Consider the following 70084-nt stretch of genomic DNA (forward strand, 5'->3'; position numbering starts at 1 on the left):
CAGGCACTGTCTGTCTCTTATCTCTTCCTCCGTCTTGGTCTCTCTCTGTAATCTCTTAGGATCTCTTCCTGCCTCTCCCTCACTCTTCCTCCCCCCATCTCTTGGACTCAATGCCCTTTTCTGCCTGTCTCCTTTCTTAGTGCTTCAGCTTGTCTTGGTGTCAGGCTGGCTTCTTGCCTTTGCACCTTTCTTTCAGAGTCTTTCTCTTTTCATTCATTCATTCATTCATTCATTCATTCATTCATTCAAGTAAGCTCTTTGCCCAATGTGGGGCTCGAACTCACCATGCTGAGATCAAGGGTCACATGCTCTACTGACGGAGCCAGCCAGGCACCCCTCAGATTCGTTCTCTTTTTGGCCCTTTGTCTCTCTCTCTCTGACTCTGTCTCCCTGTGTCTGCCAGTCCATCTCCCCCCTTGCCCACTTGTCTCTCCATCTCTATGCCCCTCTCTCTCTCTGACTCTCTTGGTCCCCCTCCCCAAGGGCTGAAGGATCAAGGCCACAGCAGCCACAGCCCCAAACTGCAGATCCCTAGGAGGTGGGCCAGCAGGGACTAGGTGTGGGGTGGGGTGAAAACAGTTTCGGGGACGCCCCCTTCCCATCTTTCCCTCTTCACCCCCCCCACCCACCCACCCGGTGTTGTGATGGGAGCTGACATGCCGTGGGCTGCAGCCGCCGCAGGGAAATCCCCGCCGGAAGGTTTTGCCTGGAGCAGAGGCATAGCGTGAGTGTGTGAGGGTGTGTGTGAGTGTGGGCACGTATGGGGCTCTGTATGTGCCCACTGATGTGAGCGTGGAAGTCTGCCCGCTGCTTGGGAGCCCATCAGAGCCCAGGATGAAACCAGGTTCAGAGAAGGACTTCCCAAGGCTGAGCCTGAAGACTGCTGTGTTTTTCTCAGCGCCTCCTACCTTCAGATTCCCTCTGCCACTCCCAAGTGTGTGTGTGTGTGTGTGTGTGTGTGTGGGTGGGTGGGTGGGTGGGGGCGGGGGGGTTATCCTTAACATTTACTGAATACTTCCTGTGTGTCAGGCCCTGTGCTCAGTAGCCCCCATGAATGAGCCCTTGCAACAACCCAGTGAAGATGCTGTGATTGTCATCCCGTTGCACAAATTAGGAAATTATGGCCTAGTTAGGGGAAATCATTGGTTTGCGGTCACAGAGCTAGCAAGTGGGGAGCTAGGACTTGAACCTGAGTCTTTTTGATTTCAGAGCACTTACTCTTAATAATAATGCACAGACTTCTATGCCTGGCACATAGTGGGCCCTTGATGATCATGATGAGAATAATTACCAACGTGTATTGAACACATTTTAGGTGCCAGGCACGGTTCTAAGTACACTATGCTCATTAATCTGTTTAATCCTCACAGAGGTAAGGCCTGTTTTTATCTCCATTTTGCAGATGAGGAAACCGAGATTCAGAGAGGTTCAGACACTTGCCCGAGGTCACATAGCTAGTAAGTGTCGGAGCTGGAATTGGAACCCAGGGATGCTGGCTTTGAAATCCATGACCTTAAACCCTAGTCAACCCTGGGATTTAAAAATATTTCCTGGGTACTGGAAGGCCCAGACTGGGCCAGGTGTCACTGCACCCCTCTGGTTGGGAAACCATGAGAGGTCTGGGTCTCTTAGAGGAAGGTCAGAGTTGGGATTAGGACCCTGGGGGTGGGGGCAGTGTAATTTACCAACCAGCATGGAAATATTGTCTGTTAAGGACAAATACATGCCAGGTGATGATCAGTCCTGCGGCTGTTGGGCCCCAGATGTCAGGAAGGCAGGGGCCTGGGACAGACTTCTAGTAGATGGACATGGTGGGTGGCCAGGCTGGTGGTCAAGCCCTGTGCCTGGGTAACCCGTCTCCTTCCCTTGCAGGTCTCACGCTCCGCTCCTCCCGTCTTCCCTCTGCACCATGGCTCCGGGCCCCTTCTCCTCGGCGCTCCCCTCGCCGCCACCTGCCGCCCTGCCCTTTCTGCTGCTGCTCTGGGCCGGGGCATCCCGCGGGCAGCCCTGTCCTGGCCGCTGCATCTGCCAGAACGTGGCGCCCACGCTGACCATGCTGTGCGCCAAGACCGGCTTGCTCTTCGTGCCGCCGGCCATCGACCGGCGCGTGGTGGAGCTGCGGCTCACCGACAACTTCATCGCGGCCGTCCGCCGCAGAGACTTCGCCAACATGACCAGCCTGGTGCACCTCACCCTATCCCGTAATACCATCGGCCAGGTGGCCGCCGGCGCCTTCGCTGACCTCCGCGCCCTGCGCGCCCTGCACCTCGACAGCAACCGCCTGGCCGAGGTGCGGGGCGACCAACTCCGCGGCCTGGGCAACCTCCGCCACCTAATCCTTGGCAACAACCAGATCCGCCGGGTCGAGTCGGCCGCCTTAGACGCCTTCCTGTCCACCGTGGAGGACCTGGACCTGTCCTACAACAATCTTGAGGCCCTGCCGTGGGAGGCCGTGGGCCAGATGGTGAACCTGAACACCCTCACGCTGGACCACAATCTCATCGACCATATCGCTGAAGGTACCTTTGTGCAGCTGCACAAACTGGTTCGCCTGGACATGACCTCCAACCGCCTCCATAAACTGCCCCCCGACGGGCTCTTCCTGAGGTCCCAGGGCTCAGGGCCGAAGCCGCCCACGCCGCTCACGGTCAGCTTCGGCGGCAACCCGCTGCACTGCAACTGTGAGCTGCTGTGGCTGCGGCGGCTGACCCGAGAGGACGACCTGGAGACGTGCGCCACCCCCGAGCACCTCACCGACCGCTACTTCTGGTCCATCCCCGAGGAGGAGTTCCTGTGTGAACCCCCGCTGATTACGCGGCAGGCAGGGGGCCGGGCCTTGGTGGTGGAGGGCCAGGCGGTCAGCCTCCGGTGCCGCGCCGTGGGCGACCCTGAGCCCGTGGTCCACTGGGTCGCCCCCGATGGGCGGTTGCTGGGGAACTCGAGCCGGACCCGGGTTCGGGGGGATGGGACGCTGGATGTGACCATCACCACCTTAAGGGACAGTGGCACCTTCACGTGCATTGCCTCTAACGCCGCCGGGGAAGCGACGGCTCCTGTGGAGGTGTGTGTGGTACCCCTGCCTCTGATGGCGCCCCCGCCCGCTGCCCCGCCACCCCTCACCGAGCCTGGCTCCTCTGACATCGCCACCCCCGGCCGACCTGGTGCCAACGAATCGGCCACTGAGCGCCGGCTCGTGGCGGCCGAGCTCACCTCGAACTCGGTGCTTATCCGCTGGCCGGCCCAGAGGCCCGTGCCTGGCATCCGCATGTATCAGGTCCAGTACAACAGCTCCGCGGATGACTCCCTTGTCTACAGGTGGGTGCTGCAGTCCCGGGCCGCCTCCTCCAGGGCCCCTGCTCCCAGCTGCCTACTCCCTTGGTCTTCTCGCTCAGCTGTGGTTCTTAGAGGGCCACACGGCGTTGTCTTGGGCCCTCATTCCCCTGTCTCCTTCTATTTCTGTCTCACTATCTCTTTCCGGTTTTGTTGCATTTAGTAAATCTTGGTTGAGAACACACACAAGCCAGAGGAGGGCTGGGCACTGGAGTTACAACGGCGAATGTGCCAGCAGCATCCCTGCTCTCTGGGGTTCACGGTCTGGTCACTCCTGGCCAAGGGTGTTTGACTCTGTACCTGGTCAGTTGAACATTTTGGAACATGAAACATACTCACACGCTCATGACTGACCCATGCCAGTGTTAGCACACCAGGTACATTACAGAACAGGAAACAGAAGGTATGAGAAAAACATAAAATGATCATTTGATCTTCTCCGCTTTGTTGTGAAGCAATGAGGAGGTCCCCTCTTGTTTTATAGACACCCCTAAGTTATTTCCACCGTCCACTGGGTTAGAAGCCCTTGCGCTGGTGTGGACAGATCTGCGCGGTGTAGACAGGCATTGAAGGGTTACTTTCTCCCATCATCTCCGTTATTCTCTTGCTTTTGCCTCTGTCTGGCTGTACTCTCTCTCCCTCCTGCCCTTATTAGGCACTGAGCCCCCCTGCTCTGTATGAGGCCCTGTGCTCTCTTTTTTGATCTTCCCGACTCTGCCAGGAGGTAGTGATGATCCCCCTTCCCATTTTATAGACAGGGAAACTGAGACTCAGTGGGCGGGGGGTGGGGGGAATCCCTTGCTCAAGGTCACGGAGGAAGTGGCAGAGCCAGGATTCCAGCCCTTACCCTTCTAACTCCTAATCGTGCCCTTTATACACTGAACACACATTTATTGAGCCCCTACTGTTTGCCAGGCAAGGATTAGGGGAGAAGGATAATACATTCCAGTCAATAACTTTTGGCTTCTGTGACTCTCCACTTCCCTGTTTCTTTTTCTTGAACTCTTGGCCTCTATGTGGTGGGGTGAGGGGAGGTTCACAGACCCTCAGACCATGCATGTCTGCAGATGATGGGGTGGCCCTCTGTCCCCAGCAGGGCAACAAACCCCTGGTCTCTTCCTTTCCCCTCAAGGCCACAGTTCCAGTCCTCTGTCCCCCATCGCAGATGCCTGTGCTACGGTGCTGCAGGGGTTAACCTCCTCACTGCTGCCATGGGCGGAGGTGACATCCAACCAGAAGCCTGCCCTGCTGCTTGCCTGGGTCTTCCAGCCAATTACAGACACATAAGCTGAAGCTTTCTTAAGGAGCTAGCTTCTGCCCTTGAAAAGTGGGGAGCCCCTAGCAACTGGTTACTTTGGGGGGAAAGGAGCAAGAGAAATCCAAGTCTCTTTGGGAAGAGAGATGGCAGGAAGAGTAAGGCTCACAGCCAGGGGCCCAAGGTTGGAAGGGGTGGGGGGCAGTGTGTGAAATGGCACGTGGGGGTGAGTTGGAAACGCGGGGTAGGCCATTATGGGGGGAGGGCTTACTTGAAATCTTTTGTTTTGAAGAGGGTGGCTCTTGGTATAAGGCAGCGGAGGTGGGCTTCAGGACCAGAGGTAGCAGAGGTGGCTTGTTAGAAGGAATGTGAAGTTGCTTCAGGGCAAGAGGCCTGTGGATGGGGGGCGTGGCCTTTCAGAGGAGCTGGAGCTCCTGCCACAGGGTCTTGGGGAAGACAGGTGACAGTCCTTGTCTCTGGTGACCCACTATGAGTTTTATAGGTGGGGGGAGCTTGTGAGGTTGAGTGCTGGGCATACGCATCCATGTGGCAGTGGCAGTCGTGGCTTAGCCAAGGCTGGATATGGCCAACAGAACAGAAGGGATGTGCCCAACCGAAGAGGGTCAAGGCCTAGTGGGAATGGTCTTACAGATGGGAAGAGTGCCGCTGGCAGTGAAGTGTGAGCCACAGCAAGTGTTACGGGCCAGCACTGGGTGGGGTGCAAGCTAATGATGGTGAAATTATCCAGTGCCAGGCTTTAGGTGTGTTAGCTCATTCATACTTCACACTCTCTCTATGAAGAAGAAATTCTTACTATCTCCATTTTGGGGAAACAAGGCACAGAGATGTTAAGAGATGTGCCTGAGGTCACAGAGCTAGCAAAGGACAGAGGAGAGACTCAAACACAGGCTCCCAGGCTTTGTCAGCATAACCACTTCTTTGCACGGTCCCTCATTAGAGGGCAGGGGCCTAATGCAAGAAGGTGGCATGCTTGGTTGGTTACCTTTGACGCGCTTGTGGATGAAACTTACCCTGGGGGCATGATTTCGACAGCTGGTGGTGTGGGGCACAGCATGAACACAAGGTGATTGACTGCAGGACATGCAAAGAGCAGACATGGTCCCAGGCACAGTAGGGAAACCATCTCTAGGAGGCCCTGTGGAGGGCTAGGAAGCCACCCGTCAATCAGAAGGGGCGTGGCCTATGGCCAGGGCCCCTTGGTGGCTGGGAATATGTAGTTGAGGGGCTTGGAAATAGACAGAGGCAGGTAGATGTATGTACCCAAGGTGGGATGTGGAGATGCGGGGCATGGCCTATATCTGGTTTCCCAGAAAGGATGGGGACACATAGAAAAAAGGACCTAGAAGAGCATCCATTGTCCTGTTAGGAGTAAGACAGGGGGTGTGAGTTGACCTCAGTGTCCACTTGCGTGAGGATGGGACACGCAGGAAATGGGAGGTGGGCTATACTATTGGGGCCCCTTAAAGGATGGAACTATGTAGATCAGAGACCCTGAATGGCAGTTGTCCCAAATTAAAGGCGTGCTCTTTAAGGGCAAGACTTAAAAGCTATAGCACTCCTCCCAGGCAGGGGCCAGGATAAGTAGATAAGGGAACACGAATGACAGATAGTATCCTAGTAGGTGATGCGACATCACAGGGCGTGTTTCTGAGGTCTGGGCTTGCACACAACGGTTGTGGCCCGTAGCAGGGGTCCTGATAGGATGGAAATGTGTTGCTTGAATGGCTGCTATTGACCCATAGAGGGTGAAATATTGGTAGGGACGCATGGTTTGGTCCCTATTGGTCACCATGGGCGGGGCATGCAAAGGAAGCGGTACCATTCATAGCATTCATAGCGGAGCTAACGCAGCGCTGATGCCGTCCCCTCCCGCAGGATGATCCCATCCACCAGCCAGACCTTCCTGGTGAATGATCTGGCAGCAGGCCGCGCCTACGACCTGTGCGTGCTGGCAGTCTACGACGACGGGGCCACTGCACTGCCCGCCACGCGAGTGGTGGGCTGTGTGCAGTTTACCACTGCCGGAGATCCCGCGCCCTGCCGCCCACTGAGGGCCCATTTCCTGGGTGGCACCATGATCATCGCCATCGGGGGCGTCATCGTCGCCTCGGTCCTGGTCTTCATCGTTCTGCTCATGATCCGCTATAAGGTCTACGGCGACGGAGATGGCCGCCGCGTCAAGGGTACCTCCAGGTCGCCTCCGCGAGTCAGCCACGTGTGCTCTCAGACCAACGGCGCAGGCGCATCGCAGGCCCCGCCCCCGCCGGCGGAAGACCGTTATGAGGCGCTGCGCGAGGTGGCGTCCCCAGCTGCTGCCGCTTTGGCGGTCGAGGCGAAGGCCACCGCCGCCGAGATGGCTTCCACGGAGCCGGAGGCCGTCCTCGGACGCTCCCTGGGCGGCTCAGCCACCTCGCTGTGCCTGCTGCCGTCTGAGGAAACCTCTGGGGAGGAGTCTCGGGCCGCGGCGGGCCCTCGGAGGAGCCGTTCCGGGGCTCTGGGGCCGCCAGCTTCGGCGCCCCCCACTCTAGCTCTGGTTCCTGGGGGGGCCCCGGCCCGGCCGAGGCCGCAGCAGCGCTATTCGTTCGACGGGGACTACGGGGCGCTCTTCCAGAGCCACAGTTACCCGCGCCGCGCCCGGCGGACAAAGCGCCACCGGTCCACGCCGCACCTGGACGGGGCCGGAGGGGGCGCGGCCGGGGAGGACGGGGACCTGGGGCTGGGCTCCGCCAGGGCACGCCTGGCCTTTACCAGCACCGAGTGGATGCTGGAGAGTACCGTGTGAGCGGCGGGCGGGCGCCGGGACGCCTGGGTGCCGCGGACAAACGCCCAGCCACCCGGACGCTGGGGCAGGACTCGGGGGAGAAAGCGCGGCGCGGGGAGACGCGCCCTTCTCCTCCCTTAAGGGGGCGAGGCTGCCTCGCCTGCTGCTCTTGGCTGCGCCCCCGGGCCCGGGGGAGCTAGGGGGCAGGCAGCCGGGCCCCCCTCCTCCAAGGACTCCTCGCCCCCTCCTGCCCCTCCCCCCGCGCGCTCGCGGACCTAGCTGGAGCCGGTGCCTTACACAGCGAAGCGCGGGGAGGGGCAGGGCCCCCCCGACACTGCAGCACTGAGACACGAGCCCCTTCCCCCCGCCCGGGACCCGGACCCGGGGCAGGGGCGAGGGGCCCATTTCTTGTATCTGGCTGGACTAGATCCTATTCTGTCCCGCGGCGGCCTCCAAAGCCCCCACCCCCACCCGATTCACCTCCCTGGTCCCGTCGGGTCTGGCTTGGGGTCCCCCTCTCTCTGTTCCTTTCGTCTCCGTCCCACCCTCTGTCGTCTTTGTCTCCTGTCTCTGGCCTTCCCTATCTCTCTCTCTCTTGTCGTCTCTTCTCCCTCCCATATCTCGTCCAGTCTCCCTATCTCTCCTGATTACCTCTTCCCACTACACACACTCCCGGGCAGGTCCCACCGGAAGGACCAGACTCTCCCCTATCCCTTCCAATTTCCCCAAATAAATCCCCACATGAACAAGATCCAAAACCAAATCCTCCCCTCCCTGCCGGAGCCGGGACCCTCCGCCGCAGCAGAATTAAAGTTTTTTCTGTGTCTGAGGCCGCTCTGGCTGACCTCTGTGTGTCTGTGTGTTTTAGGGGGTATGTGTGTGTGTGACCTGAATTAACAGCATTAGGACTCAAGTGAGAAGGAAGGATGGCTAGTTGTGACCTGGGAGACTTGCAGATAGTTTCCTGTTGTAGAGGTGAGTAATAAAAATAATAGCTAACATTTAGTGGGTGTCAAGCACTTAAAGGCGTTTAATCCTCCGAACAACCCTGGTACATCTGCACTGTTTATCCTGTTTTGCAGATGAGGAAACTGAGCTCAGAAAAGTAACTTACCCGAGGTCATGTAACCAGAACAGGAGGTAGCAAAATCGGGTTTTAAAAAGGCAGGCAGCCTGACTTCTGAGTCTGTATTCTTAACCATAGAACTCTACTTCTGAGCAGCTGGTGGATGTCCATTCCACACATGGGCATTGTGCTAAGCACAGCTCAGCGCTCTGAGGTCAGACAGCTAGCTGTTTGAAGTGGATATGTTTAATCCCATTTTACAGCCAGGAATCTGAACCAGGGAGAAATGAAAGTGACTAGCCCAAGGCCCCCACATGAGAAAATGGGGGAGCTGGCAATTTGACCTCAGTACGCCTCACTACTATACTATATTGCCTCTGGCGTCTGTCTGGAAGCCAGGGAATGGCCCTTACTTACCAGAAAGACCTTACTTAGCTGAGCAGGGGTATCCAAAGTCAGCCTGGGGAAGGGGATGAGGCAAAATGCTCGTTGGTCACTGCATGGAATCTGAGAGATCCTAGGTCCGCTGGGAACACAGAGAATGGTGTGTGGGGAGGAGTTTCTCAGGTGAGACTGAGGGCTATGGCTGGGGAAGGGCAGTTAGTCCAGTGGGGGTGCCCCAGCCCTTGGCGGGGAGGGGGCCTGCTGTAAAAGCTCCTCCCTGATCCTGGAGAAGGAGGAAGAAGGCTTCTTGCCAGCCAGGGGCCCCCTGAGGCCTGGGGAGGAGGAGAGCTTAAGACAGGAATAGAAACAAAGCAGGAGGGAGGGGGATGATCTGGGCAGACACGGTGGGAAGCAGCAAGGACAGGAAGCACCAGGGACTCACACTCCACGAGGCTCCCTCACCCAGTGGCCCAGCCACACTCCTCTATCTCAGTCATCACGACTCCCGGCTGTGGAGGGCTTCCCACACGCCGGGCACTGAGCTCACAAGCCCTCCCTGATGCAAGTAGAGAGCGTGCAAGCCAGTGCCCAGCAAAATGGAGTCACTCAGATAGCATGATGGCATTTATACGCTGCAACAGATGTGTGTAGTGTGTGCGTCCGATTCTCTAGAAGAAACTGAAGTTTAGAGAAGTTGAGGAGCTTGCCCAAGACCCTACAGCCACCAAAGGGCAGAGCCGCATTGGAAAGCGGACTGCCTTCAAATCCTGCACACCTGACCATCTGACTATATTGTCTCTGATTCACCCAATAAAGCTTTCTTGAGCAGGTACCGTGTGCCTGGCCCCGTGCAGGGGATACAACAGTGAACAAAATAGTTAAACAGAACAAGAACCCCCTGCCCTGTGGAGGAGCTTATATTCCACAGGCTGGGAGGGGGCGGGGGGAGGGTGTGACAGTAAACATGTCTGGTGGTAAATAAGTGTCATGTAAAGAATGAAAATGAGAGAGGACAAGGACTGAGGGGGGAGGCCTTCAGATCAGGGGCTCAAAGAGTGTGGTGCTGGAGCTGAAGAAATCCATTGTAGGAAGGGGCAGGGAAAAGCATTTCAGGCAGAGTGAATGGCACATGCAAAGCCCCTGAAGGAAGCATGTGCTTGGTGTGTGGGAGGTAGTATCTCTGGACTGGAGGCGGGAGGTGGGGGGTGGGGGAGAGAGGGAGGGGGAGAGGTGGGAGAGGTAAGCAGGGAAACAGATTCTAAAGAGCCATGTGGGCTGGGGTCAAGAGCCCAGATTTTATTCTCAGAGCTGTGGGAAGCCAGTGGAGGGTTTCCTGTAGAGGTACTGTATGGTCTGATTTCTGTGGAGACCCCAGCTTTGGGGTGGGGTGTACATGCCTTTGAAACCGAATCCGGAACTGCCATCTCAGAGTTTGGCATCTACCCACTGATACCTCTGGGGCCAACACGGCCCCCAATTCGGCCCTTTGGACAACACTCCATCCACCTTCCTTCACCTGTAACCCCTTCATTTTAGTAGAGAAGTATTTATCAATGTCAATGCCATGCTTGATTTTCAAAATTGAGAGCTTTAAGGGGCACCCGGGTGTCTCAGTTAAGGGTCTGACTCTTGGTTTCCGCTCAGGTCATGATCTCACAGTTTGAAAATTCAAGCCCTGCCTTGGGCTCTGTGCTGACAGCTCAAAGCCTGCTTAAGACTTCTCTCTCCCTCTCTCTCTGCCCCTCCCTGGCTCTCTCTCTCTCTCAAAAAAAAATTTAAAAAAATTAAAAAATTGAGAGCTTTAAACCCAAGGAACAGGTATATAGGAGAGAGAGGGCATAGTATCATCCAAGGGAAATGATTGAGTATCTCTTCTGTGCCCGGCCGTACTGGGCACTGAAGACCCAGCAGCAGCTGAGACAGACCCAGTGCCTGCCTTCCTGGGGCCCAGGGCAACCTCAGCCGTATTGCTGTAAGAAGTACAGGAGGCTGTGGGAGCCCAGCAGAGCTGACCCTGATCAGAGATTCAAGGACATGTATTAGTCTGAGTCTTTGGGTAGTGAGTGACAGGAGCTCAGCTTCCCTAGATCAGACATAAAAAGTGGGCATTGTTGGCTCATATATCTGGGAAGCAGACAATGAAGAGTAGAGCTACAAGGAACTTGGCCTTAGAGACTGGAACCCAGGTTCAATTCCACCAGACGCTTTTCTCACTCATTTCTCCTCTATGCTTCTCCCAGCTCAGATTCATGCTCTTCAACCACATGTGGTGGGGGCAATGGCCATTTATTTACAGACACAGACTTGATGCTTCAAGACCCATCGCCTAAAGGTAAAATGGCAAAAAACTCCTCCAATCCTAAATGAAAAAACAAATCAGGGAAGGGCTCTGATTGGTTTGACTGGAATTACATACCACCCCAGCACTGACTGTAGCATCTAAAGGACTTTAATTTTTTTTTAAATTTTTTAAGGTTTTTTTATTTCTAGGAGAGAGGGAGAGAGACAGAGTGAGCAGGGGAGGGTCAGAGAGAGAGGGAGTCACAGACTGAAACAGGCTCCAGGCTCTGAGCTGGCAGTCAGCACAGAGCCCGACGTGGGGCTCGAACCCATGAACCGCGAGATCATGACCTAAGCGAAAGTCGGACGCTTAACCGACTAAGCCACCCAGGCGCCCCTAAAGGACTATAATTTTTAAAAGTTTATTTATTTATTTTGAGAGAGAGAGAAAGTAAGTGGGGGAGGACCAGAGAGAGGAAGAGAGAGAATTCCAAGCAGGCACCACACTAATAGCATGGAGCCCAATGAGGGGGCTCGAACTCACTATGAGATCATGACCTGAGCTGAAACTGAGAGTCAGATGCTTAATGGACTGAGCCACCCAGACACCCCAGGAATGTAATGTTTTGACTGGCCAGGTGGGGGTCATGGGTCTGGGTGTTGTGACCTGGAGGGAGGGGGTGGGGAGTACCAAAATAATAATTAGGTTGAACCATATGAAATCGCCAGTTTTGTAGGTTAGAAACGGCAGAACCTTGGCAATTTCACATGGTTGAACCTAAATAGTCGCCAGAAAAGTAGGCTGGGAAGGTTTTAGCCAGATAAAAGCAATAGGAAGCCCAGTGCACCGTGCAGAAAGATTTTTGAAGGAGAAGGTGATGTTAGGTGAGACGCAAGAGATGAGTGGGAACTAGCCGGGTAAAGACTTTGTGGTGATAGGGGAGTAATAGCCTATGTCTGAGGCGCAGGGAACAGCTGACACAGAGGCTCTCATGATGGGCGGGTGTGGGGTCAAGGGAAGGCTTGCCACTGTGCTCTGGAGATGGTGTGCTCCAATCGAGCAAACCTGACTCCTGTGTCCAAGCAAATGAAGGAGTAGGAAAACAGGGTCATTCCCCAAAGGAAAACTGAGGCGTTTTACCAGGATAAATGGATGCTGAACAGGCAAAACCAAAATACATCAAGTTCAAACAATTTTGTAAGGCTTGGCATTTCCCAGAAGGGATTTGCAACCTTATTTCCATTACAGCACTCATATTGAGGAGGGTCATAGGTCAAAATTCAGGTATCTCCTAGGCTCTATGCCCGACATGGGGCTTGAACTCATGACCTTGAGATTAAGAGTTGCATGCTCTACCAACTGAGCCAGCTAGGCACCCCATGGTATTAAATATTAACTACCTTCTCTAGGTTCTATGCTGGGCATACAGAGACATATTTGTGAAGGTATATTTGGCTGTGAAAGACAGAAAACCCAATTAATATGACTTAAGACATGTGGTGATATCATTTAACAAGAAGTCTCAAGGTTTGGAGATCTGATGTAATGGCTCATCGATATCACCAAGGACCCATTTTCCTACTCTTCCATTCTACCTTCCTTAGAAGAATAGTTTCGTATGCTAGGCTTGTTGCCTCTTGGTCACAAAATGGCTACCGCAGCTCCAGATGTCACAACCTCATACGAGTGAACTGAGCAGGAAGGAAGGGAACAAATGGGAGAGTTTTCTTTGTGTCAGGGAAGAAAAAAAAATCTAAAATAATAAGAGTAACAGCAATAAACACAATTATGGGGCTTAACCTATGCCGAGAGCTGTTTTAAATTCTTTACATAAATTAAATCATTTAAGAAGCCCTTCAGTCGGACGGCCATTCCGAATGCAAGGGAGTCCTGAGAAGCAGGAGTCAAGCAAGGGGCGAGAAATTCATGCCATGGGCTGGGCAACTTGCTGCCCCCTTCCAAACTGGGGCACTGTCACTTGCACACCGTATAATACCCTAGAGGTGGCTAAGGGGTTGTGTGTAATTTCTGGAATATGACTGTACTCATGACCTTTGTCTCCTAACAGAAAACACGTGAGAACGCAACAGAGTAAGTGTTAGAAGCTATGGGGATATTTCTGAAACCCCTGTCATGTGATAAAAACTCAACCAGTCGGGGGGCGCCTGAGTGGCTTAGTCGGTTAAGAGTCCAACTTTCGCTTAGGTCATGATCTCGCGGTTCGTGGGTTCGAGCCCCGCGTCGGGCTCTGTGCTGACTGCCAGCTCAGAGCCTGGAGCCTGTTTCAGAGTCTGTCACTCCCGCTCTCTCTGACCCTCGCCTGCTCACACTGTCTCTCTCTCTCTCCTAGAAATAAATAAAACAAAAACAAAAAAACTCAACCAGTCGGAAACCTCAGTGAGCTACTCTTGGTAATAAATTTCTTGTAACACGCCACCCAGTGATTGCGATGGGCTGGTGGCTGTCACACTATTTCCAATTATCTATTGCTTCACAAAACCCCAAACTTAGTGGCATAAAACAAAAATTATTTTGTTACGCTCCCAGGTTGAATGGGTCGGGAGCTTGATCATGGGACAGTGGGGATAGGGGATGGCTTGTCTCTGCCCCAGCTGGGCGCTGCAATCATCTGGACGCTTCTCCACTCACGTGTCTGGTTCCTGAGCTAGGATGGCTTCAAAACCGAGCTGAGCTGGGACTGTCATGTGGTTTGGGCTTCTTGCATCCTGGCAATTGGGTTCGCATGGGGAGAGTCTGAGAACTCATGTTCCAAGAACGCTAAGTGGACTTGGTGTTGAAAGTCACTCGTCTTGCCTTCCACTGTACTCTATTGGTGGAAGATGTCACAAGTCCAAGTTCAACAATGGGGGAGCATTGACTCCACCTCTTAAAGGGAGGAATGTCAAAGAATTTGTGGCCACTTTTAAAAAGTCACAGCACATACCAGGCATGAATGGGGATGCCAGTGGACTATTTAATCTCTGGTATTGTTAGAATCAGAATGCACGGTGGCCACACATTGAAGAGGATCCTGGAACCGCCCCATCCCCCATCCTTTCTGCAACAGGTACTAATTCTTTTTTTTTTTAAGTTTATTTATTTATTTTGAGAGAGAGAGAGCACATGCACAAACACTCAAGTGGGGGAGGGAGAGACAGAATCTCAAACAGGCTCTGCAGTATCAGCACAAAGCCTGATGCAGAGCTCGAACTCACGAACCTTGAGATCATGACCTGAGACAAAGTCGGATGCTTAGCCGACTGAGCCACCCAGGTGGCCCTAATTCTTTGGGTTCTGAATTGTGGAGAGGTCTAGGGATTCCAGGGGCCCAGGGTGAGATGGAATGGGTGGGGCTAGTTCATTCTGGTATTCTCTCTCCATAGGGCATGTTTTCAGGGAAAGGCCTTCTTTCTAGTATCAGGGGTGAATTTTGATTAGTCCAACGCTATCTTTTTTTTTAAGTTTTATTTTTATTTTTTTTATTTCTAGGAGAGAGAGAGAGAGAGACAGCGTGAACAGGGGAGGGTCAGAGAGAGAGGGAGTCACAGACTGAAACAGGCTCCAGGCTCTGAGCTGGCAGTCAGCACAGAGCCCGACGCGGGGCTCGAACCCACGAACCGTGAGATCATGACCTAAGCGAAAGTCGGACGCTTAACCGACTAAGCCACCCAGGCGCCCTGCCCCGATCTTAATTTTTAAAAGTTTATTTATTTATTTTGAGAGAGAGAGAGCACATGCACAAACACTCAAGTGGGGGAGGGAGAGACAGAATCTCAAACAGGCTCTGCAGTATCAGCACAGAGCCCGACGTGGGGCTCGAACCCACGAACCGCGAGATCATGACCTAAGCGAAAGTCGGACGCTTAACCGACTAAGCCACCCAGGCGCCCTGCCCCGATCTTTTTTTTAAGTGTTTTTATTTATTTTTTTTAGTAATCTTTACACCCAACATGGGACTTAAATTCATGACCCTGAGCTCAAGAGTCACATGATCTTCCTACCTAACCAGCCAGACTCCCCTAACGCTATCTTTGTAATTATCTTTCTTGCTACTGATTGCCTTAGGGTTGGGCAGGTGACTGAATTCTAGCCAAGAAGACAAGCGTGCACATCCAACAGGGAGTTTCTCTGGAAGGTGAGACTGTGGGAAAAGAGCCAAGGCCCCAGAGCAGAGGCAAGCTATTCACATCGGGCCTTGTCCAAATTCGTGACCCACAGAAGCTGTGAGCTGTTCTACTCCATTAAGTTTGAGGTGGTTGGTGATGACTTGGAAGATATTGTTTGTGTGCGACAGCTGGAGCTGTGGCTGCCATCTTGAGACCATGAGGTAGCCAGAGTAAGCATCAGCCAATAGGGGCACCTGGGTGGCTCAGTTGGTTAAGCATCCGACTTTGGCTCAGGTCTCGATCTCATGGTTCATGAGTTCGAGCCCCACATCGGGTTCCATGCTGATAGTGCAGAGACTGCTTGGGATTCTCTCTCTTTCCCTCTCTCTCTGCCCCTTCCCCGCTCTCTCTCTCTCCCCCCAACCCCCCCAAAAAATCAGCCAACAGAAATGGAAAGAACCTGGGGTGCCTGAGTGGCACAGTCAGTTAAGCATCTGGCTCTTGATTCTGGCTCAGGTCATGATCACAGGTTCGCAGGATTGAGCCCCACATTGGGCTCTGCTTGACAGCACAGAGGTTGCTTAGGATTTTCTCTCTGCCATGTACACACGTGTGCATTCTCTCTCTCAAAATAAATAAATAAACATTAAAAAAAGAAATGGAAAGAATTTGGTTCCCCAATAACATTGTTGAATATTAATTAATTAGCCAGTCCTGGAACTCCCCGCCCCCGCCCAGCTGACTGTTTCTTATTTGTGATAATGGAACCTGTTTTTGCTTTCCCCATTTGAGTTGGCTTTCTGATATGTATTACAGGATGAATCAACTTGATTGGTCTAGACCTCCATCTGTCCTAAGTACCCATGGAAGAGAGGGCTATCCAGTTCCCACAGACAGGGATAGACAGAGAGACATATAAACATGTGCTTAAGGGCACACACCCCTGCACAAGTGGGCGTGAACATGCCATTATGCATTTTCACTCAGATTCAGGTTCAAGCAGATACTCAGTTAAATCCATACGGGCACCCAGCCAAAGAAGTCAGTCACACATAAATATACAGTTACCCATTTCACCTGCACCACACAGACATCCACATGCAGTCACAGACTCACAAGCGTACATGCACTCAAAGATCCACCTATCCCAGAAGGGTCCAACTCCTTACTGTTTATTGATGCATATCATATAAAAGTAGAAAAACAAGCATTGCTTTTGGATCTAGGTCGGCGCCACAGGTCAATAAATAAGGGGCGAGAGGAAATAACTTAAGGCAGGGGCTTCACGCATAAATAAGGTCTGGGGTCCCAGATGGGCTAGGAGTGGGTCTGGGTCCTCAGACACACAGGTCTCCACTGGCGACACATTCCAGGTCCTTCTTGAGGAGGCGGAAGAGGTTGAACAGGACGGAGGCCTCGAGGCAGCCTTGAGACTCCTGCGAGAAGAGAGCGTGGCTGCCATTGCTGGGGTGCCCACCTCCCCCCTTACACAGGGCCTGGGCATCTGTCTCCTTCTCGGGTCCCTCACCTTCTTTGAGGCCTCGCGGAGCCGGTGCAGCCAGTGGTGGAGGCGGCCTTGGGACTGGGGGCCTGGTGTGGGCTGAGCTGCCACCTGGGGGCAGAGGAGGGTGGCGTGTGAGGCAGGGCCTGGGGCAGGGGGGTGAGGTCCCACAGGCCCAGAGCCCGCGAACACGGCCTGGGTGCCCCCAGCACTCACACAGGCCTGGAGCTCAGAGTGGATGTGGCGCAGCGTGTGAAGGGGCTGGTCCAGGATATCCCCCTGGGTCGCGTCAGCCATGGTCCCCAGGACCTTCAGCGTCAGGGCCAGCTCAGCCTCCAAGGCCACGGGGCGCTCCCACACCTGCGGAGAGGTGAGAAAGAACGGGTGAGGAAGTGTAGGCAAGAAGGCCCAGTTAAGTGGGGACAGGTCAGGAGTGCAGGGAAGGAGGGCAGGAGGTTTGTGACGCATGTGACACAGGATCGGGGATGGGTCAGGCGAGAGGGAGGCAGGAGAAGGGTGCAGGCGAAGAGTGTACAAGCGAAGGCGGAAACATAAGGGAAGATACAGGTGAAAAAGTGAAATGGGACAAATGAAAGGTGGCTCGCGGTGGTCACGGAAGCTTGAAGAGATGGGAGTGAAAAGGAGAGAAGCGAGAAGGAATTAGGTAAGAGGGAAAGTGATGGGGACAGGTGAAAGTGACAGGGACGTGGGGACAGGCTGAGAAGTGGTAAAAGAGACCCAAGGGAGAGACCCAAGGGAGGGACGGGGTCAAGGGAGCAGTTGAAGAAGAAAGGGGGGTCGGGGGAACACAGGACAGGTGAGGAGAGACCAGACTCAAGGAAGCACAGGTGAGGTAGAGGAGGCGAGGGGCCAGGTGCAGGTAACGGTGGCCTCACTTCCGACTCACCCGTAGCTGTCTCAGGTCCCGGTTCCTAGGGAAGGGGCGGGCAGTGCAACTCCAGCTTTTCAGCGAATTTTCCTAGAGAATAAGAGGCGAGATGAGCCCCCAGGAGGAGGGCTGGAGGCTAGCCCACAGCAGCAAGGATGAAGGTGGGCTGGAGTTTAATCCATAGCAGAAAGGACAGTGGGTTAACTGTGGCTGAAAAGTGAGAGGCTAGCCCATAGCGGGAGGGTGGAGGTTAGCCCACAGCAATGGGGACTCACCAAAGCATCCTTGGCCTTCTTGAAGGCCTCCAGCTCCCTTGGTGACAGAGATTTGAACCTGCCAATGTCACAGCCCCTCCAGGCTGTGGTGGGCCTGGAAGTGGGGACGGGGCCTGCTCTGGCCAAGCTCAGGCCTGCAGTCATCAGCACCAGGACCCATGCAGCAGCCATGGCCAAATAGCAAGCAACTTGTTCTCTGGCTGCATGGCTCTCCTTTTGAGCCAGGCTAGGTGAGCAATCGTGCTGATGTGTGTAAAGTGAAAAGGCAAATGGAAATTGCGGTTTTCACAATGCCTTAAAAGGCATGAGTGGGTGGAGCCAGCTGGAACCAGGTGAGCTCACACTTGTGGGTGGGGCCAGGTGAGCGCCCAGCCTTAAGAGATGGAAAGAGAAACCGAAATTTGAAATTCGATCCCAGGAGGAAACTAAGGAGTCCCTGAACCTAGTGTGGGAATTCCTGGAGCTTTGAGAATCCTCTGATTGTGGCACAGGCAGGTAGAGGGACAGGAAGCTGGCACAGCAGGGCAGGGGTCCGGGCAGGGGAGCGAGGCTGCCGGAGTGGTAGAGAGGGAGTTTTGCCCATTCAAGCTTGTTTTGGAAGCTCGTTTTAAGCTCTGAGCATTCCTATGAATTGTTACTTTTGTGATCAACCCCATTTTACTGGCGAGTAAACTGAGGCACAGGAAAGAAAAAGGACTTCCCTAACATCCCATGCACTTACCCCCTGTTCTGCATACAACCAAGGAAGATGGGAATCTTTGGGAGTCACAGCCAGCCAGCTCTCCTTTCTCTCCCTCAAGATAGCACGAGAGGGGAGGGAGCTCCTCTTTTGCTAGGGGACGAGAGAACTTGCTGGGGAAGGGAGGGAGGAGGCTGCCTGGGGAGAAGGCAGTGAGGAGGGCTTCCAGAAGGCAGGCAGAGTCTGGTTGCTCTGTTACCCTCACCCCCTCTGTGGTAATAATTGTGTAGCAGGTAGGGAATTGCTTTGATGTACAGATACTTCATATTTTTCCTTCCTTTGTTTTTTTCTTTCTTGGCCCTTAGGTGCAGAAAGTTATTAATCATACTCTTCAGATCATAACATAGCATCACAATTGGTCCATGAAAGACTCTCTAAGGTTTTACCCCCCTTCCTCTACCCGATCCCCACTCCTACCTCGCCCACTCACAGGTATCCACTTTAATGCACTTGATATATGGCTGCGAAGACGTATCTTTATAATTTGTGATTTTGCGTGTGTATGTGTATTTCCAATTTGCATACATGGGATTGTGCAATAAATTTCATTCTATTTCTCCTCCCACTTTTTTTTTTTTTACATAACTGTTTCTGAAATCTCTCCACAGAGTGGTGTACACCAAGTTCTCCATTTCTAACTGCAACAATGTGTTCCATGGAGTTCGCACAACACTTTTACTTATCTGCTCCCCTAAGGATGGACACTTAGGTTGTCTCTAGCTCCCTATCACTGTAAGGCTCATTCAGATCCTCTCGGTGGAAGGTTTTCTAGGATAGACCATAGCACCCCAGTCGGCGATCCCCACCATATCCCCTCGGTTAATTTTTTCACTCACTTGTAGACCTGGAGGGCAGTTTTCAAACACCTTGACAACTTCCTACCTCATATGACTCTATCTTTCTTCTCCATCTGAGGACTTTCTCCTGTCTGCATGCAGAACACACCTGGGAATGCCAAGATTAATTCTCCAGGGCCAATCTTCAGCCAGTGAGAGTTAGGAGGCAGCGAGTAAATACTTTTGCTTCCTTTCTCCTCAGTGGGTCGATTCTGAGTTGTGTTCTGCATGACTCCTCAGGTCCTTGGAAGGCGCCCGGTAGGAATGAGCTCGAGTTGCCCACAGCAGTCACCTTTTCCGAGCTGGCACCAGGGTGGAAGAGCAAGGAGGCTGGGGTGCAAACTTAGGGAGGTACGCACCCTCGGGTTCAGGCAAGTGCTATGGGTGCCCAACTTGTCTCACTGTAGCCCAGACAATTCACCACTTTGGCTTTTTTCTCCTCCACTAAATCACCTGTCCCTCTGGCTCAAAGCATGCCTTTGGGATACTCCAGACTAAGACATGTATTTAGGAGTAGGATTTCTGGGGCACAGGGCATACCTGCACTTATACTGTCTGGTCAGCACTGTTCAACAGAACTTTCTTCAAAGGTTGAAGTGTTTTATGTCTGTGCTGTCCAGTGCAGTATCTGCTAGCCACATGCAGCTATTGAGTGCTTAAAATTTGGCCAGGGCAGGGGTTCCTGGGTAGTTCAGTTGGTTGAGTCTCCTACTCTTGATTTTGGCTCAGGTCATGATCCCAGGGTTGTGGTTTCTAGCCTTGTGTTGGGCTCCATGCTGAGCATGGAGCCTGATTGAGATTCTCTCTCTCTCTTCCTCTGCCCCTCTTGTGCTGTTTTCACTGTCTCTCTCTCAAAAAAAAAAAAAAATTGGCTAGTACAACGGAGGAACTAATTTTCCAGGCTTTTTCATTTTTCTTTAAATTAAATTTAATTGATGTATGTGGCTACTATTACAGGCAGTACGGTCCTAAATAATCATCTTTGCCTTCCCAAATAGTTACACCAGCTTCCCTCCCTCCAGAAGTGCTCCAGAGTTCCAGACTCCCGGCAGGGGTGTGACCTCCTCTGGATCTGATCTAGATGATGAGATCGTGGACCTTGACTATGAGCCTGATGCAAAATAAATGAGAGATTTGAGGTTGTAGAAAGTGAATTTTGCATGTGGAAGGAATGTAAATCCCCTGTGGCCAGAAGAAAGACTATACTCGTTTTTATTTTATTTTATTAAAATTTTTTTAATGTTTTGGGGCACCTGGGAGGCTTAGTCGGTTAAGCGTCCAACTTTCGCTTAGGTCATGATCTCGCGGTTCGTGGGTTCGAGCCCCGCGTCGAGCTCTGTGCTGACTGCCAGCTCAGAGCCTGGAGCCTGTTTCGGAGTCTGTGACTCCCTCTCTCTCTGACCCTCCCTTGCTCACACTGTCTCTCTCTCTCTTTCCTAGAAGTAAATAAAACATTTAAAAAAATTTTTTTTAATGTTTTATTTATTTTTGAGGGAGAGAGAAACAGAGTGCAAGTTAGGGGTGATCAGAGAGAGAGGGAGACACAGAATCTGAAGCAGGCTCCAGGCTCTGAGCTGCTAGCACAGAGTCCAATGTGGGGCTCAAACCCACTAACTGTGAGACCTGAGCCGAAGTTGGATGCTTAACTGACTGAGCCACCCAGGCTCCCCAAGACTGTAGTAGTTTTAAAACACGTCTTTAAAGATTTTGAAGGGATTCTGTCCCTTTCCCTTCAATCTATGTAGCTCATGTATAACCATAGGTGCTACGTGGCTTCTGAGGCTAAGTCAGAAAAGGCCAGGCAGCTTCTCCTTTGTTCTGTTGAGACTCTCACTCAGGCGGAAGCCTAGTTGCCATATGAGAAGGATGACCACCTTGTGACCACCACGCTCTACCCTCATTAGGCACCAACTGCCAGTCATGTGAATGAACCATTTCAGACACATAGCCCAGTTCTCAGTTCTCTAAAACTATGGTTAGAAAGTCAGATGCTTAACCGACTGAGCCACCCTGGTGCCCCTGGAAGTAACATGTATTAAAAAGGAATTATAGGGGCGCCTGGGTAGCTCAGTCGGTTAAGCGTTGGATTCGGCTCAGGTCATGATCTCACGGTTGGTGGGTTCGAGCCCCGTGTCGGGCTCTGTGCTGACAGCTAGCTCAGAGCCTGGAGCCTGTTTCGGTTTCTGTGTCTCCCTCTCTCTCTGACCCTCTCCTGCTCACGCCGTCTCTCTCTCTCTCTCTCTCAGAAATAAATAAAAAACATTTAAAAAAAAGGAATTATAGGGGCACCTGGCTGGCTCAGTCAGTAGAGTGTGAGACTCTTGATCTTGGGGTCATGAGTTCAAGACCCATGTCGGGTGTAGAGATTACTTAAAAATATAATCTTTAAAAAAAGCAATTGTAGTTTCATAATACTCTAAATGTCCAGGGTACAAGAGAAAATAATTCATTACACTCAATATTTCAAGAGTCAGGAAAATCTTAAATACAATGAGGAAAGCAAATAAGTAGATATCAACACCAAGATGACATAGATATTAGAATTATCTAACAAGAATTTTAAAATAACTTGTAAAAATGCTTCAAGGAGCACTCACGAACCCTCTTGAAACAAATTAAAATATATAAAGTCTTGGGGCATCTGTGTAGCTTAGTTGGTTGAACATCTGACTCCTGATTTTGGCTCAGGCCATGATCTCACAGTTAGTAAGATTGAGCTCCACGTTGGGCTCTGCGCTGACAGCAAGAAGCCTGCTTGGGATTCTCTCTCTCTCTCTCTCTCTCTCTCTCATTCTGAGCCTCCCCCACTCACACTTGTTCACTTGCTCTCTCTCTCTCAAAATAAATATTTTCAAAAATATATAGAGTCTTGGCAAAGAAATAGAAGACATAAAGAACCAGATAGAAAATTTAGAACTGAAAATAGAGTAACTGAAATAAAACTCAGTGGAAGAAACTCATTCTTCCCAATGGAAGAATGGAGATGAGAGAGTGATCCTGGTAACAGACCAATAGAAATTATCCTTTCTGAACAACAGAGAGTAAATAGGTTGAATTCTACACAAAATAAAGGTAGATTTTTTTAAATTAAAAGGTACCTGTTGAGACAAAAGGAATGTCAGGGACTTTTGGGACAATAACAAAAGATCTAACATTCACATCATTGATGTTCCAGAAGAAGAGCAGAAAGAAACTTGGGTCTGAAAAAAAATATTTGAAGAAATAATGGCTGAATATAAAATATTTGGTAAACTACATAAACTTACAGATTCGAGAAGCTGAGTATCCCCCAAATAGGATAAATGCAAAGAAAGCCATATCCAGGCACACCATAATAAACTTATAAAAATTAAGGACAAAGAATCTTGAAAGTAATCAGCCTTTTTTGCCTTAGGAGCCACTGAGAAGCAGCGGCTTCGGCTCTGTGATACGTTATGACTGGAGGCCTCAACAAGGGATACAAGCTGATTAAGACCATGGGCAAGCTGAGGCACAGCTACCGCCATGGGCACCCCACCAAGTACACCAAATTCGTGACATCATCCGACATAATCCGATATAACCCGACGTGATTCGACAAGTGTGTGGCTTCACCCCATAGAAGCCACAAGCCAAGGAATTACTCAAGATCTCTAAAGACAAGTGTGTCCTCAAGTTCATCAAGAAAAGGGTGGAGACACACATCCATGCGGGGTAGGAGTGGGGGGAGAGAGAGAGAGAGAGAGAGAGAGAGAGAGAGGAGTTGAGCAATATTCTGGTAGTCATGAGGAAAGAGATAGCCAAAAAGGACTGAAGCCCTTCCCCCTGTATGTAATACAGCCTTTTTGGAACTTGAAGAAAGAAAGAAAGAAAGAAAGAAAGAAAGGAAAGAAGGAAGGAAGGAAGGAAGGAAGGAAGGAAGGAAGGAAGGAAGGAAGGAAGGAAGGAAGAAGGAAGGAAAGAAAAGGAAGAAAGAAGGAAAGAAAGAAAAGGAAGAAAAAGGGAAGGAAGTAAAAAAAGAAACCAAAGAGAAGTGACACATTACGTTTTATGGGGTAGCAATCATTTGACTGATAGCGAATTTCTCTTCAGAATCCATGGAGGCCAGGAGAAAATGGTACATTTTTCAAATGCTGTAAGAAAAGAACTGCCATTCCAGACTTCTTTATCCAGTAAAAATATTCTTTTTTTAAGTTTATTTATTTATTTTGAGAGACAGAGATAGCATGAGTGGGAGAGGGGCAGAGAGAAAGGGAGAGAGAGTCTTCAGCAGAGCCCGATGTGGAGCTCAGACTCACAAAACTGTGAAATTGTGACCTGAGCCTAAATGATTTGGACACTTAACCAACTGAGCCACCTAGGTGCCCCAAAAATATTCTTTTGGAAAGAAAGTGAAATAAAGGCATTTTTAAGTGAAGAAAACTAAGAAAACTTGTTACCAGCAGACCTGTGTTAAACAAATTACTGAGATTCTTTAAACAAAAAGAAAGGGAAAACCAAAGGTAACTTAGAATAGCAGGAATGAGGAAAGTAGTATGGAATGAGTAAACATGTAGGTAAATATGATAGACTACCCTCTTCAGAAGTTTTAAAAATGTTAGGTGTTTGAAAGCAAAGTACACTTTGCTTTGTCTAATGTTATTCTCAATGTATTTAAAAAGATTAAAAAAATTTTTTTAATGTTTATTTATTTTTGAGAGACAGAGAGACAGAGAGTGAGTAGGGGAGGGGCAGAGAGAGAGGGAGACACAGAATCTGAAGCAGGCTCCAGGCTCTGAGCTGTCAGCACAGAGCCCAACGCAGGGCTTGAACTCAAAAACCTCGAGATCATGACCTGAGTGGAAGTCGGCCCCATTGAAAAAGATTTTTAAGGTATGTATGTATGTGTAAAGCAGAGAGTGTAAAGAGACCTAAATAGCAATGAGGATTCTACGTTTCATTTGAAGTGATAAAATGTTAATAGTATTACACTATGGTAAGTTATATTTATATGTATATTGAAATCTGAGAGCAACCACCAAAAAAAAAAAAAAAAAAAGCCAAAGGAAAATATGCGAAATCACCATTGATAAAACAAAATGAAACACCGTAAAATGTTCAGGTAAGTCATAGGAAGGAAGGAGAAAGGAAGGCAAATATTGAAAAATAAAAAGAACAGAAAAAAAAAAGATGGCAGACTTAAGTGCTACCATATTAATAATTACACTAAATGTAAATGGTCTATATGTAGGTTAGACAGAATTCTTAGACTTGACACCAAAAGCATAATTCTTCAAAAAAACAAAATGGATAAGGGTGCCTTGGTGGCTCAGTGGGTTAAGCATCTGACTTTGGCTCAGGTCATGATCCCACATTCATGAGTTTGAGCCCTGCATAAGGTTTTCCACTCTCAGTGGAGAGAGGAGAGCTTGCTTCAAATCCTCTGCCCCCTCCCGTCCCTCCCCTGCTCTTGCATGTTGTCTCTCTCTGGTGCATGCTCTCTCTTTCTCAGAAAAAAGGATCAATTAATTGGACTTTATCAAAATTAAAAACTTACTCTGTGAAAGACTCTGTTAAGAGGACAAGAAAATGAGTAACTGACTAGAAGAAAATATTTGCAAATCATATACCTGACAAGGACAAGTCCTTGTCTAGTCTCTAGTCTAGAGACTAAAATATTTTTTTAAAACTCTCAAAATTCATCAATTAAAAATAATCTGAAAATCCAATTAGAAAATTGACGGAAGGCATTGACATTTTACTAAAGAGAATATTCAGATGGCATATGAACACAAGAGAAGCTATCCGTATTGCTTTCCATTAGGGAAAAGCAAATTAAATGATGAAATAGCACAACACACCTATTAGCATGGATAATTATAATAATACGGATTATTGGGGTGTCTGGGTGGCTGTCGGTTAAGCGTCCAACTTTGGCTCAGGTCATGATTTCACAGTTTGTGGGATCGAACCCTGTGCCAGGCTTTATGCTGACAGTGTGGAACCTACTCGGGATTCTCTTGTTCTCTCTCTGCCTCTTCCCCACTTACATGCTCCCTCTCTCTCTTGAAATAAATGAATTTAAAAAAATTTTTAAATTTAAGTATAGTTGGGGTGCCTGGGTGGCTCAGCTGGTTAAGCATCTGACTTCAGCTCAGGTCATGATCTCACGGTTCATGGGTTCAAGCCCTGCATTGGGCTCTGTGCTGACAGCTCAGAGCCTAGAGCCTGCTTCACATTCTGTATCTCCCTCTCTCTCTGACCCTCCCCTGCTCATGCTGTCTCTCTCTCTCTCAGAAATAAATAAAAACATAAAAAATGTATAATAATACTGAAAAGAGTGAATGCTGGTGAGAATTCGAAGAAACAGGACCTCTCATACATTGCTGGCAGGAATGTAGAATGGTAGAGCCACTCTAGAAAATACTTGGCAGTTTCTTAAAAAGTTAAACATACTCTTATACCACGTGATGCCATAATCACACTCCGGGGCATTTTATCTTGGGGGAATAAAAGTGCATGTTGACACAAGAATTCAATAAACATATTCAAAGAACTTTTTTTTATAAAGTAGGCTCCAAACCTAATGTGGGGCTTGAATTCATGACCCTGAGATCAAGAGTTGTGTATCCTTCCAGCTGAGTCAACCAGGCACCCCTTTATGGCACTTTTAATTGCCCCTTAAACTACTAGTACTAGCTAAACTATTTAATATTAATAATTGGTAGTAACCCCAAACTAGAAGCAACCCACATGTCCTTCCACAGATGAATGGTTAAATATTCTGTTATTGGTGCATCTATACAATGGAATAGTACTCAGCAATAAAAAGGAAGGAACTAGTGAGGCACACAGTTGGATAATCTTTAAGGGCATTGTGCTGAATGAAGAAAACCAACTTCAAAATGTTATGTGATATGATTCCATTTATATAACATTCTTGCAATGACAAAATTATAGAGATGGAGAACAGATTGGTAGTTGTCTAAGGTAAGTTGTCTAACGGATGGTATGACTGTAAAGGGGTGGTCGTTGGGTCTTTCTTTGGGGTGAGGAGACAATTCTGTATCATGATTCTGGTGTTTATTTATCCATGTGACAAAATGTCACTGAATCATGCACAAAGACACGCAAAAAGAAATGAATGCATTTGAAAGCCAGTGAAGTCCCAGTAGGTCTGTAGTCTAATTGTGACAATGTTAATTTCCTAGTTTTGAGAATGTGCTTGCTATGGTTATGATGGATATGGGAAACTTCTCTGAAGTATTTTTGCAACTTCTTGTAAGTTTTTAGTATTTTAAAACAAAAAATTTTAAAGTTAAAGTTGATTAAAATGTACTAAAAGAAAAAAAATGATCCCATGCTTCTTTTTTCATTCAGCTTATATTATTCCTCTTTCATTCTTATCTCCCTCTCCACCTCTCTCTGTCCCACTTGAACCCCCTAAGATAATCACTGTTAACTCAGCTTTCTCTATACTTACATCAAATTCAGGTTCTCGGCACAAATTCTTATTGTTAGCTTTACAAAAGTAGTGTCAATCATATGGAATACATTTTTCTGCAATTTGCTTTTCTTGCTTTGCGATGGTCCTGAAAATGGCCAAACTTGTCCTGGGTGGTCTGGGTAGGTCTGAGTGAAGGTTCTAGTCACCAGGCACAGGTTCCAGGTGGGATGGGAAGAGCTGCATCAAGGGACCCTGAGTGGAATCTCAGGCTCACTACCATTGCCCACGCCTCACACAATGCCACATTGGATTCTCTGGGGTGTCTCCCAGGAACCCCACTGCAGCGTCAGAGGAACCCCCCAGAGGGAAGAGGGTGGGAAATGTGCAGAAAGGGGCTCTTTGGGTCACCGAAGGGTAGAGGAGGTGGACTGGCTCTACCAGCTTTCAGTTCTTGCTACAGAACTTCAGATTCCACACCCAGATCCCAATCCCAGGAGACCTCCATCTTTTACAAAGCCTTTTCTATACCCTCCTCCCCACCTCCTGCCCTTTCCTCCCATGCAGATGTCCTCCTGCCTCCCAAGTCCCTTCCCCGCTCTGAGGTCCACAGCCCCAACCTAGCCCCAGGGCACCCAGAACGCATTGAGGGGTCCTGGGTGGGAAGCAGCAGCCCTTGTCAGCGAAAAACCATATGGGAGAAGAGACAGATGGAGAATAAGTGAAGGTGGGCAGATTAGCAAGACAGACTTGGAGGATTAAAAGTTAAAGGGGAGGTCTGAGAGGAGTGGCTAAGGAGGGGACAGGTAGGCAGAGCAGGTAAGGGGAAGGATGACTAGGTAAGAACAGTTAAGAAGGTTAACTGGGCGTGGGGGGGTGCCGGCTGCTGGGACAGGGGAGGAAATTGAAGGGACATCAAGGAGGGAGAGAGGTGAGAGCAGGCAGGTTAGAGAAGCTGGTGAAGGGAGCCAGGCAACAGGGCAGGTGAGGCAGGAGAGTCAAGACTCCCGCTGGACTCTGCTCCTTCTCTCTGACTTGCTCCTTGCCTGTGTCTGCCACTTCGGCCACTCAAGTATGTCTCCTCAGGTCTCTCTTCAACCTGACCTTGTGGGTGTCATTCTCATCAAGCACCTGTCCCTTTTCACCGGACTTCACTGTCTGGCTCAGCTTTGCCCCTCACACGTACCCATGTACGTACCCATGGGTACACAGGTGTCCTTTAGGCTCTCCTCACTTGCTACAGCAATACCCAATTTCAGGTCCTGTGGAGGGGCACCCTTGGTCCACCAAGCACCTAAGAATGCTCTCATCCAGGGGCGCCTGGGTGGCTTAGTCGGTTAAGCGTCCGACTTTCGCTTGGGTCATGATCTCGCGGTTCATGGGTTCGGGCCCCGCGTCGGGCTCTGTGCTGACTGCCAGCTCAGAGCCTGGAGCCTGTTTCAGAGTCTGTGTCTCCCTCTCTCTCTGATCCTCCCCTGCTCACGCTGTCTCTCTCTCTCTCTCTCTCTCCTAGAAATAAATAAAAAAATATTAAAAAAAAAAAAAAGAATGCTCTCATCCATTCTGTCATCAGTGTACTCTGTCTCTTTCTCTTCTCCAACTCCTGTGGCTCAGTGTCCTACGACCTCAGGCCTTCTCTGTTTGAGAGATGGGTGCAGGCGAAATGTACGGAGCTCCCTACTTCTCCGCCATCTTGCCTCCTCCCTCATCCATTCTGTAATCAAAGATTAATGAGCCTGTACTGTGTGCCTGGGGTGACCAAGTGGTTACTGTTTTGGCCCCTCAGCATGGAGTGGTTTTGAGGACAGTGGCAGGGCAGGAGGGGGTGTCAGCCCACAACATGAGGGATGGAGGGTAGACTTCAATAGTAAGAGCTACCACTGTTATCTCTCAGTGAGGGAGAGTGTGAGTCCGCAGAGGACTAGAGAGTGAGTGCCAGAGGTGAGCCTTTAGCAGGACAGATGGGAAACCATAAGGCACCGTGGCTATATTTGAGTGCTTATCCTATACTAGCGGGGGTTTAGTGGGTCCGGGCTTGCCCTGAGTCCCTACTCAGTGTCTCCCATCCTCTCACTGCCCTGGGGCAGCCAGAGCCCTTCCATTCCAGAACTACCAGAGATTGGGGTAGCCGGGGTAGACAAAGCCAAACTGCAGAGGGTAGTTTGCGTGAGGGCCACCTAAGCCCCTCAGGTCCTTGGAGGGAAGGGGGGTACAGAAGGAACCTTGGCCTGTCTGAACAGGAGGCCAGAGCAAAGTCAGGGAAGGTGGCCAGGCCCGCCCTCCACCCTGACCCAGGTTGCCGGGGGTCTGGGTAGGGCACAATGTCCATTTTCTAACAGTCCATCAGGGGAGGGGCAGGCAGGATGGAGGGCCAGGCCTCAAACTGCAGAGGTGTCTGTCCAGATTAGGGGGCCTCCACTGCCCACTTTTCAGGTGAGGAAACTGAGACACAGGGAAGTAATCTGTTTCAGGCCACAAAGCTGGTAGCCAGTAGAGTCAAATTCAAATACTGGTCTGCTTGATTCCAGAGCTTGCCTTCTTAACCTCCATCGGGGAGATCCACAAAGATGGTGGACCATTCTCTTGGGTGCCTGGTGACTAGAACTTCACAATACAGCAGTCTCTCCCCAGATTTGTGGGCTCCGGAGGGTGCCACCAGGCCCATGATGGACCTATGGTCCTACCTGTTGGATGGATGAACTGAAGAGATAAGGACATGGCAGGGAGAAGGGAGGCAGGACGGGGCCATGGATTGGGGCGGATGGATGGATGGATGGATGGATGGATACATGTTTGTATGTATGTATGGATGGATGGATAGATGGATAGGTAGGTGGATGGATGGACAGATAGATGCATGGATGTATGTATGTATAGATGTATGGATGAATGGATGGATGGGTGGATGGATGGATAGATAGGTTAATGGATGGATGGATGGATGGATGGATGGATGGATGGATGGATGGATGGATGGTTGGATACATGTTTGTATGTATGTATAGATGGATAGATGGATAGATAGGTGGATGGATGGACAGATGTATGTATGTATGTGTGTATGAATGGATGAGTGGATGGGCAGATGGGTGGATAGATGGATGGTTGATCAGGGGAGGCAAGTCAGCCTCATCTAGTTTTTTTTTTTTTAATATTTTTATTTATTTCTAGGAGAGAGAGAGACAGCGTGAACAGGGGAGGGTCAGAGAGAGAGGGAGATACAGACTCTGAAATAGGCTCTAGGCTCTGAGCTGGCAGTCAGCACAGAGCCCGACGCGGGGCTCGAACCCATGAACTGCGAGATCATGACCTCAGCAAAAGTCAGACGCTTAACCGACTAAGCTACCCAGGCGCCCCAGCCTCATCTAGTTTTGCCTCTAACCTCTGGTTGTGAAAAGGGTTGATACTTCTTTTCCGTGTGTGTAATTCTCTTGGAGTCTCAGTCTCCCATTGGGTTCAGCTTTTGGTTCTTAGGCTGCAGTCTGTGGCACTTTGCTGCTGTTTTCTGGCTCTGGCTCCTATCTTGATGTCTTCATCTCCATTTCAGTCTGTTTCCATACATTAATCCACATCTCCATGACTCCTAGGGCCCCAGGGGGCAGATTTTAGCTTTGGTCAGTGTTTCTCATCTTTGGCTGCATATTAGAAACACCTGAGGAGCTGACAATAATAATAACAAAAACAACAAACATTTATTTAGTGCATATCCTACACCAGGCACTGTTAGATTTGTATTAATTCATTTAATGCTTACTATGATCTTTTTTTTTTTTTTAAATATTTTTATTTACTTCTAGGAGAGAGAGAGAGACAGACAGCGTGAGCAGGGGAGGGTCAGAGAGAGAGGGAGACACAGAATCTGAAATAAGTTCCAGGCTCTGAGCTAGCTGTCAGCACAGAGCCCGACATGGGGCTCGAACCCATGAACCGCGAGATCATGACCTAAGCGAAAGTCGGACGCTTAACCGACTAAGCCACCCAGGCGCCCCTAATGCTTACTATGATCTTATGAGGTAGGGATTACTGTTACCCCCATTTTACAAATGAGGAAACTGAGACTTCAAGAAAACACTTCCAAATCTCACAATTAATAATAGGCGGGACTGGGATTGAACTCAATGCTCCTTAAACTTTTAACATGTATACAAATCACCTGAGGATTTTGTTAAAATGCATATTTCTGATTCATAGATCAGGTGTAGGGCCTGAGATTCTGTATTTCTAACACTCTCTCAAGGTGATGCCAGTGGTCTGTGGATCACACTTTAAGGAGCAAGAGTTTTAACCATGACAAGTTACCACCTCTTGGCATAGAGCAGCGGTTCTCAGAGTGTGGTCCTTGGACCAGCAGCATCAGCTTCACCTGGGAACTTGTTAGAAATGCCCATTGTTGGGGTGCCTGGGTGGCTTAGTCGGTTAAGCGTCCAACTTTCGCTTGGGTCATGATCTCGCGGTTCGTGGGTTCGAGCCTCGTGTCGGGCTCTGTGCTGTCTGCCAGCTCAGAGCCTGGAGCCTGTTTTGGAGTCTGTATCTCCCTCCCTCTCTGACCCTCCCCTGCTCATTCTGTCTCTCTCTCTCTCCTAGAAATAAAAAAAGAAAAAAAGAAATGCCCATTGTCTGAGCTACAGAATCAGAGGATCTAGGAATCTATGTGTTAGCAAGACTTCCAGCTGATTTCAATACCCATTAAAGTTTGAGAACCGTTGATAGAGTGTAGTCTCTGGGACTGCAGCTCAGACATTGGTATCTTCTGAGTTACACAGATGATTGCAAAGCAAGCAAAACCCATGCATCACTGGATTGGCTGGAGGGACAATCCTAGTTTATATAAGTGAAGCAAATGCACTATCTGAATTTGGAATTTGCAGGCAGGGTTTGGGCAGGACTGGGGAGGCCAGGTGGGCGGTCGGTGGCCAGGAGATGACAGATGGGAAGTGGAATTTGAAAGAGAAACAGAAAGGAGGCTAGAGCAGGGAGGCTGGAATTCTTCTGCAAAGAGGCTCCTGGACTGGTAAATCCTTAGAACCCATGGAATGGTGGGAGGGGAGGAAGTTGCCCTGAGTTCACCCCTATTTTCCTTGCGAGGGGCACAAAGTAAGCAGGTAGATGTTTTTGAAGAAATTGGAGCATGGTGGAGGCCTTTCTTGGAATCTTAAGGGACACGTGGAGGGTTTCGGTGGGCTCCAGGACAAAGATGATGAGTTTGCATGAATTGTTTCAAACATACCCTATGGTAAATAAGAATGACAGTGGTACATGAAATATGCAAAAATGCTTTATACCTGTGATTATATAGATTCCTCATGATGACCCTCTCCAGTATTGTTCTCCTTTTCCTATTGATGAATTAAGGCTTCATTGTAACCATCAAGTCACCCTTGACCTCTATCTCTCTCTTTCCTTCTTTGTCTCCCTTTCTCTGTCTCTGTTATTCCATTTGTCTGTCTGTTTCACTCACACACATTCATCAGCAAATCCTCTGGCTCTACTTCTAAAGTGTTTCCAGGGGTGTCTGGGTAGATCAGTCTGTTAAGTGTCTGACTCTTGATTTGGCTCAGGTCATGATCTCACGGTTCATGAGTTTGAGCCCCGAGTGGGACTCTGCACTGACCATGGGGAACCTGCTTGAGATTTTCTCTTTCCCTCTCTCTCTGCCCCTCCCCTGCTCATGCTCTCGCTCTCTCTCAAAAATAGACAAATAAATAAACATTAAAAAAACAAAGTGTTTCCAAATTCACTCACTTCTTATTTATTTAATTTATTTAAATTTTAAACATTTACTTTCTAGGGACAGAGAGAGACAGAATACAAGCAGGGGAGGGAGAGAGAGACACACACAGAACCTGAGCAAGCTCCATGCTCAGAGCTGTCAGCACAGAGCCCAACACAGGGCTCAAACCCATGTATGATGAGTTCATGACCTGAGCCGAAGTTGGACACTTAACCGATTCAGTAATTCAGGCACCCCTTTATTATTTTTAATTAATTAATTAATTTTTTTTTTAGAGAGAGAGAGTACAAACAGAGGAGAGGTGCAGAGGGAGAGAGAGAGAATCTTAAGTAGGCTCCATGCTCAGCGTGGAGCCTGACTAACATGGGGCTTAATCCCACAACCCTGGGATCATGACCTGAGCTAAAATCAAGAGTCGGACACTCAACCAACTGAGCCACCCAGGCGCCCCCAAATTCATCAACTTCTGCTCCTCTTCCCACCCCCATCCTGCCCTGTCTATGGTCACCTCCTGCCCAGGCAATCACAGCAGGCTGCTCCCTTCTCCCTCCAGCCCCCAGTCCGTGACTGTCCACATACAGTCAGAGATGATGTCCCCCCCTCTGTTCAGATCTCCTGCCATGCTTAACAAAGCCCTTGGGAAGGCCGGCCCCTCCAGGCATTCTAGCTTCTTCTCCCTCTTTACCCCCTTCTCTGTCAGATGGAGTCACTACTGTTTCTTGAACAGCCTCCTTCTCCCAGTATGTGTCAGGGCTCTTGGCTGCAAACAACAGGATCCATACTGGCTAGTTTAAGCAAGTGTGTGATAAGGACATTGAGAGGCTCACAGATTATCAGAGGGTGCAGAGAAGCAGATTATGAAGCTAACAATCTGGAATAATCCCCAACTGCACTGAAGTGTCTCCCTGGAGTTGGAAGGGGGAGCCCTGTATCTGTTGCTTAGAACCTCTGGTGGTCAGGACCAGACTCTAGGAGCATCCTTCACAATCTCCCGCAAAGAACTAGAAGCTTCTGTTGCAGGAGCCACCAGGTGACTGCTCTCCACTTTTGTGGCCACCTCCTCTTATGGCTCACTTTTTTTTTTAAAGAACAAAACCCAATATGTATTGAGCACTGACCTCCCAGCTACTGTTATTGACTTCATTTAGTTTTTATAATTACTTTGTGAAGTATATATTATTATCATTCCATCTTATAGGTGAGGAAACCAAGGATTAGCCGGGTGAGGCAACTTAGTCAAGGTCTCATGATCTGTCAGTGGCAAAGCCAGGCTTCAAACTCCAGTCTGTCTCATGCAGGCCTTCCTTCTTATCCCTCCCTGGCATTATATTACATGCTTTTTGGTAAAAACTTTATCAAGATACAATTCACATAGCATGTAATTTCCCCATGTAAAGTGAACAGTTCAATGGATTTTAATGTATTTGCGAAGCCATCAATTTTAGAACATTTCATCACCCCCCCCAAAGAAATCACATATGCTGCGGCCTTCACCCCTCATTTCCTCCCACCCCACTCCTGACACAGCCCTAGGCAACCACTCATCTATTTTCATCTCTGTGGATTTACCTATTCTAGACGTTTTCATAAAATAGAATCATAGAGTACGTCTGGGTCTGGCTTCTTTCACTTTGTGTAATGTTTACAAGGTTCATTCCTTTTGTAACTTGTATTGGTACTTCATTTATTTTTATACCTGATGCAATATTCCATCCTGTGGATAGATCACATTTGTTTATCCAAACATCAGTTAGTAGACTTCTGGGTTGTTTCCACTCATTGGCTATGATGAATCATGCTGCTGTGAACGTTTCGTTTTTGTGTGGATACATGTTTTCATTTCTCTTTGTTTTGTGACTCACTTTTGAACCCGATGTTACATGGATGCATCTGATGGGTGGAAACCAGGTCGTAAGTCTACAGAAATACTTCTTAGGAGAAGGGAATCTGGGAGTGTGAGTTTTTTGGCCTCTACCTGAGGAAGGCTGGGCCTTATAATGTGGCAAATTACCAAAATGTAGGAGAGTATTTGTGTAGGTTTTAAGTTTATTGCTTCTTGGCTCCAAATACATTCTTTCTGCCTGCTCCTTGATAATGGAGCTGGGCCCTGGTTATTTGTCCCCGGCCAGCCAGGAAGTTGTTCAGCCTGGCCTGTAGAGGGTGCTGTAGGGACCCTGAAGGAGAAAGGGGCCCTCTTCCCTGGGGTTGTCAGGTTTCTCTTTTCTCTCCACTGTTTGGTTCCAGTGAGGTTTCTCCTGGCCACATTACTGCAGGGGGCAGTTTTGTCCAGTTCTATGTGCTTTCTCTCTTCACCCGGGTGGCACTAGGGTGTCCGGGAGCCTCAGGCAGCATAGGCTGTGCCCTGACAAGTCACTGCTTTCACACGCTCTCCTCGGCTCCAAGCACATGGTGCTGGGGAGTGGGACAGGATGGGATGAGGGATATGGGGCTGGCTGTCTAGTGAGCTGATGACCTAATCCTCATCCCGTACACTTGGCTCAGAGCTGCCTTGGCCACTCCACACACAGAGGTATGCCAGACCCTGCGGACAGTGTCTTCTTTAGCTCCCAGCTCCACTGGCACCTTCACAGCCCCCCAAGTCCCTGTGGGCAGCCTCTCATCAACCTTGGCTTGCCTGCCCCCAGAGTACTGTTTCTGCCTACATGATGACTGTTGACCAGCTCTGGTCCCAGTGACTCCAGAGCTTCCCCATCATCCAGTGTGGATATTTGAACCCTTCTTCAAGTTTGTCTTTCTTTGATGGGGCGCCTGGGTAGCTCAGTTGGTTAAGCGTCTGATTCTGCTCAAGTCATGATCTCGCGATTCGTGGGTTCGAGCCCGTCGGGTTCTGTGCAGGCAGCTCAGAGCCTGGAGCCTGTTTCAGATTCTGTGTGTGTGTCTCTCTCTGCCCCTCCCCCACTCATGTTCTGTCTGTCTGTTTCAAAAAAAAAAGTTTGTCCTTCTTCTTCGAATACTCCTCTTTAGACCTAGGGTACCCTTCAGAATTCTCTTTCCATCAGAGTGCCTGGATGACTGAATCAGTTAAATGTCAGATTCTTGATTTCAGCTCAGGTCATAGTCACATGATTCATGAGATCAAGCCCCCAATTGAGCTCTTCACTGACAGCTCAGAGCCTGGTTGGGATTCTCTCCCTCTCTTTCTGCTCCTCCTGGGCTGGTGTGTTCTCTCTCTCTCTCTTTCTTTCTCAGAATAAATAAACTTAGAAAAAAATCTTTCCATTTTCATAGTCACTCTTCTACTATTGCTGAATAATTCTTTATACTGTATAAAGAATTATAAATAATATTGAACATATTAATGTCTTAATAATTCTTTATATTAAACTTGCCCTACTTAGCTTACTGGGTGATCTCTGTCTCCTGTCTGCACTGGGACTGCTCCAGCAAGCAATCCATGTTGGGCAGACACATATGACACATGTCTTCTTGACACCTCAGGGCCTTTGCATGTGCAATTCCTGCTACCGAAGTGTTCTCTCCCCAGATGTTTGTGTCACTTGCTTCCTCACTTCATCCTCTGCTCATATGTCATCCTGTCTAAATTAATGTTTCCACCATTCTGTCCCTTTTCCCTTTGACATAAACCAAGAGCTTGTACTACTCACTTATTGACATTATATATTTATTTGTATGTCTGTTTATTTTCTCTTTCCTTCTCCTCCACTAGAATGCAAGTTCCTGATTTACGTTGACTCCACAGCACTTAAAAAACCGTGCCTAACCTTTTTAATCATAATTTCCAATTTTATGTCAACAGAGACTGGTAGCTATTTTTCATTTATATAGATTTCTTAGACTTTTTTTTTACATTTATCAAGTGTGTCATTCAAGATTCTACCAGAGAAACAGAATCAGTAGGATATATATATATCTTTCTCTCTATATATATCTATTTATCTATCTGTCATCTATCTATCATCTAGAGATTGATGTATTACAAGTAATTGGCTCATGCAGGAGGTGATGCTGCAGTCCACAGGCAGAATTTCTTTTTCCGCAGGGAAGAATTTTTACCCCCATTTAGTTTTGCTCCTAAGGCCTTTCAACTGATCAGATGAGGCCCACTGAATTATTGAGGATTATCTCCTAGATCAACTTTGACCATGTCTACAAAATGCCTCCACAGAAACACCTAGATTAGTGCTTAATCAAATAACTGGAAACTATTGTTTAGCCAAGTTGACACATAGAAGTACCATCATGTCAAGGTATAATTTGCATAAAACAAACTGCACACATTTAAAATGTGTTGATGCATCTTGACATCTGTATGCACCTGTACACTCCCTTCCCCAGGCATCAAGAGATCTGCTTTCTGTCATTATAGGTTAGCTTGCGTTTTCCAGAATTTAATAACAGGTATTTGTGGATGAATGGATAATGCCCAGTGAAGTGAAATAACTTGCAAAGCTCATACAATTAGGAAGTGGGGATGCCAAGATCCAAACCCACACTTGCAGACTACTGGGCCCAGCAATGAATCTATACTGTCTCTCATGTGAAGGAATCTTCTGGGACCAGAGAATGCCAGCTTCTTGAGGGCAGGGACTGTCTAATCCTATGATTTCATTCTTTCCTCTCCCTAGCTTCTTCTGGGACCTCTGGGACATGGGGCTTTAATAAATGGTTGATGAATTTAATTGTCTCTTCTCCGTGCGTTTCCTCAGGTCACTTCCTATATCTGTCTGCAAGTTTTGGTTATCTACTGATACATGACAAATGATCCCAAAACTTGGTGGATTAAAAACAACAACAACTTAGGGGTGCCCGGGTGGCTCAGTTGGTTGAGTGTCTGACCTTGGCTAAAGTCATGATCTCATGGTTCATGAGTTTGAGCCCTGCATTAGGCTTTCTGCTGTCAGTGCAGAGCCCACTTCAGATCTTCTGTCCTCCTCTCTCTCTGTCCCTCCTCTGTTCATGCTCTCTCAAAAATAAATATTAAACAAAAACAACAGTGACTTATTATGTCTCAAGATTCTAAGAGTCAGTTGAGTGGTTTTTCTCCTGTACTCACTCATGGGGCTGTAGTCAGCTTGTGGGCTGGCTTAGTGCTGGGGTCTGCTGGGATGCTCACCTGCATAAGCCTTTCTTTCATGGGGGGGTGGAGGGTGTCTTTCATCTTTCAGTAGTCCAGGCTGGGCTTCCTTGCAAGGTGGCAAGACCGTTTCCAATACACAAGCACTTAGCAAGTTTCTGTGCTAATGCCCCATTGGCCAAAGCCAGTCATGTGACCAAGCCATGGTCAGTGTGGAAGGAGACCATACAGGGGCTCCAGGGTGGTGGGTTGCCTCTCAGGTCAGTCCAGTGCCCTGCTCTGGGGCTGCCCCTTGCAGAATAATTTGCTGTAAGAGAATGGTCTCAGGCTCCAGATGGCCTGGTTCATAGCCTGGCTCCATTTGTTAGCAATGTGACCTTGGGCCAGTGACTCAACTGCTCTGTGCCTCAGTGTCCTCACCTGTAAAATAGGTCAATGTTCATCCATTTCACAGGATTGTTGTGAGGATTAGATTAGTTAATGCATGCAAAATACTTAGTCAATCTCTGGGCATTGAGTGCTGAGGGACAGCACCCATCGGTGCCATCATCATGCTTTCCCCGTCCCCTCTGGCTGATGTGTTGATGTCCCTGGGTGCTCCCATATCAGTTGCGAATTATATTTGACTGTTAAAACGGAGACCACCTACAGGACAGAGGTTTGTTTTTCTCCCACGTGAGACAAATAGTGTTTCACCTCCAGAGGGTCAGCAGAGATGCAATGCCTTCCAGCTTCCTGCTCTGCTAGCCTCAGCACAGGGATTCTGTTCTACACATCACCACTCGGCTCACTGTGGCTACTGGAGCCCAGGCCATATTCAAAGCAAAAATAACATGGGAAGAGTACAGGGGATGAGGGGCACCTGCCCGCTGTCTATTCCCTTCAAGAAACTTTCCTTGAAGTCCCACCCACTGATTGAAGGGTTTTGGTCTCAGCTATCCTAGCTTCAAGGAAGGCTGGTCAATACCTTTGCAATTAAATCAGTGTTCTGTTACTAAGTAAGCGGAGAATGGGAGCAGCCTGGGCCACCAGGCAGTCTTTGCCACATACATATGGCCAGATGCTGAGGGTGCCAGTGTGGAGAATAGCAGAAAAGGCAGGCTGAGATGCACTTTCCATTAAAATATCAGTTCTATGAAAGCAAGGATTTAAAAAAAATTTGTTAATGTTTATTTATTTTTAAGAGAGAGTATGAGTGGGGGAGGGGCAGAGAGAGAGGGAGACACAGAACTGGAAACAGGCTCCAGACTGTGAGCTGTCAGCACAGAGCCCAACACGGGGCTCAAACCCATGAATCGTGAGCTCATGACCTGAGGTGAAGTCGGACACTAACCGAATGAGCCACCCAAGCCCTGAAAGCAAGGATTTTTATGTTTGGTTCACCACTGCTTACCCAGTGCCCAAGACAATGCCTGGCATACAGTAGGCACTCAATAACTGTTGAATAAAGGTACCTCTGGCTAATACTTCAAGGGGTAGAAAAAACTTATAATTATTTGAAACGATGGTAGAAATTTTAAAGTTTATTTATTTATTTTGAGGGAGACAGAGAGAGCACAAATGGGGGAGGGGAAGGAGAGGAGAGAGAGAGAGAGAGAGAGAAAGAGAGAGAATCCCAAGCAGGCTCCATGCATGGTCAGCATGCAGAATCTGATGTGGGGCTTGAACCCACAAAATCGTGAGATCATAACCTGAGCCGAAATCAAGAGTCCGTCACTCAACTGACTGACACATGCAGGTGCCCTGAAACATGGTAGAAGTTTTATTTAAAAAAATACTTATTGATTTGCCTCCAATATTTTATTTGGAAATTTTCACTCTTACAGAAAAGTAATAATTGTAGTACAATGACATTCCTATGTCCTTCACCTAGATTCGCCAGTGTTAACATTTTATCTCCCTTTCTCTCTCTCTCCCTCTTGAAAGTAAATTGCAGATATCACAATACCTTATATCTAAATGCTGTACTTCTTATGAATCTCCTCAAAACAAGGACATTCTCTGACATGAATCGCAATGCTCCAAAATTTTAACATTATGGGGACAGGATCAACACTGTTTTATTCAGTATGCACTCCATATTCAAATTTATCCAGTTATATCAATAATATCTCTGTTCTTTAAAAAAACATATAATTTCACATCCAGGATCCAATATAATCAAGGACCATGCATTGCATTTAGATGTCAATGACATGTCTCCTTCTGTCTCTTGATCTGGAGCAGCTCCCCAGCCTTTTTGTTCTGTTTTATTCTCTTAGGACATTGACGTTTCTGAGGAGTCCAAAGCTAGTTGTTGTATAGAATACTTTGGCTTGGATTTGTCTGATTGTTTTTTCATGATTTAAATTCAGGTTCAACGTTTCTGCCAAGAATAATTCAGAGATGACATTGTGTCTTCAGTATGCCACATCATGAGGAACATGATTTCAGTTTGTCTCCTTTTTGATGATTGGGTTAAGGTGGAGTCTGTCAGATTTCTCCCTTGTAAAGGTGTCTTTCCTTCCTTCTAATTAATAAGTCATCTCTGGGATGATGCTGGAGACTGTGTGAATATCTTGTCCCTCAACAACTTTTCACCCAAAAGATGCAAATTGATTGATGACCCTTATTTGAATCAATTATTCCATTGGTATTCCAAAATGTCTTGAAGATTTTGAAATATCAATTATGGTTCTAGTATAAACAAGGATTTTCTTTGATAGAAAAATTGTAGGCACTCTGGTGTTCTTTGACAGCGATATAGAATAGAAATAAATTTCTCTTCCTTTTTTTCTTGAAATGGTTTTGTAGCTAGATTCCCCCACAGCCTGAATCTATGTCTGTTTGTCTTTCTTCCCTTCCTTATTCCTATTTTCCCTTCCCTGACTCAGAAGTCCTTGGAAATACTGGCCAAGAGTCCCTATATCCTAGTGTTTGGGGAAATCATTATTAAGCTTAAGTGGGCGATGAAGCTTCAGGGCTGCAGAAAAGTGAGGACCTTGAAGGTGTTATGCTGAGTGAAATAAGTCAGGCAGAGAAGGACAAACACCATATGTTTGCACGTATAGGAGGATTAGGAGGCACTTAACGGAGGACCATGGGGGAGAAGAAGGGGGGAAATAGTGGGGGAGAGGAAGAGAGGCAAACCATGAGAGACTCTTGAATGCTGAGAACAAACTGAGGACTGATGGTGTGGGGAGGGAGGGGGGTGATGGGCATGGAGGAGGGCACTTGTGGGGATGAGCACTGGGTGTTATATGGAAACCAACTTGACAATAAACTATTGATAAAAAAAAAAAAAAGAAAAGTGAGGAAGAAGAGGAGGAGGAGTGAGAGGAGGGGGGAGGAGGAGGAACAGGATAGCTAACGTTTATTAAGCACCGATGGTGGGGCAAGAATTAATCCAGGTGGTTTATATATATTAAAAACCTATATTTTCAATAAGTGCCTAACTTATGAGTTAGGCACTATTTTTTACCTATCCTTATTTAAAGGAAAGTGAAGTAGAGAGAAGTGAGATGATTAGATCAAAGTCACATAAACCTGTAAGTGGCACATCTGGGACCTGGATCCAAGTGATCTCACGCCAGGTTAGCTTTCTGACTTTTCAACTTCAACAAAGAGACTTTGCAAGGAGAAAGACTTTGAAGTGGCTAACAGATATCTTGCAAAAAGACCAATATTTTTATCAGTCAGGGTTCATTTGTAGGAGGAATAAACCACTCTAGCTGCTACAAACAAAAGGGGTTTAATAGTAAGACTTAGGCACTTACTGTGATGGTTGATTTTATGTGTCAGCTTGGCTGGGCCATGGTGCCCAAACATTTGGCCAAATGTGATTCTTGATGTTTCTGTGAGGGCGTTTTTGGATGAGATTAACATGTAAATCTGTGGACTTTGAGTAAAGCAGATTGTTCTTCATAATGTGGGTGGGCTTCATTCCAACAAAGGCCTGAATAGAACAAAAGACTGACCTCCCCTGAGCAGGAGAAAATTCTTCCAGCAGATAGTCTTTGGACTTGAACTGCAACCTGGTTTCTTCCCAGGGTATCCAGTTTTCCAGTTCACCCTGCAGATGTTGGATTGACCAGCTTCCATAATCCCATGAGCCAATTCCTTACAGTAAATCTCTCTCCAAATATGATAATTTATATAATATATAATATATATTATATGTCTTAAATAACTCTATATCTATAGGTCTCCTACTGGTTCTGTTTCTCTGGAGAACCCTAACTAATTCACTTAAAAAAATCACTCAAAGGCTTGGAGGAGAAAGCTGTAGGCTTGACCTCTAGGAATGGCCCTTAAACAATGCTGCAGAACTTGCCCACCAGGGAACTGCTATTTCTCCCACAACCAGGGAATTCAGGCAACTACTGTGGTGCTGTTGAATTCAGTAGCAAATCAGGAGGACTGATTATTCGTCTATAGTCTCAGCCCCAAGCTCATTGTCTCTACTCTGCCCCATGATTATAGGGCTGAAAATCTACAAACTACATTTTCTTGGACTCCTTTACCATCTTCTGATTAAGGTCTGCCAATGAGAGAAGAAGGGAGCAGGGGCTTTCTTTCTGCTTCTAGAATAGATCACCTTCTTTCCAACAGCAATGTGTCATAGCTGAGGTTCCCAGAAAGAAGATCAGGGGAGGCCCTCAGGAGCAATACCTGTGCCAGGGAGGGGAATGTTGCAGGGTTGGGTACACAGCAGAGCTGTGATGTGTTCCCAAGTAAGATCTCCCTCTACCCCATGGGAGCTCTGGATGGCCATTCAGAATTGTATTGAGTTGGGGGGAGTGATCTGGGTCTTTAGACCCCAACATTTATCAACCGTTGGATGCAGGCTGCCCCTGGAGGGAGGCATGAACTTAGGCAAAGCAGTTTTCTTAAACTCAGTTAGTTCCCAAAGACATCTGACAGCTAAGCCCTTCCAGCACCTAGGAACTAAGTTCTTCATTCTTGAATGGGGATCAGGGTCATTTACATAGCATCCACTACTCAATGGACAGCTTGAGCTCCAGCTGGAAAACTGCAGTATTCCCAGTCCTCATTGCTCTGTAGCCCCCAAAGTACACCAGTAGGCCAATATGCCATGCACCCTGGATGGTCAAAGAAGCAGCTCCACGGAATGTAGCTTTGGTGATCAGAGAATCAGCTTCACAGTTCTCTGTTCAGAGCCTGGACACCTGCTGCAGGGAACTCCCTTCAGAAGCTGAGCATGGGGGCACCTGGGTGGCTCAGTCAGTTGAATGTCCAACTCTTGATTTTGGCTCAGGTCATGATCTCACAATTCATGAGTTTGAGCCCCACAGCAGGCTCGTTGCTGACAGCATGAAGTCTGATGGGATTCTCAATCTTCCTCTCTTTGCCCCTCCTCTGTGCATGCACTCTTTTTCTCTCCTTCCCAAAATAAAAAAATAAACTTAAAAAAAGAAAGAGGGGCATGAGCCGCCATGGTGCCTTCTTGGAGGTTTGGAGTTTCCAGCACCAGCTCTTGATAGTCTGAGAGCCCCATCAAGTGGGGCTTTATCTCAAAGATCCTGGATTCTGGGAACACCATCTGTCTTCTTTGTTCCTTCAATCCTAGAGGTGATAGCTGATTTATTCCATTACTGATATTTGGGTTACTCTGATATTCCCTTTTGTGCTCATTTAGTCTTCTAAACACCTACACAACTAAATCTCTAAATTTAAATCCTGCTACTTGAGGGGCACCTGGGTGGCTCAGTCAGTTAAGCATCTGACTTTGGCTCAGGTCACAATCTCAGGGTTTGTGAGTTCGAGTCCCACATCAGGCTCTGTGCTGAAAGCTCAGAGCCTGGAGCCTGCTTTGGATTCTGGGTCTCCCTCTCTCTCTTGCCTCTCCCCGGCTCACATTCTGTCTCTGTTTCTCAAGAACAAATAAAACATTTAAAATTTTTAAAAAAATAAATCCTGTTACTTGAAATACCTAGAGTGGTTCTATTTTTATGACTGTACTCTGATGAGTGACATTGCCACAGGTAAAAGAAGATGCAGAGTCATGAGGTTGTCACTGGAACCTTTGACTTCAGGAACGTACCCTGTGGTTGGCACTCAGCGATTATGAAGTTATCCCCCTGTTTCTTGACATCTGTGGATCTTGAAACTTTTTTTTAATTTTTTTTAATGTTTTTATTTATTTCTAGGAGAGAGAAAGAGACAGCGTGAGCAGGGGAGGGTGAGAGAGAGAGGGAGTCACAGACTGAAACAGGCTCCAGGCTCTGAGCTGGCAGTCAGCACAGAGCCCAACGCGGGGCTCGAACCCACGAACCGCGAGATCATGACCTAAGCGAAAGTCGGACGCTTAACCGACTAAGCCACCCAGGAGCCCCTGTGGATCTTGAAACTTGGAATGCTGCTGTAGAACAAAATCAAAGCAGTGGATAGAAGGTCTACACTTCCCTTCTCCCTTTCACATCTCTGTGAATACACCTCGTTGGCAGAACCTGATCTGCATCCAGAACTAACTGAGAGGGGGTTAGGGAAATGTTTTTTCAGCTATCCAGCTTCTACAATTCAGCACGATGCAGCAGGAGGTTGGAAAGGATACTGCCTCACCAATGATCTCTCCTCCTCCCATCAAATAAAAGGGTCCCCAAAATTTACCACTGGCAGTCATGGTGGGCTGGTAAAGCTGGGTGCCAGGTTGCAGGGGTTGAGCAAAGGACTGGGGTGAATGGAGGAGACTGAGAAGCTGAGGTAAGTTTCAGCAAATCCAGGTCGACTGGAAGAGGTAGTAGGTTGTTGGGTAGGTGAGAAGACAGAAGAGCATAATTGACTTCATGGGACACCCTGAAGTGCCTTTTCTGATACTGGAAGGAAGGTGGTTGTGGAAGTCCACCCTAGAGTTTCCTCAGAGAAAATAATCCACGTGTGGCCAGAATAAGTTGGTTAATATTTTTTTAATGTTCGCATCTCTCTCTCTCCTTAAATGTTCTTATTTATTTATTTTGAGAGAAAGAGAGAGGGATAGAGAGCAAGTTAGGGGGGGTAGAGAGGGAGAGAGAGAGAATCCCAAGCAGGCTCTGCACTGTCAGCACAGAGCCTGGCAAGGGGCTCGAATCCACGAATTGTGAGATCATGACCTGAGCTGAGACCAAGAGTTGGATGCTCAACCTACTGAGCCTCCCAGGTGCCCCAAGCTGGTTGACTTTTTAATACCCCCCTCCATCATATTAAGAGCCTAATGGTGTTAGGGGCTTTGAGAATTTGGAATAGTCACTCAATTTTGGACATTTGGTCAACCGCAAATTACCTGACACTGAGTTAATGTCCTACTACTATCCTGGGCAATACTGACTGTATCACCTTGGGAATACCTTTGGCTGCAAGAAGCAGAATATCTCAAAATAGGGATTTCTTTTCCTCACATAAAAAGCAATTTGGAAGAGATGACTGCTTTAGTTCAGTGGCTCAATGATGTCAAAACAGATTTTCTTGGCCTTTCTCTCATTAGTAGCAAAATGGATGTCATAACTCCAGGCATAATTTCTATGTCTGAGGAAGGGAAAAGAGATAAGGGAAAGTTAGTATCATACTTAATCGTGGAAGGCTATTTTTGCGTAAGATTAGGAATAAAGCAGGGATGTCCAATTTCACCATCCTATTTAGTATTTTGCTGAAGGTTCTATTCAGTGCAGAAAAGCAGGAAGAAGAAAGAAAAGGCATATACATTGGAAAGGAAGAAATAAAATTGTCTTTACTCACAGACAGCATGATTATCTACATTGAAAATCCTGAGGGATCTACAAAATAAAAACCACAAACTATCAGAATTGAAAAGTTTAATAACGTCACAGGAAACAAGGTCATTATTCAAAAATCACCTTTAATTCTATATGCTACCAATGAATAATTAGATGCTGAAAATTTGCAGGTGATACCTATAATAGCATCAAAAATATGAAATACTTGGGAATAAGTGTAACAAAATATGTGAAAGATTTGTGTGCTAAAAACTAATTAATGAGATAAATAAAAGAAATCAAAGAAAATAGAGAGATGTATCATTTTCAACAGGTTGGAAGACTCAAAATTGTTAAGCTGTCAATTCTTATTCCATAGACCTATATTTTATTTATTTGTTTATTTATTTTAAGTAGGCTCACAAACAGCATGGAGCCCAAAGAGGGGCTTGTGCACATGATCCTGAGATCAAGACCTGAGCTAAGAGTCAGATGTTTAACTGACTGAGCCACCCAGGCACCTATTGACCTATAGATTCCATGAAATCCCAATCAAAATCACAGGAGACTTTTTCTTTTTTTAAATTTCAGAAAGTGACAGGTTGGGGCACCCGAGTGGCTCAGTTGGTTGAGCATCCAACTCTTGATTTGGGCTTAGGTCATGATCTCACAGTTTGTGGGATCAAGCCCCAAGTTGGACTCTGCACTGAGTATGGAGCCTGCTTAGGATTCTCTTTCTTCCTCTCTCTCTGCCCCTCCCCCATGCTCTCTCTCTCAAAATAAATAAATAAATAAATAAACATAAAAAAGAGAAACTGACAGGCAAATGCCTAAATTTATATGGAAAAGAAAATAATTTTGAAAAGAAAAAAATTTCTAGACTTGCAATAAAGCTAGTGATGTCAAGACAATAGTGTAGTATTGGCAAAAGATAGATATGGAGATCAAGGGAATAGAATACAGTCCAGAAACTCACACACCTATAGTCAACTGGTTTTCACAAAAGGTGCCAAGGAAATTCGATAGAAAACAAAAGGTGCTGAAATAATTGAGCATTTACATGCAAACAAACAAATAACAACCCCTCCCCCCATTGCATGCTTCACTCCATACACAAAAATTAACTCAAAAGGAATCAGGCTTCAATGTAAATTTTGACTATGGAACTTCAAAGGAAAAGGACCCTTGTGATTTTGGGTTAAGCAAGAATTTCTTAGATTGGACACAAAAAGCACAAACCATACAAGAAAATATTGAGAACTTGAACTTTATCAAAATTAAAAACTTCTAATTAAATTAAATTAAATTTTAAGTAGGCTCCACACCCAAACGTGGACCCATGTCCCTGAGATTAAGAGTCGCATGCTCTACAGACAGTCCACCAGGCAACCCCAAAATTAAAAACTTCTCTTGAAAGACACTGTTAAGAAAATAAAAAGAAAAGCTACAGACTAGGAGAAAATATTTACAAAACACATATCTTTATAGAATTCTCAAATCCAGAATATATGAAGAACTCTAGCCAACTCCACAATGTTTGGTAGACAGAATGTTTCTTCTACAATGTCCAGGTCCTGATTCCTGAAGAGGCTAAGGTCAGTTTGAGTCAAACCAGGTTGTCTGGTTGATGAAGCAGGTCCTGAGAAGTTGCTGGATGGATGAGAAAAACAGAAGTGACAGAAGTATGTCACATGGCCAAAGGGACTTTGTAGATGGCACTGAGGTTTCAGATAACAAGACAGGAAAATGATCCTGAGTTATCTGAGTGAGCCCATTCTACTCAGATGAGCCCCCTCTTTTTTTTTAAGGTATTTTATTTTTTTTCAAATGTTTCATTTATTTGTGAGAGAGGACAAGTAGGGGAGGGGCAGAAAGAGAGAGACAGGATCTGAAGCGGGCTCTGCACTGACAGCAATGAGTCCACTGTGGGGCTCGAACTCATGAACTGTGAGATCATGATCTGAGCCGAAGCCAGATACTCAACCAACTGAGCCACCCAGGTGCCCCTTCCCACAAGAGCCCTTAAAAGCAGAGGACTTTCTGTGTCTGAGGTCAGAAAGGTGTACTGGAAAGAAAAGTCAAAGATTCGAATTGTGAGGGGAAGTCTGCCCAGGGTTACTGGAAGGGAAGGGACTGTGTGGAAAGCATGAGAAGGAATGCAGGCAGCTCTTGGAGCAAAGACTTGTTGTTGCCCCTGGATACCCAGTGAGAGGCGGAGACCCCAATCCTACAACTGTAAGTGGGATTCAGCCAACAACCTGGAGATTCTTCCCCAGAGCCTCCAGCAAGGAAGGTGGGCCTGACATCAACTGGATTTTGGCCTCGTGAGACCCTAAGCCGAGGACCCAGGTGAACCCATCAGATTTCTGATCCAAGAAATGTGTTGTTTAAACTGCTAAATTTGTGGTAATTTATTAGGGCAGCAATAGAAAACAAATAAAATAATAGAAAAAGTCTCCAAAATGGGGATTAACCCTGAAGGACGATCTCTGTGTTTGTTACCATCAGCCTGTCCAGGGAGGAAGAGCCCAACCTGAGAGATTTCTGGGGACAGGGCAGGCCAACCAAGGTCATGCCCCAGAAGTCTCATCTGACTTCCATCCCTGTGATTCTGCCCTTACCTTTTTTTTTTTTTTAATTCTTTTGAACATTTATTTATTATTCTTGAGAGACATAAAGAGACAGAGCATGATCAGGAAGAGGCAGAGACACAGGGAGACACAGAATCCGAAGCAGCCTCCAGGCTCTGAGCTGTGAGCACAGATTCCAACGGGGCTGGAACTCATGAGCCCTGAGATCATGACCTGAGCCAAAGTCTGACGACGCTTAACCGACTGAACCACCCAGGTGCCCCGGGTTCTACCCTTTCCTGACTGTCCTATAAATGGAGTTATAGAGTATACATAACCCTCTTCTGACTATTTCGGGAGTGATTATTAAACAAGGAAGGGCAGAAAGGAACAGTTACAACAGTGACATGAGGAAACTTTAGGGGGTGATGGATATGTTTATTATCTTGATTCATGGTGATGGTTTCATAGATGTATTCACATGCCAAAATTGATCAAACTTATGTTACAAATATATGCAGTTTATGGTGTATCATTTATACCCCAGGAAAGTTATACATTAAAAATAAACAAGGTTAAGATATGAAAAGATAAGCCATAGATGGGTAGAAAATATTTTCCAAACACTGATCTGATAAAATGGCCTTTCATCTGGAATATATATATATTTTAATATTTTTTTATTTACTTCTAGGAGAGAGAGAGAGAGAGAGACAGCGTGAGCAGGGGAGGGTCAGAGAGAGAGGGAGACACAGACTATGAAACAGGCTCCAGGCTCTGAGATGGAAGTCAGCACAGAGCCCGACACGGGGCTCGAACCCACGAACCGCGAGATCATGACCTAAGCGAAAGTCGGACGCTTAACCGACTAAGCCACCCAGGCGCCCCTGGAATATATTTTTTTTAAACTTGCAACTCAATAATAAGACAACTCAGTAAAAATGGGCAAAAGGTTTGAACAGATACTTCCCCAAAGAAAATATGTGGATTGCAAATAAGAATATGAAACCATGGCTAAGCATCATTAGTCATGAGAGAAATGCAAATTAAAATCATAATGAGGGGCACCTCGGTGGCTCAGTCTGTTAAGCCCATGACTCTTGATTTCAGCTCAGGTCACGATCTCTTGGTTTGTGAGATAAAACCCTACATCAGGCTCTGCACTGACAGTACAATGCCTGTTCGGTATTCTCTGTCTCCCCCTCTCTCTGTCCCTCCCTCCCCTCATGCATGTGCATACACTCTCTCTCTAAATAAATAAGTAAACATTTAAAAAACAGACAAACAAAAAACCCACAATGAGTTACCATTACTCTCCCACTTGAATGACTAAAACCAGAAAGACTGAAAATATCAACTGCTGGAGAGTTTGAGATCAACTGAACTTGGTGAGGGCCAGACCTGAGCTCCCTTGGTCATTACTATGTCCCATTGTCCCCCAGTGCGTAGCACAGAGTAGGTACTCAGTAGATGTTTATTGAATAAATGGAGAAAATACTTTAAGAGGACATATTTTTTTAAATGTTTATTTATTTTTGAGAGAGAAAGAGAGATGCAGAGAGAGGGAGATACAGAATCCTAAGCAGGCTCCAGGCTCTGAGATGCCAGCACAAAGTCTGATGCAGGGCTCTAACTCACGACCTGTGAGATCATGACCTGAGCCGAAGTCAGACACTTAACCCACTGAGCCACACAGGTGCCTCTAAGAGGACATATTTGTTAAGTAAGATCTATGCTCAATGTGGGGCTAGAACCCACAACCCTGAGATCAAGAGTCACATGTTCTTTTTTTTTTTTTTTAAGGAGTCATATGTTCTATTGACTAAGCTTTCCAGGTGCCCCAAGAGAACATCTCTTGATGATGACTGGAGTCCAAGTGCAAATGGATGCCCTCTTCTGGGGGATCCCCCAAGGTAATGTCCCAGCTCAGGGGAGATGACTTCATAATAGTTGTTGTTCATTCCTTCATTCATTAATCATATATTCCCAATAGCTACAGAGTCCAGGCCTTGGCCCTTGATACTGGAATCCAATGTGGCCCACTGTGCCAGCCCTCTGAGGGCTCAGAGGCCACAGTACCAAAGAACCCACACACACTTGGTAAGTGTCATGTGCAAAGTATGTAGGAAGAAAAGCAAAGAGTGGCTTATGGGTGGGTCCAATGAAGACTTTTCAGAGGAAGACGTGATCTAGTTAGATCTTTTTTTTTTTTAATGTTTATTTACTTATTTTGAGAGAGAGAGAGAGAGAGAGCAAGTAGGGGAGGGAGGGGTGGAGAGAGAGAAAGAGAAAGAGAGAGAGAGAGAATCCCAAGCAGGCTTTGAGCCACCAGCACAGAGTCCAATTCGAGGCTCAAACACGTGAGCAGTGAGATCATGACCTGAGCTGAAATCAAGAGTCAGATGTTGAGCTGAGCCACCCGGATGCCCTGATCCAGTTAGATCTTAGTGGCTGACGAGGAGTATTTGAAGCTCCACAAAGACAAGGTCTTATCAACACTGTCTCCAGTGACCAAACAGGGACACATGTAAAATGCTAAATATTTACATAAAAGAACTGTGCTCTTCTTCTAGAAGGCCCTTCTCTTTCCAGACAGAAAGTTTGCCTGTATCAGGTCACCAGGCTGCAAATAACTGAAAACCCTGTCTCATGGGCTTAAGCATTAAGGGCAATATATTTTGTCACAATTAAGGAGTCTAAAGGTGGGTGGCTGGGGTGTGTGTGGATAGTACATTTTAGAAGCTCAAGGAAGTATGGAGGGGGGAGGGGGAGGGGTGACATAGATAAAGAGGATTAAGAGTACACTTATCTTGGTGAGCACTGAGAAATGTATAGCATTGTTGAATCACTATGTTGTATGCTTGAAACTAATATAATGCTGTATGTTAATTATACTTGAATTAAAAAATAATAAAAATGTTTGAAGTTTCCTTATTTATTGGTGGGGAGGGGCAGGGAGAGAGTGAGAGAGAGAGAATCCTAAGCAGGCTCTGTGCTGTCATTGCGGAGCCTGATTTGGGGCTTGATTTCATGAAAGATGAGATCATGACCTGAGCCTAAACCAAGTTAGACACTCAACCAACTGAGACACCTAGGTGCCACCAAAGTAATAGTAAATTTCAAAAGAAATTTATAATATTTATTTATTTTTAAGAGACATAGAGACAGACCACAAGTAGGGGAGGGACAGAGAGAGAGAGGGAGACACAGAATCTGGAGTAGGCTCCAGGCTCTGAGCTGTCAACACAGAGCCCGATGTGGGGCTCAAACCCATGAACTGTGAGATCATGACCTGAGCCAAAGTTGGATGCTCAACTGACTGAACCACAGGGGCATCCCTAAATTTTTCAAAAAGAAGTATGTAGAGGTTCCTGGGTGGCTCAGTTGGTTAAGTGACTGACTCTTAGTTTCAGCTCAGGTCATGATCTCACAGTTTCATGAGTTCAAGCCCTGTGTCGGGCTCTATACTAGCAGTGCAGAGCCTGCTTGGGATTCTCTCTCTCCTCCTCTCTCTGCCCCTCCTCAGCTTGCACTGTCTCTGTTTCTCTTAAAATAAATAAGTGAACTTAAAAAAAAAAAAAGGAAGTATGGGGGCACCTGGGTGGCTCAGTTGGTTAAGCATCCGACTTCAGCTCAGGTCATAATCTCATGGTTCACGGGTTTGAGCCCCACATTGGGCTTTGTGCTGACAGCTCAGAGCCTGAGCCTGCTTCAGATTCTGTGTCTCCTTCTCTCTCTGTCCCTCCACTGCTCACACTCTATCTTTCTCTCTCTCTTAAAAATATATAAACATTAAACATTTTCAAAAAAGAAAGTATGGAGGGCTTAGATTCCTTCCATCTCTCTAAGCTGCTTCTTTTAAGGGAGTTAGCTTGTTCTCAGACCCTCATGGTCTCCAGGCATCTTATGGAGACACAGAGACATTCAGGGTAAGAAGAGGATGAAGGGATCTCCTTGTGTATCCTAGTAATTGCTGGGAAGCCTGTCTTGAATATGGTGAGTTTGTGCTGAGCACTCATTTCAACTTCCCTCTTATATGCCTTGCTGCCTGCAGAGGCTAGAAGGCTTAAAAACTACATTTCCCAGACTGCCCTACAGCCAGGGTCTCCCTTATTCCATCTGTGTTTGTCCAATCAGATGCCCTCACACAAGATTTGAATGATGGACACTCTCCCACTGGCTCTGCCATCATGAAAGGCTATGCTGTTCCACAGTGGTCTTTCTGATCACAGGCCTTTCCTGATGGCAATTGTCTTGTCACTAGGCCAGATTCCCGGTTGTGCTGCCTTCCCGAATGTGCTAGCAGAAGCCGATTCCTAAAGAAGCAGTCCAGGTCCTGATGGTAGAAAAGTAGCGGGCCCTTGGGAAGCCCAAGTTTATGGCTTGGCTCTTGAAGTGATACCAGGACAGTCTATACAGAATCTGTTCAACCTTCTTGATATTTCTGTTAGCCGTTTAACATCCTGTAATAAAACACGTCCTGCAAAAATTAACTAGTCTAGGTCCTGATCTCTCTAATGAATGGTGTGAGTTTGTGACAGCTATGTAACAAATTACCACAAACTTTGTGGTGTCAGAAATTCATTCTCTCGCAGTTCTGGAAACCGGAAGCTCGAAATCAATATCACTGGGCTAAAATCAAGGTGCGAGCCAGGCCATGTTCCCTTCCGTGGCTCTAAGGGAGAATCTTCCTTGCCTCCTCCAGGTTCTGGGGGCTGCCGGTCTCCTTGGCTTGTGGCCGCATCACTTGATTCCAACATCTGCCTCTGTAGTCACCTTGCTTCTTCCTCCTTTTTTTTTTTTTTTTAAGGTTTAAAAAAAAGTAATCTCTACACCAAGTGTGGGGCTCAAACACACAACCCCTAGATCAAGAGTCACAGGCTCCACCCACTGAGCCAGGCAGGTGCCCTGCCTCCTCCTCTTTTGTGTGTGTAATCTCCCACTGCCTTGCTCTTATAAGACACTGACCAGGGCATTTAGGCGCCCTCTCCATCATCTGGGATAGTCTCAGCTCACCTCTTCCTTAATTTAATTACACTTGCAGAGACCTCCCCTCCCCCCCAGTAAGGTCACATTTACAGGTTCCTGGGATTAGGAAGTGGATATCTTTTGGAGAGCCATTTTTCAGCTTGCCACATGAGGCAATACAAAGCCTTTCTAGAGCACCTCAAGCCACATCCCCCTCATCATCTGCCAGAGCGGGGTCCCCATGCAATGTGTCCTCTCTCATCTAGAATCACCCTCTGCTCTGTTCTAGGTCTTCAAGTCTGGATGACATCAACTGCAATCTAGTTGCTCACCTCCTGCCTTCCAGCCGGGTTTAGCCAATGAGAGGTGTCAGCAGAGAATTGAGGGGGGTAGGGAGAGTAGCTGGGTGTTAACTCCCCTGTCTACATCCCTGCTGGGCTGTGTGCTGGCAGCAGTAATGTTCCAGAATCTCTATCAGGGGACTGATGATTACTCCCTCCCACATCCTTTCTGGTTTAGGAATGGTAATAGCTTCTGGCCATTGGCTGGGCCTGGGATGCTTACCTTTGCTGGTTTCCTTTAACCATGAACATTGCTGCTTAAATAAATGCCTTACCTCATTCAACCTACCGACCATGACACTGGTGTGCTGCAGGGATCCTGGCTGATAGGCATGCCTATGCTAATCCTTAGAGGAATGGGAATCCTGTGATTGGTTTTAGACCCATCAAGATTCACCTAAGAATAACACAGGGGACGGGATCTGACAAAGAGACATGAGAAATCTGTGTTGGGCTGGGAAGAGCTGTGTCTCCTTTATCCATTTTAGAGATAAGACCCTAGGATAATACTTCCTCTCTTGTTTGACAGTTTACATGTTAATGCTTTTTTAAAAAAGTAATGCTAAATTGATTTAGTCTTGAGTCCTTATTCTGTGCCAGGGCCTATGCCTTAGCAGTTGGTATGACTGAACGCCTTTAATTCCCACCTGCCTGTTGAGGAAAGATATTAAAACTCTTTTATCAATTGGAAATGAAGAGTTGAAGTGATTTGCCCAAGATGATGCGGTAACTGAGCGGGCGGAGTTGAGATTCTAAGATCTCTCTGACTTCACAGTTCACATTTTTAACCACTACAACTATTCTGTCTTCTTTATCGTGCTGGAGATACTTCCACATCTCAGGTCAGGTGCGAATTGCTTTGCCTGTATTATTTCTAATCCACAAAAGGTATGAATACATGCACCATCTTCCCTGCCCCGCTGAGGTCTAACTCACCATCAGATCCCACCTAGACTCCCTCATCCACTCTTAGAAGCCAGTCCTCTCTCCTTTTTTGAGGCCCGAACCTTTAGAAACCTACATTGGAGCAGTGGCTTCCTGGCTTAAAACCCTGCAAGGCCTCCCCCTGTATCCACCAGGAAATCCAAGTGCTTTGAACACCTCACAGGCACCAGAGGACCTGGCCTCCGCGCCCACTGGCTGAGACACCGCTGCCGCCAGGGACCCTCAGAGGGCAGGGCCCGCGGCCTCCCGCCTGCAGAGCTTCGGCTTCGGGTCCCAGGCCGAGCCACGGCCGCATCACAGACAAGGCCCCGAGTCCGCCACCAGCCTCAGGTCCCACGTGAGCAGGCGCAGCAGGTTGAAGATGACGCTGGCTTCGTGGCACCCAGGCGAGACCTGGAACCCGGGAAGGAGGCGGAGCCGGGCTGAGCCACGAATTCCCTTTGGGACACACTCCCCTCCGAGTGCGCAGCGCCCCGAGCCTGAACTCCCATCGCGTCTCAGCCCCGCACCATCTCCCCCCTCCCCCCGCCCCTGCAGACTGACAGCTTCACGCGCCGCTGCACTCACAGCTCTGCGTGTCTGGGGACGCCTCCGCGGGGGCCGGAGGGACTTCCTCCAGGAGACCAGCTGCACCAGCCGGAGCTGCAAGGGGAACAGGAGGGACATGGAGACCACGAAGAGCCCAGTGTCGCTGGGACTCTGCCCGTGAGTGACTCCCACCACAGACCAAAGCCCGGATGGGGGGACACCGAGACGACGCGGATCGTGTCTGGGCCGGCTTTTCGGTTCGGGGGACAGATTGGCCAAGCGGGTGGGCCTCGCCTGGAGGTTCGGGGGTGCAGAGCGAGCCCGGGGGCACCGGGGGCGCGGGCGGTACTCACGCAGGCCCCCACGTCCCGCCGCGCGGCCGCCAGCAGCTCCAGGGTCGGGCCGGTGCCGGGAAACTTCCGGGAGCCGGCGGAGTTAGGCCGCCCTCAGGGCCCGCGCTGCCCCCCCGACGGCTCGCCCGCCTCACCCAGGGCCGCGGAGGATCCCTCCTTGGGCGGAAGGAGCAGTTGCGCGGCCTCCAGCTCAGAGTCTCCTCCTCCTGCGGGACAAGGGTCGGGGTGAGGCTGCCTCCTCGCTGCGCTCCCGAAGCGCTGGGAAGGCGGGGATTCCTACTCGTGGGACGCTCACGGCCGGGACGGTTGTGCGGACTGTGCACTGAAACCCATAGCTCTCGGAAGGCGTGAACGGTGGCTTGAAGGCACCCCGCGGTCGCCTAGCAGAGCCTTGCGCCCAGACGTGGAACCGACTCGGCCTGGAGGGGGCGCCCTTTGGGGACCGGCACAGAGGCAGTGCGTGTGCTGACCGCAGGGGGGACTCGCAGGTTCCCGCGGTCAGAATTCTGCCCTAAGACTCAAAGCGCGCCTGCTGGGCGCTGGGACGTAGGGGCCCTCGGGGACAAGGAGCAGCGGCTGAGAGCCCAGTTGGTCCTCGGTCTCTGGGGACCGGATGGGGAGGTCTGGGCGTCACTCACGTAGCGGTCTCTCAGCGCCTTGACCGCCGCCAGCACCCTGGGGTCCAGCGAGCGGTAGTGTGACAGCAGGCAGCGCCGGGGTGTCGCCGCGCCAGGGTCCGCCGCCTCGCTCACCGTCACCAAGACCCACAGCCCCGCGACCACCGTGGCTGCGCCCCTCGGCCCCATCTCTGGTTCTGCGCAAGGCGAGGGACCCAGAGTCCAAGCCCCTGCCTCTGCTTGGCCTCGCGCAGGGACTGATGCTCAGAGCGCGGGCCGGAGAGACGGACCAGCCCGGAGCCCTCTCGTGTGCCCTCGGCCCGTCTCTGCCCGCCGCTCACCTGCAGGGTGACCTCGGTGCCCCCTCGTGCTGCTGCGGCGCCCGCCTTCCTGCGTCCCCAGGCTGGAGCCCACCTTGGACAGCGGCGCCTGCAGGGTCCATGGGGCTTTTATGTGCGGGGCTGAGAGATGGTGAGCAACCGGACTTCCCCACCTCTCCCCGGCTAAGCTTTCCGAACGTCAGCGCCGGGGCGCCTGCCCGGGGCTGTGCCAGCGTGTCTCGGCCCCACAATGTGCCACCAGTTCTGGTCTCTGTTCCACCTGAATCCTCTTGTCATCAGCCTGGGTGGTCTTACCTCCATTCTAGTATACTAGGCAGCCTTTATATAGCACTTACTGTGTACTAGGCCCTGTTCTAAATCATCGATACACAGGTGGCACATTTAATGCTCCCACAGGACTCTGCAAGGGCTGCCCTACTATCGCCTCCATTGTGTAGATGCGAAAACTGAAGCGGAGTGAAGTGATGGAACTTTCCCAAGATACACAGTAAGTGGACAGTGGCTGGATTTGAACCTACTCAATGCCCAGCCCCAGGGCTTTCTCTGTAAGCCGTAACTGCCCCCACATATCTGATTCAGTCTTCTCCTGTCTCTCTATCTCTGTTCATCTCACTCCATTCCTCTTTCTCACCTCTGGAGAGGCCTCCCTTGTCTTTCTTTCCTGTTTCTGTCTCTGACTTTGTCTAGCTCCATATGTGTCTCATTCCTTTAGGTAGCAAACATCTAGCCTAGGATTTCTCTGTCTGCCTCAATCTCCTTATTTTAGTTTAAAGTCTACTACTTTGTTTTGTGATAGAATTAGCAATGCAGATTCATGGGATAAAGCTCAGAAAATACAGAAGTGGATAAAGGAGATAAAATCCCACCTATAACTTCATTACCTACCTCTCCCCCTTATCCTGGCTCTGGAACTATGTTTCCAGTGTGTAGAAAGTTTATGTCTGTTTATTTGTGCATAGGTTTTATGATTCCCAAAGTAACACATTCAGAGATTCAATCACTACAAACACATATGACTTGGAGAGTTAAAGGAAGTCTTTAATCGCACTTCTTGGGGGTAATTCTTTTTAACAATTAGTAGCAATTCTGTGTGCATGCACTCTCTCTCTCTCCCTCTCCCCACCCACTGTTTTTTTTTTCCTTCTTTCTTTCTAGGAGTAATTTCTCCTAAATTGAAACCAGGCTGTATACAGTGCGGTAAGCCTGCTTTTTATGTCTTACCAGTATCTGTCATTTGCATTTCTCTGCATCTTTAATTATACTGTATCGGTTAGGGCCCCAGCAGGAAACAGATGGCCCAATCAATTTAGGATAATTTGAGGTAGGCTTAATACCAAGAGTATTTACGAAGGGTTTGAGTAGTGGAGGTAAAAGCAAAGGGTAGTGCAAGGCCTTGGGCCCCTGGATGGGGGAACGATCTGTCATCCTTAGCCCTGAAGGGACAGGGGAGAGAGAGAGTAGTTACCTCACCTGGGAAGGGGAATCTTGTTCACAGGATGGACAAATAGACAAATCGTAGTGGCCTTGCAAGGAGGAAGCCTGGAGATGAAATATACTCTCACCTTTCAGAGGATGAATACTCTCCTTTCCTCTCCCTGGCCTTACTGCTAGGCTTCCAATGGACCCAACCCAACTGAAGCCAAAGGCCAGCCTCCTGGGGTCTGGCACAGGATGAAGCAGTGGGAAGAGAGAGGCTGGAGTGGCAATGGAAAACATCCCACACAGACCACTGTTGAGGCTTCCAGTCTAATGGGATCATTTAATAGCCAATAACCCTTCTTGGTGGGCACTGATGTTATTTCCAGGTTTTGTTAAAGCCATGGTTCTCAAGGCTTGTGGAGAAGGGAGAGAGCAAGTTTCTCATTCTCTTAACAGCTGAAGTTTTCAAGTTGAATAAAGATTAACTCATCAATTTTTTTCCTCTTAGGGACTGTACTTTCCGTGTACCTAGAAAGTCATCACCAAATCCAAGGTCCTCTAGATTTTCTCCTGTGCTGTGTTCTGGGAGTTTTATAGTTTTACACTTTATATTTAGATCTGTGGCATGTATTGAGTTAACTTTGTGAGACACGTAAGATCTGCATGTAGATCTGTGTTTTCTGCATGCGATGTCCACTTGTTTCAATACCATGTGTTGAGAAAACTGTTTCTCCACTGACTTGCCTTTGAGTCTTTCTCAAAGGTCATTGCCTATATCTGTGTGGGTCCATTCCTGGGCTCTCCACTCTGTTCTATTTATTTGTCCAGCCTTTCACCAACACCCCACTGTCTTCATTACTGCAACTGTATAGGGAGCCTTGAGGTCAGGTAGTGTCAGTCTTCCAACTCTGTTCTTTTCCTTTAACATTGCGTTAGCTGTTCTGGGTCCTTTGAATCTCTATATAGACTTTCAGTTTGTCAATATCCACAAAATAACTTGCTGTGATTTTGTTTGGATTGCATTGAATCTTACAGATTAAGTTGCAAAGAGCCGACATTTTGACAATATTGAGTCTTCCTATCCATGTACATGGAATATCTCCATTTTTAGATATTCTTTGATTTCTTTCATTAGAGTTCTGTAGTTTTTCTCACATAGATCTTGTTCATATTTCGTGAAGATCTGTAGCTAAGGGATACCTGAATGGTTCAGTCAGTTAAGCGTCTGACTCTTGATCTTGGCTCAGGTCATGATCTCATGGTTTGTGAGATCGAGCCCCATGTCAGGCTCTTTGCTGACAGTGTGGAGCCTGCTTGGGATTCTCTCTCTCTCTTCTCTCTCTCTCTCTCTCTCTGCTCCTCCTTCAAGCTCTCTTGCTCTTTGTCTCTCTCTCAAAAAAATAAATAAACCTGTAAAATTATTGGGACACCTGGGTGGCTCAGTTGGTTAAGTGGCCGACTTTAGCTCAGGTCATGAACTCACGGTCCATGAGTTTGAGCCCCGCGTTGGACTCTGGGCTGACAGCTCGGAGCCTGGAGCCTGCTTCAGATTCTGTGTCTCCATCTCTCTCTGCTCTCCCCTGCTCACACTCTGTCTCTCTGTCTCTCAAAAAATTAATAAATGATGGGGCGCCTGGGTGGCTTAGTCGGTTAAGCGTCCGACTTTCGCTTAGGTCATGATCTCGCGGTTTGTGGGTTCGAGCCCCACGTCAGGCTCTGTGCTGACTGCCAGTTCAGAGCCTGGAGCCTGTTTCAGTCTGTGACTCCCTCTCTCTCTGACCCTCCCCTGCTCATGCTGTCTCTCTCTCTCTCCTAGAAATAAATAAAACGTTTAAAAAAATTAATAAATGTTTAAAAAATTATTAAAAAATAAAATGAAAGGGCTGTATACTTTATTAAAAAAGATTTGTAGCTAAATATTTCATTTTGGGGGGTGTTAACATAAGTGGTGTTTTAAATTTCAAATTCAAGTTGTTTATTGCTTTTATACAAGAAAACCAGACTTTTGTACATTGACTGTGTCCTGCAGCCTTGCTTTAACCATGCCTTGGTTCAGAAATGTGTTTTTTATTACATAATATTAAATATACAGGACATAAATAATTAAATAAAGGACTATGAAGAACACTGATCATATTGAAGCAGTTACCAAAACATAAAAACAAGTTTGTGATAATACATATGCCTCTTTATTAATGCCTTAAATGATAAGATATTTCAATAGGTTTCACAACGACTACACTTGTGAGGTAGTAATGAGAGGAAATGATATGTGAAGATATGTGTCACATCTGAAATGTGCCATGAAAATATCTGCAGTTACTTTTAGCAACAAAGTCACAGGTTCTGCTAATATGATTGTATTTTGTTGCTTACATTCCTAACGGAAATACTAACTCTCAGTTAGAGGTTAGTGAAGATGAAAATGCATCTTTTTCTCGTGCAAGTTCACTCTCCCCTGAATCTTATTGTGGGGTGGTCCATGAGCCCCAGGTTAAGCTAGACCTGCAGCTGTTAAATAGAATGAAGTAGATCTGTATGTATTGATGTGGAGGAATCTTCACAATATATTATAGAGTGAAAAAAGTACACTGCTGGGGGGCCTGGGTGGCTCAGTCGGTTGAGCATCCAACTCCTGATATTGGCTCAGGTCATGATTTCAAGGTTCATGAGATCCAGCCCTATGTGGGGCTCTGTGCTGACAGCGAAGAGACTGTTTGGGACTCTCTCTCCCTCTCCTTCTCTGCCCCTCCCCCACTCACGTGCCCACATGCTTTCTCTCTCTCTCAAAATAAATAAAAACTCAAAAGAGAGAGACAGAGAAAGAGAGAGAGATAAGAGCTTTCCTAAGATCACACAGCCGAGTGGAAGCAGAGTTGAGATTTAAAAAAAAAAAAGTACACTGTCCAATACACAGAACGAGGCACTGCCTGTGTTCAGAAGTACTCCCGGATGCAAAAGCAGTTCAGTGGAGAAAAGTAGCCTTTCCCACCAACAGTGCCGAAGCAGTTGGACATCCGCAGGCCAAAAAGTGAACCTTGCTCTAAACTTCACACCTAAAATAAAAATTAACTCAAAATGAATCATGGACTTAAATGTAAACTATGAGGCTATAAGACTTTTAGGGAAAATGAAATGAAATGAAAATGAAATGAAAAAGAACATCTTTGGGATCCAGAGCTAGGCAAAGAGTTTTTAGATTTCACACCAGAGGCTCTGTAAGAAGAAAATTCATCAATTGGAGGTGATCGAAAACCTTTCCTCTGTGAAAGACCATGTTAAGAGCATGGAAAGCTGAGCTAGAGACTGGAAGAAAATATTTGCAAACTTCGTATTTGACCAAAGACTGGTATCTAGAATACAGAAAGAGCTCTCAAAACTCAGCAGTAAGAAATTAAACTGTCCAGGGGCACTTGGCTGGCTCAGTCAGCGGAGCATGTGACTCTTGATTTCTGGGTCGTGAGTTCAAACCCCATGTTGAGTGTAGAGATTACTTAAATAAAGCTTAACAAAAATTAAACAGGCAAAATGGGGAATGCACAAAAGACATAAAGAGACATTTCACCAAAAAGGATACACAGATGGGAAATTAGCACATGAAAAAACACACCATTAGCCATTAGAGAGATACTAATGATAACCACAATGAGAACTCATCGCACAGCTATCAGAATGGCTAAACCAGAAAATAATGACAACATCAAATGCTGGTGAGGATGTAGGAGAAGTTGATCACCCATTGTTGGTGTGAATGGAGACATGATCCGGCCACTCTGGAAGAAAGGATTGGCAGCTTCTTAAAAACAAACTAGACGTGCAACCACCACATAACCTAACAATGATCCCAGAGAAATGAAGACCTATGTTCCTACAACATCTTGCATGTGAACGTTTCTAGCAGTTTTATTTGTAACAGCCCCCAACTGGAAACAATCCAGATGTCCTTGAATAGTTAAACAGCTAAACAAACTATAGTACATGCATACAATGGAATACCATTCAGGACTACAGAGGAACAAACTTGTGATGTGCAACTATCTGTGTAAAGCTCCAGAGAATCATGCTGAGTGCAAAAAGCCCATCCCCCAAATTATAGACGATATGATTCAATGCCTATAACATTTTTGAAATAATAGAATTGTAGAAATGGAAAGCAGATAGAGGTGTCTGGGTGGCACAGTTGGTTGAGCATCTGACCCTTGATTTCAGCTCAGGTCATGATCCCAGGGTCATGGGATTGAGGCCCGCATTGGGCACTATGCTGAGTGTGGAGCCTGCTTTTGAGATTCTCTCTCTATCCCTCTGCTCCTCTCCCTGCTTGCTCTCTCGAAAGAAAGAAAGAAAGAAAGAAAGAAGAAAAAGAAATGGAGAGCAGATTAGTGTTTACAAGGGCTTAAGGAGGGGACGAAGGGGAATGAATGTGATTGTTGAAAAGCCAATATGGAGGACATTTATGGTGATGGAATTTTCTGTGTCTTGGCTGTATCACTGTAAAACTGTATTATACTTCTGCAAGATGTTACCATCAGGAGGAAACCAGGTAAAGGGCACACTGTATGCGAATCTAAAATTATGTGAAAATGAAAAGAACACAATCACACGCAAATATTATATGTTGCCTTGGGAGCTATTTGACGTACCTCAAAATGTGTAAAAAGGTATCCAAACATTTGTGTCCCAAAGAGATTAATAGTGGGGAGCCTCTGGGGAGGGCACAGGAACTAAGGAGATAATCCTTGGAATATTTAATCTCATCAATAATATTTTAGTTCCTTATGAGGAGAAGGAAATCTACCTGAGTAATTAAAAATTAAAACCAACTTGGAGCACCTGGCTGGCTACCTGTGGAGCACACAACTCTTGATCCCGGGATTGTGAGTTCTAGCCCCATGTTGGGTGTAGAGATTGCTTAAAAATAAAATAAAATAAATTTAAAATCAACTCATCGGATATGGGGGAAATGCTAGCTCATTAATTATTTAATTCCTGGTAGGATGAAACATTTTTGAGAACTTTCTCAGAGTTAGAGCTTGTTGATCTGACCTCTAGACCTGCTGATACAGGTGAGTAAAATGTTGGGCTGGCCCCCCAAGCTTCTGCTACTGTGCTACTGACCAGCTCTATTTTTGGCCTGTACTGGGCCTTCAGACCACATCTGTGAGGCTCCCCGGCTCTCTGGCTTGTGGTTGGGTTCAGCCCAGGAAAGGTACTGGCAGGAGATTGAAGGGAGGAGGTGAGCAAGGTTGGGGTATCTATTCTCCATTCTGCTGGTTCCTTCCCGTCAGGGCTGATGTCTGACAGTGGCTGTGTTCCTTTCCTCTGTCTCCAGCCTCATCTCTCAATTAATCTACGAGCTCTCCATGTTGCTGGCCTGTGGGTGCAACCCCATCCCTTGCTGGTTCCTTTAACTCGCCCACTTTTGGACATTTGGGTAGGTCACCTGCTTCTTATAATTTTCACTTTTTTCCCTGAGCTTTTTTCACTGTAATTTTTATTGAGATCACGGTAGCTTGGCATACTATGATAAGAAATAATACAGAGGGATTCTATGCGCTCTCCCCCCACCCCAGTGAAAACATCTTACAAAATTATAGTACAATACCACAATCAGGCAACTGACATTGACACAATCCACCTATCTTATTAAGAGGTCTGAGGGGCACCTGGGTGGCTCACTTGGTTGAGTGTCCAACTCTTGAATTCGGCTCAGTGTTGTGGGATCGAGCCCTGTGTCGGGCTCCACGCTGAGTGTGGAGCCTGCTTAAGATTTTCTCTCTCTCTCTCTCTCTCTCTCTCTCTCTTTGCCTCTTTTTCCGATCTTGTGTGTCTGTGCACAGAGAGAGAGTCTCTCAGAGGGAGAGAGAGAGAGATCCTCAGTTTTATTCATATATAGCATTACATGTGTACGCATTTAGTCCCACCCAATTTTATCACATGTGTAGCTTCATGTATCCACTACAGTCAAGACAAAACGATTCATTCACAAGGATCCCCGCATTGCTTTTTTTTATACCCACACCCGCCTGCCACTGTCCACAACCCACCTTGTCCCTAACCCCTGGCAGCCACTCATCTAGTCTCCAGTTCTAAAATATTCTCATTTCAAAAATATTGTATAATTAAGATCATGCAGTATGAAGTCATTTGGGATGGACTCTTCTCACGGAGTGTAATTCCCTGAAGAGCCATCCAGGTTTTTGCGTGTATCAATTATTCCTCCCTGAGTCGTGGTAGGTATGTAGCAGAACTCGTTTCACTCGTTGAAGGACATCTTGGTTATTTCTGGGGTTTGGCTCTTACTAATGATGTTGCTATGGATATTTGCATGCAGGTTATTGGATGGACATATATTTTCATTTTCCTGGAGTGACTGTCCCGGAGAGCAGTTGCTGGCTTGACTACCAGTTGCATGTTTTATGAGAAGCCCACCAACCTCTTTTTCAGAATAGCCCTACCAATTTTACATTCCTACCAGCCACGTAGGACTGATCCAACTTCTCAATCGTGTTTGAGTTGGACTCACAAATAAGTGCTCCAGAGATTTTTTGGTTATTCTTCCTAAAATGTTTGAAGCAGCTTTTGTAACAGAGTGTGGGTCACACACAGTGGGCCACAAGAAAACTTTCTCATAGATTGGTATTTGTCTTAGTCCAGTGGGCCACTATAACAAAACAGACTGGGTGCTTTATAAACAACAGAATTTTTTTTAAGTTTTCTTTTTTTCTTCTTCAAGTTTTCTTCCAACGCGGGGCTCGAACTCACAACCCCCAAGATTAAGCGTTGCCTGCTCTTCTGACTGAGACAGCCAGGTGCCCCCAGAATTTCTTTTTCACAGTGCTAGGGGCTGGGAAGTCCAAGATTAAGTGCCTGCATGGTCAGGTAAGGGCCGTCTTCTGGGAGGCAAAGTTCTCACATGGGGGAAGGGAGCATGGGAGCTCTGTGGGGTCTCTCTCACAAGAGGACTGACCCCATTCATGACTTAATTACCTCCCAAAGGTGCCACCAACCAATACCATCATCTTTGTTGATGAGGATTTCAACATAGAAATTTTGAGGGGATAAATGTGCAAGAGTACTAAATGTAATTTTCTACTGCACGTAACTTGAGCTCAATGGCCTGCACTGTGGTGCTCATAGCTGGATTCTGGACTGTCCAGAGCCTGTGTCTGCTGCTTCCTTGGGTCCAACCCCGAGTGCTCCACCCCTCCTGCAGTTACCAATCTTACTTGTACTTCTTTGGTCTTTGAAGACAGGTGGTTGCTCTTCAGCCCCACAGTATATATTAGTTAAGGACACCGTTGGTGGCAAATAACCAGAAACCCAACTCTAGCCGGCTTGGACGATGGACAGTTTATGGACTTATAAAACCAGAACTCGGGAGTTAAGGTGAGGCTTCAGGTAAGGTTTGATCCCGTAGGACAACACGAACCTCCCAGTTTCGTTGGCTTCATCTTTCGGGTTTCCCTTCCACGGGTGGGGAAACTGTTCACCCTTACGCATTCCAGGATGGGTGGTAAGAACTCCCTTGTTTTTACTCTCCCTCCTTCTTCAGTAGAGGTAGAAGACAGCCTCTTTGCCCAAGATGTCTGATTGATTGCACTCACATGTCCACAACAAACCTGATCGGATCGCTGGAGCCAGGGATCCTACTGTGGTAAATGGCTGTAGCCAGGTCACATATCCCATCCCAGTGATGGGGGTGGGGGGCCAAGTCACCTTCCCAAAACGATCTGAACCTCCTATTGAAATGGGGGATGTGGGGATGGGTAGGGAGAGGTAATGAAAGCTTGGAAAGGACTGCATGAAACCTTTGGGGGATCCTTTTTTTTTTTTTTTAATATTTTTGTTTATTTCTAGGAGAGAGAGAGAGAGAGAGCGTGAACAGGGAAGGGTCAGAGAGAGAGGGAGACACAGACTCTGAAATAGGCTCCAGGCTCTGAGCTGGCAGTCAGCACAGAGCCCGACGTGGGGCTCGAACCCACGAACCGCGAGATCATGACCTAAGCGAAAGTCGGACGCTCAACTGACTAAGCCACCCAGGCGCCCCTTGGGGGATCCTTTCTTTTTTTTTTTTATTTCTAGGAGAGAGAGAGAGACAGCGTAAGCAGGGGAGGGTCAGAGAGAGAGGGAGTCACAGACTGAAACAGGCTCCAGGCTCTGAGCTGGCTGTCAGCACAGAGCCCGACGTGGGGCTCGAACCCACGAACCGCGAGATCATGACCTAAGCGAAAGTCGGACGCTTAACCGACTAAGCCACCCAGGCACCCCTTGGGGGATCTTTTCTAACATTTCCATAGAATTTCTCTCATGATTTTTTGGAGTTCTTACATTCCTTGTTGGTTTTTTAAAAATGTTTATTTATTTAAGAGAAAGAGTGTGTGTGTGCGTGCCCATGCATATACATGTGGGAGTGGGGAGAGGCAGAGAGAGAGAGAGAGAATCCCAAGAATCCCAAGCAGCAGGCCCTGAGCTAATTGGGGTGGGGGAAGGGGGAGGTTTGATTCCATGAACTTGAGATCACGACCTTTGCTGAAATCAAGAGTCAGACGATAACTGCCCAGAGTTCTTACATATCAACCATTTTGATGTTTCTTAAAAGCTTTATGCCTTTGAATAAGAAAATATATGCTGAAAATGCAAAATAATATTCTCATTAATGCTGAGGAAGACCTACATTTGAAAAAGTCACAACTTGCCTGTAATTATCAATATTTATTAATGGACTTAATTATAATAAATTAGAGGTGGTCCCATGGAGGAAGCTTGACTGAACTTGGCCAAAGCATACCTAAGCTATTCTGTACACAGATCAGTCTATACAGATGTGAGAGCAGCACGGATAATAACACCGGGTGTCCCAAAGCCACATCTCCAAGCTGTGGGAGCGCAGGCAGGACTCATTCTCTCTGTACCTCAGCTTCCTCCCCAATAAAATGTCAGCTAATAAGAGGACCTGTGTGGTAATGCTGCTGGGGAGAATAAAACACTAAATACAAGAGAAGAGCTTTAAGTGGGGCCCAGCACAGGGGAAGGTTTAGTACAAAATAGCCGTGATTATTAACAATGACTGAAAAACACATGTATGTAATTCTACTTTTCTTCCAGTATTTAAAAAAAATTTTTTAAGTGTTTATTTTATTTTTGAGAGAGACAGAGCGCCAGCCAGGAAGGGGCAGAGAGAGAGGAAGACACAGAATCCGAAGCAGGCTCCAGGCTCTGAGCTGTCAGCACAGAGCCCAACGCAGGGCTTGAACTCATAAACTGCGAGATCATGACCTGAGCCGAAGTCAGCTTAACCGACTGAGCCACCCAGGTGCTCCTGTAATTCCATTTTTCAACAGCAACTCACATTTATTATTGGCAAAGGAACACATATCATTTAATAACAGACCAAGGAAGCCACAGTTTGTCAAAGACCTGGATGAGGAAAACCCGAGAGAACCCAGAGGGAATATTCAGGACAAGAAAGAAAGATAAACAGGGAAAGACAAGGGGTACCTGGGTGGCTCAGCAGTTAAGCATCAACTTTGATTTCCGCTCAGGTCATGATCTCAGGTCTGTCTACTGCAGCCCTACGTGGGGCTGTGCGCTGACAGCTCAGAGCCTGCTTGGGATTCTCTCTCTGTCTCTCTGTCTCTCTCTCTCTCTCCCTGCCCTCTCTACCACTCTCAAAATAAATAAAATTTTTAAAAACTTTTAAAAAACCATGATGCTTCTTGGAAAAAAAGAAAACAGAAACAGAGGAACACAAGAATGTGAAGCACAAAATCCACTGCCCACAGGGCACGAGAAGCCCCCAGCACGAGCTCCCTGCGGCAGGCACTGGTGTGGCGACACCTGCCACTGGGAAAGGAAGGAAAAGCTGTGTTTCCAGTTCCTTCCTAGAGTGCAGAAGAATGACCAACGCAGGCGGGCGAGACAAACAGCTGTCCAGAAAACAGCCCACAAGCGGTTGGCTCAGGACAGAGGCTTGGAGCCGCGCCGCGGCTGGCAGCGTCCCGCAAGCGGGTAAAGTCCTCAGCCCCGGGCAGGCGCCCCGGCGCTGACGTTCGGAAAGCTTAGCCGGGGAGAGGTGGGGAAGTCCGGTTGCTCACCATCTCTCAGCCCCGCACATAAAAGCCCCATGGACCCTGCAGGCGCCGCTGTCCAAGGTGGGCTCCAGCCTGGGGACGCAGGAAGGCGGGCGCCGCAGCAGCACGAGGGGGCACCGAGGGTGCGCACCCTGCAGGTGAGCGGCGGGCAGAGACGGGCCGAGGGCACACGAGAGGGCTCCGGGCTGGTCCGTCTCTCCGGCCCGCGCTCTGAGCATCAGTACCTGCGCGAGGCCAAGCAGAGGCAGGGGCTTGGACTCTGGGTCCCTCGCCTTGCGCAGAACCAGAGATGGGGCCGAGGGGCGCAGCCACGGTGGTCGCGGGGCTGTGGGTCTTGGTGACGGTGAGCGAGGCGGCGGACCCTGGCGCGGCGACACCCCGGCGCTGCCTGCTGTCACACTACCGCTCGCTGGACCCCAGGGTGCTGGCGGCGGTCAAGGCGCTGAGAGACCGCTACGTGAGTGACGCCCAGACCTCTCCATCCTGCCCCGAGGGCCCCTGGTTTCCAGCGCCCAGCAGGCGCGCTTTGAGCCTTAGGGCAGACTTCTGACCACGGAAACTTTCAGGTCGCCCCTGGGGTCAGCACACGCACGGCCTCTGTGCCGCCCCCTCCAGGCCGAGTCGGTTCCACGTCGGGGTGCAGGGCTCCGCAAGGTGGCTGCGGAGTGCCTTCAAGCCACCGTTCACGCCTTCCGAGAGCTCCGGGGTTCTGTGCACAGTCCGCACAACCGTCCCGGCAGGGAGCGTCCCACGCGTAGGAATCCCCGCCTTCCCAGCGCTTCCGGAGCGCAGCGAGGAGGCTCAGTCTCACCCCGACCCTTGTCCCGCAGGAGGAGGAGACCCTGAGCTGGAGGCCGCACAACTGCTCCTTCCGCCCAAGGAGGGATCCTCCGCGGCCCTGGGTGAGGCGGGCGAGCCGTCGGGGGGGCAGCGCGGGCCCTGAGGGCGGCCTAACTCCGCCGGCTCCCGGAAGTTACCCGGCACCGGCCCGACCCTGGAGCTGCTGGCGGCCGCGCGGCGGGACGTGGGGGCCTGCGTGAGTACCGCCCGCGCCCCCGGTGCCCCCGGGCTCGCTCTGCACCCCCGAACCTCCAGGCGAGGCCCACCCGCTTGGCCAATCTGTCCCCCGAACCGAAAAGCCGGCCCAGACACGATCCGCGTCGTCTCGGTGTCCCCCCATCCGGGCTTTGGTCTGTGGTGGGAGTCACTCACGGGCAGAGTCCCAGCGACACTGGGCTCTTCGTGGTCTCCATGTCCCTCCTGTTCCCCTTGCAGCTCCGGCTGGTGCAGCAGGTCTCCTGGAGGAAGTCCCTCCGGCCCCCGCGGAGGCGTCCCCAGACACGCAGAGCTGTGAGTGCAGCGGCGCGTGAAGCTGTCAGTCTGCAGGGGCGGGGGGAGGGGGGAGAAGGAGCGGGGCTGAGACGCGATGGGAGTTCAGGCTCGGGGCGCTGCGCACACGGAGGGGAGTGTGTCCCAAAGGGAATTCGTGGCTCAGCCCGGCTCCGCCTCCTTCCCGGGTTCCAGGTCTCGCCTGGGTGCCACGAAGCCAGCGTCATCTTCAACCTGCTGCGCCTGCTCACGTGGGACCTGAGGCTGGTGGCGGACTCGGGGCCTTGTCTGTGATGCGGCCGTGGCTCGGCCTGGGACCCGAAGCCGAAGCTCTGCAGGCGGGAGGCCGCGGGCCCTGCCCTCTGAGGGTCCCTGGCGGCAGCGGTGTCTCAGCCAGTGGGCGCGGAGGCTCTGGAGATTCTCAGCCTCGGTTGGCTGGACCTCGACTGGGTGCAAGGGGTGCGGACACTTTCCCCAAGGCCAGAACGAGTTCCCTGAGATGCAGCGATATTTCTGTGGGACACATGATCTTCCAGGCACCTGGTGTGACAGGAAGGGACTTGAGTCCAGAGTCCGCCTTGACTCCCACCTACCATATACCAGGTTCTACTTCTGTGGTTCCCAGAAGCCCAGAGGCCCTCTCTGGGGAGAGGTCCCAGCCCCTGATTACAACCTTCAACTCCCACTTTGTAATTATCTGAATATGTGACTCTTGAATCTCCCCAATGGGGAGGCTGCATTCATTCCCTGAGGGATTTACTAGTGGAAAGGCCGAAAGCCCTTAAATTATTGTAGTTTTGTTTTGTTTTGTTTTTAATTTCTGTTACTTATGTATGTTTTGTATTTGCAAACTTCTTGTGTATATCTGCTATTCTGTCTGCTGGTGTTAATTTATGGTCAGTTATTAAATATTATTGCATTTGCATTGGTTGTTCCCCTGTGACTGTTTTTGGGGTGCACTGTCCAGTAAAAGAAACGCTGAGCCAGGGAAATCAGGCCACTTGAACTTCAGTTCTGACCTTGCCATTTAATGATGGCTTAACTCTGGGCAAATTGCTTCTCTCTGAGCCTCGGTTTTCTCATCTATGCAATGATATTATGATGCTGTCCTTACAAATGAGTAATGTATATTGAAATAGTGTTTATAAAGCTTTCAGGTGAGGTCATAGTGTGGTCTTAATAAATGGTCTCCATTTAAAAAACCACACACAGGGAAGTACACACACAATTGTGCTTTTTAAACTTGTCTAGATTTGTGGGC

General features: G+C 48.0%; 4 protein-coding genes and 1 non-coding gene across 5 annotated transcripts; 2 read left to right on the plus strand and 3 right to left on the minus strand.

Moving 5' to 3' along the window:
* The first annotated feature begins 1417 nt into the window (after positions 1-1417).
* On the plus strand, positions 1418-8226 carry LRFN1 (leucine rich repeat and fibronectin type III domain containing 1). Its single transcript, XM_039245016.1, has 3 exons — positions 1418-1457; positions 1873-3315; positions 6482-8226. Exons 2-3 carry the CDS (start codon positions 1910-1912, stop codon positions 7386-7388), a joined length of 2313 nt encoding a protein of 770 aa, XP_039100947.1. The 5' UTR covers positions 1418-1457; positions 1873-1909; the 3' UTR covers positions 7389-8226.
* Positions 8227-12399: 4173 nt separating this feature from the next.
* TRNAK-CUU lies at positions 12400-12472 on the minus strand. Its single transcript has one exon. It is a non-coding gene; the product is annotated as a tRNA-Lys (tRNA).
* A 4069-nt stretch (positions 12473-16541) lies between these two features.
* On the minus strand, positions 16542-18040 carry IFNL1 (interferon lambda 1). The gene is made up of 5 exons (XM_039250868.1): positions 17870-18040; positions 17613-17684; positions 16922-17065; positions 16733-16816; positions 16542-16640 (listed from the first exon to the last, which is right to left on the minus strand). Exons 1-5 carry the CDS (start codon positions 18038-18040, stop codon positions 16542-16544), a joined length of 570 nt encoding a protein of 189 aa, XP_039106799.1.
* Positions 18041-54439: 36399 nt separating this feature from the next.
* LOC120242829 (interferon lambda-4-like) lies at positions 54440-56284 on the minus strand. The gene is given in 7 exon segments (XM_039248788.1): positions 54440-54538; positions 54713-54787; positions 55027-55106; positions 55109-55232; positions 55665-55840; positions 55985-56072; positions 56279-56284. Coding segments are annotated over 7 exon segments (648 nt in total).
* An 11242-nt stretch (positions 56285-67526) lies between these two features.
* On the plus strand, positions 67527-69117 carry LOC120242846 (interferon lambda-4-like). Its single transcript, XM_039248814.1, is given in 6 exon segments — positions 67527-67554; positions 67776-67951; positions 68325-68448; positions 68451-68530; positions 68770-68844; positions 69019-69117. Coding segments are annotated over 6 exon segments (582 nt in total).
* The last annotated feature ends 967 nt before the right edge of the window (positions 69118-70084 follow it).

Source organism: Hyaena hyaena, unplaced genomic scaffold (genome assembly GCF_003009895.1).
Source record: "Hyaena hyaena isolate Hyena2069 unplaced genomic scaffold, ASM300989v1 scaffold_9, whole genome shotgun sequence".
Lineage (NCBI taxonomy): Eukaryota > Metazoa > Chordata > Mammalia > Carnivora > Hyaenidae > Hyaena > Hyaena hyaena.

Coding starts and splice junctions, on each gene's coding strand:
- LRFN1 (XM_039245016.1), top strand. CDS start 1,910: ATGGCTCCGGGCCCCTTCTCCTCGGCGCTCCCCTCGCCGCCACCTGCC. Junction 3,316..6,481: donor GATGACTCCCTTGTCTACAG/GTGGGTGCTGCA, acceptor CCCCTCCCGCAG/GATGATCCCATCCACCAGCC.
- IFNL1 (XM_039250868.1), bottom strand. CDS start 18,040: ATGGCTGCTGCATGGGTCCTGGTGCTGATGACTGCAGGCCTGAGCTTG. Junction 17,685..17,869: donor AGAAGGCCAAGGATGCTTTG/GTGAGTCCCCAT, acceptor CTTATTCTCTAG/GAAAATTCGCTGAAAAGCTG. Junction 17,066..17,612: donor GGGACCTGAGACAGCTACGG/GTGAGTCGGAAG, acceptor ACCTCTCCGCAG/GTGTGGGAGCGCCCCGTGGC.